The sequence below is a fragment of the Ictidomys tridecemlineatus genome, chromosome 12, assembly GCF_052094955.1.
Source record: "Ictidomys tridecemlineatus isolate mIctTri1 chromosome 12, mIctTri1.hap1, whole genome shotgun sequence".
Classification (NCBI taxonomy): Eukaryota; Metazoa; Chordata; class Mammalia; order Rodentia; family Sciuridae; genus Ictidomys; species Ictidomys tridecemlineatus.
The window spans coordinates 45,478,507-45,550,595 of NC_135488.1; the positions used below are offsets into that span (position 1 = coordinate 45,478,507).

General features: G+C 37.8%; 1 long non-coding RNA gene across 3 annotated transcripts; it reads left to right on the forward strand.

Moving 5' to 3' along the window:
* Nucleotides 1–2,973: 2,973 nt before the first annotated feature.
* Nucleotides 2,974–25,970, forward strand: LOC110598396 (uncharacterized). Of its 3 annotated transcripts, XR_013428825.1 has the most exons (4): nt 2,974–3,241; nt 9,262–9,319; nt 18,084–18,919; nt 23,310–25,970. It is a non-coding gene; the product is annotated as an uncharacterized LOC110598396 (long non-coding RNA). The 3 variants fall into 3 exon arrangements; XR_013428824.1 differs by lacking the exon at nt 18,084–18,919; XR_002484231.3 differs by lacking the exon at nt 23,310–25,970 and having other exon boundaries at nt 18,084–19,107.
* The last annotated feature ends 46,119 nt before the right edge of the window (nt 25,971–72,089 follow it).

Sequence of the window (72,089 nt, forward strand, 5' to 3'; positions counted from 1 at the left end):
TCAATGTTTATAGCAGCACAATTCACAATAGCTAAATTTTGGAACCAACCTAGATGCTCTTCAGTAAATGTGTGGATAAAGAAATTGTGGTATATATACACAATGGAATATTACTCAGCATTAAAAGAGAATAAAATCATGACTATTACAGGTAAATGGATGAAATAGGAGAATATTATACTAAGTGAAGTAAGCCAATCCCCAAAAAAACAAATGCTGAAGGTTTTCACTGATATGTGGATGCTGATCCATAATAGGGGTGGGTGGGAGCATGGGAGAAATGGAGAAAATTTAGATATGGAAAGGGGGTAGAGGGAAGGAAAGGGGAATGGGGGTAGGAAAGATGGTAGAGGGGGACATCATTACCCTAAGACATGAATGGTGTGACTCTATTTGATGTACAACTAGAGACATGAAAAATGGTTCTCTATATACTATAAATTGAAATGCATTCTGCTGTCATGTATAGCAAATTAGAATAAATGGATTTTTTTAAAAAAACTGTTTATATTTTAACTATGTTTAGTCTTTTATTAAGACTATGTTTTGACTATGAGACAAAACTCCCATGATCAATAGCTATTGTATCATTATGAGTGAACTCATTCACCAGCAATGAATTCCTGTTATTACTAATTCTTAGCAATTTCTATTGTCAATATTTTTAGATTTGAGTCATTCTAACAGGTAAGTCGTGCTATCTGTATTACACAGGCTTCTCCAAAGAAATAGAGCCAATAGGATATATAATACATCACTTCCTACAAAAAGTCACATGAAAGTAATGCACAAGCATGGGTAAAACTGGTATGATATTGTGTAACTATCCCCTGACTCCACCTCTGGTACAGGTCTTAGCTACCATCCCTCTGTAAATATTAACACCCCATACCATGGGATTGCTGTTACTCCCTCTGAAGGTAGTTTGCATTCTCTCTTCAATGTGTATTCTTTGCTTTTCCTCAAAGCTTCTCACTCAAGATGTCTGGCATTCTCCCTTGTACTAAAGATGGCCAGCATTCTCCCTTGAATGAGTATTTCTTTATCCCAAAAATTATCTTCCCTGAGATGGCCCACATTCTCCCTTATGTATATCTGCTTTTTGAAATAAATCTACCAGTGTCTCTAAATGGCATATGCTGAAATTATTTTCATCCACACATGCCAAAGATCCCATTTATTCTTAGTCCAGTTCCTCCTCTTCAAGAGTTCCTTGAACCTCCAGAGACAAATTGAATAATGTGCTTATGGAGACTGAGAGTCCTACCATCTGCCATCTGCAAGCTGGAGAACCAGAAAAACCAATGGTGTAACTCAGTCCATGTGTAAAGGCTTGAGTAGAGCAGGGGAAGTGTTGGGTGAGGTGATGTCTTGAACTTGGAACACCCAAGAACCAAGAGGGCAGAAGCAAATGGAAGTCCCAAATCTAGACAGAAAGATAATTCACTCTACTTCCATCTTTTTGTTTCATCTGAACACTCATAAAGTAGATGATAAGCATGTCCGTTGGTGAGGGCTATTTTCTTTATCAGTCTTTTGATTCAAATGCTAATCTATTCCCAAAACACTCTCACGAACACACCTGGAATTAATATTTTAACGACTCTCCATCTCTGAATTGACACCTAAATTAATCACCAGAGGACTCTCACTATTGTTTTAATTTACAATTCCCTAATGACATGCTGTTGAGCTTTTTTTGTTATTGTTAAACTTATTTGCCATTGTATATATTCTACAGTGAAGTGTCTGAAGATTGTTAATTGTTTATGTCAGACTGTTTATTCTTTTTGAATTTTAGAGATCTTTGTGTATTTTTGATAAGTCATTGTTCAGATATGTTTTACAAATATTTCTCCCAATCTGTGGCTGCTTTTCATTCTGTTAACAGGATCTTTTACAGAGTAAACATTTTCAGTTTTAATAAAATCTACAAATTGAATCATTTTTCTTTCATTAACTGCCTCTTGGTGTTGAATTTAAAACATTATCGCCCTTCACAATATTGGGGAAAACTTTTGTCTGTGTTTTCATTTAGGATTTTTACAGTTTTACATGTTAAATTTGAGGTGATGCACAAGTTTGAACTTATTTTTGTGTAAATTGTGAAGCTCATTTCTCCATTCATTTTATTCTACATAGTCATCTAGTGATTTCGTCACTATTTGTGGAAAAGATTATCTTTAAACAGCTCTTATTCCTTGGACAAAGCCAGTTGAGTACATCTATGTTGATGTATTCAGGGGCTCTCTGTTCTGTGGAGTTTGTCAACGTGCCCATTTCTTCACTAATATTACACTCTTCATTGTTGTAGGTTTATAAATCTTGGAATCTAGATGTGTAAGTTCTTCAACTTTGTTTCTCTTCAGTCTTCTGTCATCTACTCTAGGTTCTAAAACACTTAGTGTATCTCCTTTCCAGGGACTTTTTTTAAGATTGTGCTGAATCTATAGATTCATTCTGGTGGAACTACCATCTTAATATTGAGTCAACCAATCCTGAAAACCAGTGTCTCTCCAATTATTCTAGTTTTTCTTTATTTCATTTTAACTGTGTTTCAAGGTTTCAGCAATAATGATGTCTACTTTATTCTGTGTTTCAAGGTTTTCTGGATGCATATTTGTACACATTTTCTTAGGTTTATACCTAAAGACTTGAAGTTGGGATATTTTGTTATAATTTTTTTTTGTTTCAAATTCCAGTTGTAAAATTAGGAAATCAATTGACTTGCATGATTGGTCTTTTACTTTGCTTCTGGTTACCTCCATTCATTTCAGATCAAGGTAAGAGATAGGTCCATTTCAATTTGAATTTCAAAAATCGTGGGATGGTATGATTTTTACCCAACATTTCAGGGATGTGGTGGGACTGTGGTGAAGCTGTGAACTCGGTGCGTGAGGCACTGCGCCCCGAGACCGGCAGGGGGCGCCCCAGCCCGCTTTTCTGACCTGTGTATTGCGCGTGCGCATTTCGCTGACGGAAGTCTGGCCCGACTTAGCCCTGGCCTCACTTGGGCCGCGTCCGCGGGAAGAAGCGGTTCCCTTCCCTGTGACCTTTGCAGATGGCTGAAGGGGGCTTCCTGGCCGCACTTCTCCCGGAAGTCTTTCTGAAACAGGAAGTACGAAGGTCCTCGTTTTCAGGCGTGTTCTCGTGGGGTTTGTTCTTCACTGTGAAGAAAACACTTTTTAAACATGTCATTAAGAGCGCCCTCTCGTGGAGGCTGGGCCTGTGGTGTTCTCAGGTGGGACCGCGATTTCCGAGTTCCCCGGGCGGAGCCCACGGGGCGCGGGGCAGCAGCAGGGGGAGAGGCAGAGGGGGCGGAGCCGACGGGGCGGAGCCGAGGGGGCAGCGGCAGGGGGGCGGAGCCGACGGGGCGCGGGGGGGTCAGAGGGGGCGGAGCCGACGGGGCGCGGGGGGGCGGAGCCGATGGGGCGCGGGGGAGAGGCAGAGGGGGCGGAGCCGACGGGGCGGAGCCGAGGGGGCGGCAGGGGGGGGCGGCACCCGCTGCCCTTCTCCGGGGCTGGGGTCTTCCCGGGTCCTCCCAGGCGCAGGACTTGGGAAAAGCGACGTTCCTTCAACTGTTACTAGAAGCCGACACTTAGAATTTCACTGGCTTAATGGAAGCGATACATGGAGAATATTTATTTTCCTTTAAGAAAGTCCCAGTTTGACGTCTGTCTGTGACAGTGAAGTGACAGGCATTTTTACAAGGGTTAGCGTCTTAGGTGAGGTAGGTTAGCCATATTAACTTCAAGTTAAACCACGAGGTGAAGAGAGGTTGGTGGTTTGGTTTTGGTTTTGTCCCTAGACCTTGGTCATTTATAATAAATTCAGAATTAACTAGAGGCCAATTAACCCTGAGTTGTTCTTTTTTTTTATTTTTTAAGTATTGCCCATCTTTATTTTTTTAATTTGTTTTAATTAGTTACACCTGACAGTACAATGATCTTGACATATCGTAGGTTTGAATCAGATGGGGTCTAATTTCTCATTTTTCTGAGTGTACAGGTGGCAGAATCACACTGGTCATGCCCTCACGTATATACCCACAGCAGTAATAATGTCTGTTTTATTCTGCTGTCCTTCCCTTCCCCTCCCCTCCCCTCCCCTCCCCTCCCCTCCCCTCCCCTCCCCTCCGTAACTTCTCTATACCCAATCTAATGTGACCCACTTCTTCCCCGCCCCTCACATCTTCACACATGTATTCTGTATAACCATGAGGGTCTCCTTCCATCTTCCTCGCAATTCCCCTTCTCCTCCCTTTCCCTCCCACCTCTCTTCCCTATCTAGAGGTAAGCATCTTCTCCTGCTCTTCCTCCCTAACCCTGAGTTCTTAATGCTACTTTTTGTTTGCATTATTTATGTTTTCCTTACTTCAGGGTCTATTTTGCTGGTTTACATTTTCTAGGAAATTACATATTTTCTGTAGGTTTACAGTTTTATTGTACGTTTATTGGAAATGTTCGTTTCTCCTAAATTTGTACTTTTATACAAAAATAATTTTCTTTTTCCTACTGGGATTGAACTCACTGGTGCTTTATCCCTGAGCCACATCCCCAGCCTTTTTATGTTTTATTTTGAGAATGGGTCTTGCTAAATTCATGAGGCTGGCTTTGAACTTGCAATCCTTCTGCTTCAGCCTTCAGAGTTGCTGGGATTACAGATGTGTGCCAACAAACCTGGCTTTTATACAGTATTCTTAATCTTATCTATGTTTTTCTTTTCTTTCTTTTCTATTTTTAGTCAACTGTAGTGTTAAAATATGCATATTACACTGTTTCAAATGACATAATTGCTATTTGGCAATTCTTATGATCCACTCATTGATATTGTTTCTTATCAGTTACTGATATGTTTGTGTGTGTGTGTGTGTGTGTGATTACTAACACAATAACAGTATTTTTTATCAGTTATAATACTAGTACAATCAGTACCAATAACTGATTTTATTTTTATTTATATATAATGGAATTTCTATTATCAATAAATAAGCTCGTGTATTTATATGTAAATATACAAACTACTACACACACTTGTGTGTATGTGTGTATTACAATGTGTACATATACATATATATTATGTATATATAGTATACACACATACATATACAATATATACAATATTGGTAACTAGCTATATCATTTACAGGCATTGTAACCATTAACTATATAAATAGCAAGAAGTCATCATTTTGAGGAAGGGAACCTAAAGGCTTTCTATACCTGCCATATTTGTGCATTGTCATATCTCTAGTGAGAAGCATTTTTAGGTCATTATGATGTTCCTAACTTGTTGATAATATCCCGAGCTAGACCATATCTATTTCTTCTTTCATTTGAATAAAGTCAATAAAACTTTCTTTTATTTTATGATAGTGTAGTTAACGAGAACATACTTTGTGATATTATACATTTGCCAACAATGGGCAATGGCTGTTATAGAAATTTAAAGGTAAAGAAAAGTGTGTTATTTTTGGTATTGGTAATTGTATTTCAGGTTTAACATGATTTCCTAGGAGCATTATAAATTTCTTTTGGATTGTATTATACAAATAAGGCACAGGTCCCTTTTTTATCATTAGCTATATGACTAGCTATGTCAACATTATTATTATTCATTCAATTAAAATTGGAAGCACTCCATTGTTTGTGCCTCCAAAATAATAACTCAAAAGAGGTAATATTTTCCCTACAGAATAAAACGTCTAAAATCATTCAAAATATCCTTCCATATTTTTTTTTTGATTACAGAAAGTATTCTGTAGAGCATCATCAAGGAAATTATCAAGAGTGCCTTTGGAATGCTTCTGTTTTAGCAAACATTGCAGTGAAACATCATGTTATAATGTCATGAATTCTGTTCATATTCTTCTAATCTTTGAATATTTTTTCCAGTGGCAAATATTTGCATTACTACTACTACTAAAAGATATACATGGAAACACAATAAAGAATGTTTTGGAATAAGTGGCCCAGTCACAATGAAGCAATTCACCATTGGAGCTTTTTTAATAAAGCCAGTATTTTGAAAATGTTCAGCCATGAAGTAATGCAGATTATCTAAAGGCTATACCTTTTCCTGGTGAAATGTCACTTATTTTTTAGAATATGAGCCCAGGATGTAGCCCAGGACACATCAATAAAAAGTAAAAATAATATAATAAATAATTATACACCTAAGCCATAAAATAAGTGATACCTGAAATTCTACAACGATGGGCTATATTATTTATTTTTCAGTATGCTCTTTTTAAAAAAAGGTACAGCCAGTTATCATGTCAGTTACTAATAACTAACACTAACTAAACATACACACATTTGAAAGCAAAATGTTTTAATAAATTTTTTATTTCAGAACAATATAAGATTTACACAAAATTTGAAGAGAATAGTATAGAGACTTCCCAGAGCCCCCTCTTATTAACATCTTAAATCAATGTGGTACATTTGTCACAATTAGTGAACAAATATTAATTATTACTACCTGAAGTTCATATTTTATTTAGATTTGCTAATTTCCCTGTTCCTGATTCCCAACCAGGACACCAGCTTACATTTACTAGTGATATGTTTCAGCTCTTCTGGCTATCACAGATTTTTAGTCTTTCCTATTTTTGATGACCTCAATAATGTTTATACTGGTCAAGTTGGATAAAGTTCCCCATTTGAGGTTTCCTTGATGTTTTCCTCATAATTTAGTTGGGCTTATTGGTTCTGGAGAAGATGAGAGGTAGGGTACAGTTCTCACACTTGGTATCGTGCATATGTGCTCTATAGATGGTTATCCCTGTTAATGTTAACTGTGACCACTTGGTTGTTTGTCATGTTTCTCCTCCAGGAAGTTGCATTTTGCGCCATCTGTGCTTGATGTAGTCTTTAGGAAGAAATCCCTATGCACCCCCGCATCTAAGAAGTTGGCAGTTAGCTTCATCTTAATGACGATCTGCGTTATTTGGGAGGAATTCCTCTAAATAGGAGCTTTCTATTCACTCCAATTTGTTCATCCATTTAATCATTTATTTATACCAGTATGGACACCTGGATAGTTATCTTAAGCTTTTGATTATAATCCAGTACTATGTTATTTATTTCTGTTGTTCCTGTTTTAGCCATTGGGGAATCTTTCCAGTAGCTTTCTTTTCTTTGACAAAATCCCGTCTTGGTGGGTTTTATTTTGTTGGACACTTCCTTTCTTTCTGGCTCTTTAGTTTTATCTAGTTTTGTATTTTGATGCCCCAGTTCTAGTGTCATCTATTTCTATGAGGACCTCTGCCTTCTTTTATTGGAAAATAGTATTAAAAACCTAAATCTGAAACTCCTCTTAGATCCGTAGAGAAGTAAGTTTATAGGATAAACCTCAGCCCCTAAAACTGGAGAGCATACTGAAAAATAAGTTTATAGGATAAACCTCAGCCCCTCGTCCACAGTTGAATAGAGAAAAACACAACTTCCTAAGCAGAAATCCACCAACAGAACCTCCATGGTAATCAGTGCTAAGTAAAGAAGCCCAAGCAGTAATGGATGAATTGCTGGAGGCTTAGTTTGGACAAGTATGAGAGATAAGGTCTGCAGGAGGGAGCTTCACTTTCCATGAGTTTACCTCCCAAAGCTCTACCAGGTTCTTATAAATGAATATTAGTGAAAAATACCCCTGTACTTCCTACAAAAGAAAAGGAGCATTTTAAAATATGCCAGACTGTTTTACTCTTAACAAGATTTGTCCTCAAAAGAAACTTTTTACCATCTTTATTGAGATGTAATTGACAAATGAAAATTGTGTACATAAAGTGTACAATGTGATGATTTGATATACATAGACTTTGTGAAATGATCACTGTAATCAAGCTAGTTAGTACATCTATTACCTTTGTGTAAGGGTGAGGTAAGAACACTTAATATATATTCTCTTAGCAAATTTGAGTATACAGTATGGTGTTAACTACAGTCACCATGCTATATATTAAATACCCAGAACTTGTCTTATAACTGGAAATTTATCTCCTTATGGCCAATATCTCCCCATTTTCCCCATTCATTCTTTCCAGGACCTCCATCAAAGGATTGTAATCTAATCCCTATTCATGACTCATTTTCATTATTTTTCCAGGCACTACCTCTAATTATTAGCATCATCTTATAAAGTATTTTACTATTGGCAAATGCTTTCATGCATAAATTATCATGTTGATATGTTCCTGCTCAAGAAGGTTAGAACGAGATGACAGTAAATGTCACATGGGCCCAGTGGGTAAGTCTCAACACTGATGTACTTATCCAAATGTCCAGAACAGCACCACACGACACTCCACTCTCCACCCTCATCCATGATCCTTCAGAGCACTTACAGCTACTTGAAGATTTTTTTCCTTGTTTACTTACATCTAGTGTGTCACTCACTAGAATACAGTGTTCCTGACCACAATTTCATGTCTTCCTTACTACTTGAGCTTCCACGGGGAGAACATTGAGTGCTGGAGACTTGGTGACTATTTTGTGAAGGAATACATTTGTGGATTAAATTTTTACTAACTGGCAATTCTATTCTAAGCACTAGGCTAGGGTTTGAGTAGTAAAAACAGGCATTTTTGTTTTTCATTCATTTGTTTGTTTTTTGTTTTTCCCAAATAAAAGCTTGCTTGTTCTGATTAAGCTTATGTTTATTGGATTAATTATGAGAATAAAGTACAAGATACTGTGGAAACATTTCATATTTCACTGAGCACTCACCTTTATTTTCACAAAAGAAATAATAGGAAAAAAATTACATGAATGACATACAAAAATCACAGTCAATTTTTAAAAATTAAACAACATGGAAGAACTCACATTATCAACGTAATAAATATGTAAAAAGCCTTCAGTCATAGTTTTAAACTTCATGAACACTAGAGAACTCACATGGAGGAGAAATTCTATGTATTTTTTGAATGTGGAGATGCCTTCATTCCTAATGTATCCTTCCAACAACAGAAGTCAACTAAACTAGGGAAAAACCCTGGATCTGTGGCCACCATGGACAAGTATTGTGTAAAAATCCAGCCTTGACATCCTCAAATAAACTCGGAGGAGGGGCAGCCCTGAAAGAGGAACCTGAATCACGAAAAGAGAGCTTCTTGCATGTTATGTGGAAATAATGGGAAATGGGTTGTGATTATCTGCAATCAAAGCATACGATGAAAATCTAATAAAAATAATTACTTTCTATTAGTGTGTGCTGATATTTTTAAATAATATATCTGGCATTTGTTTCTGGTTCCTGCAGAGTTTCAAATCCTTTGGAATTTCCTGAGTGACAGGAGGATATTTGCTGTACTAATGAGGTGAGTGTCCTGGCCCTTAGGCAGCCCCAGGAAGGGAGCTGCTCACCAAAAAGATCAACCACGGGATCATAGTGTTAATATCTTGAGCCAGCCCAACCTGGGAAGGGAATGGGGAGCAGAAGATCGAGTTAAACTATGTGGCTAATGATTTGATCAAGCATTAAATTCCTGTATAATAAAACTCCTAAACAGTGGGGCTCAAGGCTCCTTCATGGTTGCTACATAATTTCATGTTCAGGAGGGTAACAATCCAGGACTCCACAGGGAGAGGGCTCTGGATCCCTACTTACCTCTCCTTATGTGTTTCTTCACTTAGCTGTTATAAAGTTGTATATTTTATAATAAAACTCTAATCATAGTATGGCTCACACTTAAGCTCTATGAGTCTTTTTGGTGAATTATTGAATCTGATAAAATCATGGAAACTTCAAAATTTACAGCCAGTTTATCAAAGTACAGTGGTTTGGGCCCCCCCCAAAATGTGCCTGGCATATGAGGGTAATCTTGGAGACTGAGCCTTTAAAAATGTGGAATTCTGGTGCTAACGCTGAGTAGATGGTGTCAGATTGGATTGCAGTACACCTTTGGTGTAGTTGAAATGAAATAGGGAAATAACATAATTCATACTGGAGGAGGGATTCAATAAAATGAACATGAAAAAAGCCTCTTACGCAAAGAAAAAAAATTCATAGACCACACCAGGATTTATGTTATATAAAATAATTTTATTGAAACAAGTGAAACAAAGTGTGTAGAAATCACTCATTCCCTAGTCAATGTTATAGTTCTCATAATTGAGAAACACTAATTCTAAGGTCAAAGTAGAAAAACCTTCAACTGAAATTATCACCATCAACTTCAAACCATGATGGAAAATGAGGGAGAAGTGCTAGGGAGTGATATTACCCAAATAATATTGTTATATTTTGTGCATGTACAAATGTGTAACAACAAATCCCATCATTATGTAAAACTATAATGCACCAATTTTAAAATGTGGGGAAAAAACCCTAAACTATAAAAAAAATTATCAAGCACATTTAACCCACAATTCATCCTAAAATTCAGAATTTCTCCAACTGAACTATTCTTTCAGAAGGATAAAACAGAATAATGATATGATTTGGGATGTTACATGCAGATTTTGTTATAATAAATAAGTAAATTTATTACCCTTATTAACCTTAAATACCTTTCAATAGAGTAGAGATTCTCTTTCACAAACAGTTGAATTATATCCTGATAAATACATTGTAAACTGAAATTATAAGCTTAAGATGCATTCAATACACCTAATTTAATGCATAGCATAGCTTGATGCAGTACAGAGTATTGACTGCTCACCATATCTTGTGGCTAACTGGGACTCAGGGCTCACTGTCACTACCTGGTATCATAAGAGACTATAATATCACAAAACACTAGCCCAGGCAGAGATCAAAATTCAAAGTACATACAGTAATGTTGAAAAATCATTAGTCAAACCAGTTGGGACAATCTGTACTTATAAATGCACATGCAGTAAAAGTTAATTGTTAAATACAATATTTGGCCAGTTTCTAGTTTGCTACACAGTTCTAAATATAATTATAGAAATCTAGGTCCATCAGAAAATTGCTTTGAGTCAAAAAATATAAGACACAAATTTTTGTGTCATAAACATTACATCAATATTAACATGTATATGCACATGGCAAATAATACAGAATTTATGACCAAAGTAGAATGTTAATATAATTGCCCTTTTACAGTGTCCAACCTGACCATATTTTTACACGTATACTGCCATGAGTCTATCTCACCTTGGGCAGTAAAAAAGAAGTGGGGACAGAAAGGATGCCAGAGGAGACCGGGACCAAGTTGGAGGGGTAAGAAGCAGGCAGAGAGAGACATAAGCATGACTCATGTGGAATGAGTGTCTCAGGTCCTGGGGCATAATCATGGTAGAGGGAATGGAGGTGGAAGAAGGAAAACGGAGCAGAAAGAGAAAGAGGAATGAGAGGACAAGGCATTGAATGGGGCTAATTAAACCTGTAAAGTTTAGTATCTAGAGGATCACAACCAAAAACAGGAAGAAATGCAACGAAGATATAGGTTTGTTCTAAGAAACTCCTCAAATGCCAAAATTACAACAGACTTAGTTGTAGATCTAACTGGATTTTATTCACAATTTATGAATCAGAGAATCCTCCATTTTACAAAATAAGGTGAGAGCTTCCACTAGAAAATAGCAGAAGAGTGCATTTTGTAAGATGGAAATGAAGAAATAGAACATCAATAGACTGACTAACATCAGGTTAGTTCAGGTTACTTTCATATATGGGTTAAAGCAGAGGAAACTTCCTCATGACTCTAATTCAGGTCAACTGTGTGAAAGTTGTCAAAATCAAATCGGAGTCCCTCAAGACTACCCTAACAAAAAAGTAATAAGTCTTGGAGTTTATGAAGGAAGGGTAATTGTGCATATTTGACTGTCAGAACCATAACCTTACACAAAGGCCACCCCAACAAGTACTTATACAACAACTACTTCTGCAAGGAAATCTAGCCAGCTGCTCTCTGTTCAACCTCAAATTCCCATGATCCTTGCTATAAATCTTCATATCCAAGGATTATTGTTACAAAATATCATGTGTAATCATCCTAAATTTGCCTTTAAAAAGTTCCTCTTGCCTCAACTTCTTTGAGCATGTTGATTAATTATGAATAGCATTCCCATTGCAATGCTATTCTCTTCAAATAAATATCATTTTCCATTGGAAAATCTCTCTCTGGTTGTTATTAAGGTTGGCATATCTGGTCTTGTCTGAAGCAAGACCACCTTCAGAGGAAATTGTAGCCTCCTAGAACTGGGTATGGTCCCGACACTGAGCCCTTTGTGTTCTTCATCTCATGGCTTCCCTTTTCTGCTCTGGCAAGTCCATCTTTTTTAGTAGAAATTCCTTAGACTTTATTTGGGATCTGATTTGGATAAGGCCACAAGAAAGGATGTTACATCCTTTGGAAGACTAAAAAGATTTTTTTCTAGTGAGCCCTTTCTATATAAAAACATCCTTCTGATTTGAGAACTCTGGTTTCTACAGAATTTAAGTTGTTTATGAAGATTTCATCTTCTGGTGAGTTCTCTTTGGTTCTGCACACATAGTTATGTATTTTGTTTTATCTGCATCCTAAATTTAAAATTTCTTGTGAATACATTTTGTTTTGTTTCATTTTTATTTGGCTATAAGTCTTTAATGATATGGTTTTTTGACACTTTTTTCTCCCCATTTGGTTTCAAAAATCTTCTCAGACCAAAATTCAACATTCTAAATGGTAGACATGGGACGACCAATTAAAATTTGCAAGTCTAGCTGCCACCATCTAACAGATTTTCATCTCTGAGAATAGTCTCCATGTGAAGATGGCCTAGTCACAGACAGGAACGATTACCACTAGGAAGGAGACTACCAAGCATATGACAATATCCGTGCAACTAGGGAAACCTTGGTCACAGGCCAGAAAAACTAGGATAAAGGCTGTTCACAAAGTGAAAAAAGAAAAAGAAAAGAAAGACAATCCTGTGCCACATACATGTGTCAAACCAAAATACTTTACCCACGCTCTTAATATTCCCTGACATGGCTGATTGGATTTTCTTTGCTCTCATGAAATTAATAAGAAACAAATGATATCCTAAAATTCTAAAGTGCAACAAAAGATGTCCCTATTCATATCATACAACCTGGACTACAGTATAGTCCATTCTCAAGCATGTTCTTACCTCTTCTTCCTCTGTCTTCCCTTTCTCTTTTAATCAACAGGAAAGGATTATTCTTAAACTGCAATTTTAGGTTTAATGTAAAAAAGGGTTTTTTTTTTAATCTGTGTACCTTTTTTCTTCCTATTTTAAATCTGGCTTTTTTGCTTTTATTAAGATAAAGACAAATTAAAATGAAAGCAAGATAAAGCATGATTAAAAGTTTTTCTTTGGGCATTTTAGCCAAATTTTTAAATAAGAAAAAAAAGCCTTTTGCTGAGAAAAAGATTTTTAGTTTGAAACCATCCCACTTATTAATTCTTGATATTAATTCTTATGCTATAGAAGTCTTATTGAGGAAGATGGGGCTTAATCTGACATGATAATTAAGATTATCTTGATCTTCTAATAGATACAGTCCTCTGATTTAAGTCCTAGGTCCTTGATCCACTTTGAATTGAGTTTTGTGCATGGTGAGAGATAGGGATTCAACTTCATTTTGTTGCATATGGATTTCCAATATTCCCAGCACCATTTGTTGAAGAGGCTATCTTTTCTCCAATGCATGTTATTGGTGCCTTTGACAAATATAATTGTGATTATGTGGGTTAGTCTCTGTGTCCTCTATTCTGTACCATTGGTCTACCAGTCTGTTTTGGTGCCAAACCATGCTGTTTTTGTTACTATTGCTCTGTAGTATAGTTTAAGGTTTGTTATAGTGATTCCACCTGCTTGACTCTTCTTGCTAAGTGTTGCTTTAGCCATTCTGGGTCTCTTATTTTTCCAGATGAATTTCATGACTGCCTTTTCTATTTCTATGAGAAATGCCATTGGGATTTTGATTGGAATTGCATTATATCTTTATAATGCTTTTGGTAGTATGGTCATTTTAATAATATTAATTCTGCCTATCCAAGAACAAGGTAGATCTTTCCATCTTCTAAGGTCTTCTTTAATTTCCTATTTTAGTGTTCTGTAGTTTTCATTGTATAGATCTTTTTCTTCTTTCATTAAGTTGATTCCCAAGTATTTTTTTTGGATGCTATTGTAAATGAGGTAGTTTTTCTCATTTCCCTTTAAGAGGATTTGTCACTGATATACAGAAATGCCTTTGATTTTGGGTGTTGATTTTATATCCTGCTACTTTGCTGAATTCATTTACTGGTTCTAGAAGTGTTCTGGTGGAGCTTTTTTGGGTCTTATAGGTATATAATCATATCACCAGCAAATAGTGCTAATTTGAGTGCTTCTTTTCCTATACATATCCCTTTAATTTCTTTCATCTCTCTAATTGCTCTGGCCAGTGTTCAAGAACTATGTTAAATACAAGTGGTGAAAGAGGGCATCCCTGTCTTGATCCAGTTTTTAGAGGGAATGCTTTCAATTTTTCTCCATTTAGAATGATGTTGGCCTGAGGCTTAGCATAGATAGCTTTTATGATGTTGAGATATGTTCCTGTTATCCCTAGTTTTTCTAGTGTTTTGAACATGAAGGGCTGCTGTATTTTGTCAAATGCTTTTTCTGCATCTATTGAGATGATCATACGATTCTTATCTTTGAGTCTATTGATGTGATGAATTACATTTATTGATTTCTGAGTGTTGAACTAACCCTGCATCCCTGGAATGAACCCAACTTGATCATGGTGTGCTATCTTTGGATATGTTTTTGTATTCTATTTTCCGGAACTTTATTGAGAATTTTTGCATCTATGTTCAATTAGAAATATTTGTCTGAAGTTTTCTTTTATTGATGTGTCTTTGCCTGGTTTTGGAATCAGGGTGATATTGGCCTCATAGAATGAGTTTGGAGGTGCTCCCTCTTTTTGTTTTCTGAAATAAATTGAAGAGTATTGGTATTAGTTCTTATTTAAGGTCTTATAGAACTCCACTGTGTATTCTTCTGGTCCTGGGCTTTTCTTGGTTGGTAGGCTTCTCATGGCCTCTTCTATTTTTTCACTTGAAATTGATCTGTTTAAATTTTATATATCATCCTGATTCAACTTGGGCAAATTATATGACTCTAGAAATTTGCCAATGCCTTCAATATTGTCTACTTTTTTGGAGTACAAATTTTCAAGATATGGCTGGGGATGTGGCTCAAGCGGTAGCGCGCTCGCCTGGCATGCGTGCGGCCCGGGTTCGATCCTCAGCATCACATACAAAGATAATTTCTAACTATCTTTTGTGTTTCTGTAGTGTCTGTTGCAAAATTTCCTTAAGCTTCTTCTCAGCAAAAGAAACAATCAGTGAGGTGAATAGACAGCCTACTAATTGGGAACAAATTCTTACCCCACACACGTCAGATAGAGCACTAATCTTTAGAATATGTAAAGAACTAAAAAATCTTAACACCAAAAAATCAAATAACCCAATAAATAAATAGGCCAAGGACCTGAACAGACACTTTTTAGGAGAGGATATACAATCAATCAACAAATATATTAAAAAATGTTCAAGATCTCTAGCAATTAGAGAAATGAAAATAAAAGCTACTCTAAGATTTCATCTCACTCCAGTCAGAATGGCAGCTATTAAGAACACAAACAACAGTAAGTGTTGGCGAGGATGTGGAGGGAAAGGCAAATTCATATATTGCTGGTAGGATGCAAATTGGTGCAGCCAATATGGAAAGCAGTATGTAGATTCCTTGGAAAACTGGGAATGAACCACCATTTGTTCCAGCTATCCCTCTCCTCGGTCTATACCCAAAGGACTTCAAAACAGCATACTACAGGGACACAGCCACATCAATGTTTATAGCAACACAATTCACAATATCTTAAACTGTGGAACCAACCTAGATGCCCTTCAGTGGATGAATGGATAAAGAGAGTGTGATATGTATATACAATGGAATATTATTTCACATTAAAAGATATTGGCATTTTCAGGTAAATGGGTAAAGCTGGAGAATATAATGCCAATCCCCAAAAAACCAAATGCCAGATGATTTCTCTGATCCATAATATACTGGGGGAGGGGGAGATTAAATGAAGTCTAGATAGGGCAAAGAGGAAAAGGAGAGAGAGAGAAAGGGAGGGGACATGGGGGGAGAAAGATAGGGAAATGCAATGGTCATCATTACCCTATACATGTAAGAAGACACGAAGGATATGACTCTATTTTGTGTACAACCAGATATATGAAAAATTGTACTCTATATGTGTAATATGAATTGTAATACATTCTGTTGTCCTATATAATAAATCAAAAATTTTAAAAAAAGATGTCAAGACTGCCCAAAGTACCTACACATTCAATGTAATCTCTTTCAAAATCCCAATGATTATTTTTAGATATACAAAAAGAAAATCCTAACATTCATACAGAATCTTAAAAAACATGAATAGCCAAAACAACCTTGAAAAAGAACAATAAAGCTAAAATAAAATAAAGAAAAGAAAAAAACTTTCAAATTAATGGTTTTGCAATTTGGAGCAACTCTGTGGCAAACTAGACACCTAAGAATCATCCCTTTCCAACGAAAATTTGTTTGTTGGCCAAAAAAAAAAATTAGGGTGACAAAACAGTTCTGCTTTTTTTTTTTTTTAACTAACCTTATACCTTCATCAACATCTTGAACCTAGAATAATAACAAGCTAGACTGGGGGTGTACCTCAGTGTTAGTGTTTGCCTAGGATGCATAAAGCCCTAGATTTGATAACTAGTATGACACAACAAATAAGCAAACAAAGGATCTCTATGTCCCACATAAAAATTGTTATGCCAGTCATGTGGAACAGAAATCAAAAATTAAAAAAGAATACAAATAATTTTTAAAACTATTTCTAAAAATATTTCCCAAGTGAATTAATTAATCAACCAAACTAGACTGGCAAACAAAAAAAGTTTTTATGAAGATTATTGGAAGGTTTGTTGTTCCAGTCAGTACTAGCTAAATTGTAAATATCTAACAAGGATTCCTAAATATAGTTATGTGGTAACTTTAAAATCAATTAACTAAAATAAAATTTCCAGAATTCAAATAAAGAAACTGATAGGTTAAAAAAACTGCTAGGGAAGATAAAAGAATTCATTACATGAGAACAAAGAAACTAATAAAATGTATGGGTTTCATGACTTTTATATAAAACATTGTTGATTCTTTACATAACATTTTTGTTGTCTAGATTTAAGGAAAAAACTTTTCTTTGTGTGATATATATTTTGCAGCAATTTGGTAAGTTATATTTTTCTTTTTTTTTTTTTTTGAAGAGAGAGAGAGAATTTTTAATATTTATTTTTAAGTTTTCAGTGGACACAACATCTTTATTTTTTTATTTTATGTGGTGCTGAGGATCGAACCCAGTGCCCTGCGCATGCCAGGCAAGCCCGTTACTGCTTGAGCCACATCCCCAGCCCTAAGTTATATTTTTCTAAACAAAGGTGGAAATATTTACTTCATTTCTTCCCTATTTGATTCTTCCCAAATTCAGAAGCTGTGTTTATTTTTTATAGAAATAAGTCAATTTTTATAAGTTCAATAAGAATCTGTTCTCTTTATAACAAAATATGTATGGAAACATTGGAATGTTCAAAACTATGCACAGAATGCCTGACTTCAGAGATTCCTAGACCTATGGGTGAACAAAACTGTCACTTTCTAGTAGACTCAGGAACCTCATGAGATTAGATACTTCAGGTGAAATCCAAAACCTTGGTTTGGCATTCTGGACTTGAGAGGTTTCTAAATCTGAGATTAATACATAGTAGGTAAATTTCATGCTGCTTTTATATTATTGAAACCATATATGATAAAACTAATTTTGTTTAATAAACACATTGGTTTTTCTTTGATTATCTTTGGTGAAAAAAATGGTATGACTACAGAAAGAAAAATATGTTTCTACAGAAAAATTATGGAACACATGTTTTATATTGTAGCTCTCTTTGGTTTTGGGTTTTTTTTTCTTTTTTTTTTTTTTAAATCTATCTACAGATTGAACTAGATCCTAAATTCATCTAGTTTTCTCCAATCAAATTTTCTCCCATGAATTTACTAATAGGAATTGCTTTTTTCTAGAGCCCTACAAACTGAAGCTGGAAACTTGAATATAAATTTCAAGAGACAAACCTCATGACTGATGTGTGGACTGCATAGAAATTTCAACAAAATTCTCAGTGCCATAACCAGAAATATTCAAACCACACACAGGCTGAGAAAATAATGTCAGAACAAGATTCTGTATACTAATGAGACCCTTACCCTATTGATTGCCCCTCATTTATGCCTACTTTTCACTTGGTAGAACAATCATGTAGTTAAGATTTTACAATTAATATCTATTGCGATTAGCTATTGACAGATTCTGATCTAAGAAATCTTTTGGTACACATGGTAACTTTGGCAGAATCCCTAATTTGATCAAATTATACTAATGGTCCCTTTTTTGCAAAATTATTTAAATAATGTAATCATGGAATATCAAATTACAGCATTACTCTAGATGCTTTATTGGTTAAATAAGAAAAAATTTCTGTTATTGCTAATACTCTTTCTGAGGTTACTGGATCCAATTGCTTGCAAATAAGAGAACAGGCTCAAATACTGCAGAATGTCTCACCCAGCTCCATTTGGTCATTTGATTATTCAGTTGCTTACCTTTGAGACTAGATTCTTGGTTCAAAATTGTTATGCAAATGAAATTTGTTATTCTCTTGTTGGCTTGCCTTTTTATTTTCCTTTTTAATTTTTGTACTTGTTTCCTGCCACTTTTCTGCAGAAATATAATTCCTTAAAAAATAATGTGTACCTGGTGCTTCAAGATGATAGACATTATCTACAGAACAGATACAAATGAACTTAACAATGGACTCCAGGGAAACTTAGTCTGAGAACCACTTCTTCCAAACCACCTTGTAGGTCAAATGTGGCTAAAAGGGTTTACCACTGAATACTAGTCATTAACCGTGTCTTCCAATGTGAGATGAGACCATACCAACAACCAGGACAGGTCTATCCTGTCAACAAGGGATAATCAAAATCTATCTACAGGCTGATTTATTAATAGGGTTACAGGAAAAAGATCTTGATTGAAAAGGGAAAATGCAAAAGTTGTCATAATCAAAATGGAATTGCTTGTTCAATCTTTTTTTTTTTAAAGAAAGAGTGAGAGAGAGGGAGAGAGAGAGAATTTAATATTTATTTTTTAGTATTTGGCGGACACAACATCTTTGTTTGTATGTGGTGCTGAGGATCGAACCCGGGCTGCACGCATGCCAGGCCAGCACGCTACCGCTTGAGCCACATCCCCAGCCCCTGCTTGTTCAATCTTAACAAAAAATAAAAATGATAAGTTATGAAGGAACAGTTCTAAACATGATTGATCACATTAAATAATAATTGTAATTTTTTCTAATCTTGCACCCATTAGGGTTGTTCTCAAAAGATGGTTTTGATGATCTACTTATTATTCAACTTATCATTTTTTGGTATAAAACATTTTAATGACTTTTCAGGACAGTATAGATGTCATATACCATCACTGGAACAAGTTCTTCACATATACTCTGTAACTTTATGCCAGTGATCTTTGTTTCAGCTGATGCTAATGACACACATTCCCAGATGACACTACATATGCCAGCAGAGTGTCAGCTTCTCTCAGAGATTTAGTCAGTTGCTACAAACATTACGCACTCTGCTTCCACTCTTGAAAGAAGTTCATCTTGGTGTTAATTACAAAATTGTATTTTAATAAATTTTTTTTACTTTTATTTTATTTATTTTTATATGGTGCTGAGGATTGAATCCAGGGCCTTACATGTGCTAGGCGAGTGCTCTAACACTGAGCCACAACCCCAGCCATGGATTTTGATAAATTTTGGAACAAATCATGCGAGTTTTCCCATACATAGAAGTCATAATGCAACTAATAGATCTAAGAATAAATTTAAAAGATTTCATTAATACCAAATATTGTAAAGCTATTTCAAGCAACATGTTGTTTCTTCTCCATTTATAATCAATTTTAAATTGAACTTTTAATTGGAGAATGTAAGATTCAAATCAAGTTTCATTGTTGTACAGAAAATTGCAAAGACATGCAATTTGACTACGAAATCTAACATGAATTCTCCATTAATGGAATTCATCCTGAATCATTTTTACATTTCAAAAATAAAATATCATTTTACTTTCCATGGAATGATAGAATGTAACTAGTTTATTGAAATCTTGTTGGTTCATATTTATTTGGCTCATAAATATTATTTTGTCTCACAAATCCTCTTAAAGAAATGTAAATGTTGAAAAGTTTAAAATTCTATTAGCACAATTTTTTGCAATCTTTTTCAACTTAAATTTAAATGGAATTTGAGAACTTGTAGAAAGAACTTTAACTAGAAACATAAGACCATAGCATTCTACCTTGATTTTGAACAAGTAGGTAAAGAATGCCAAAAATAAAAACTAGCTTAACCTTAAGTAGTAAATTCAGATTACTACTAAACTAAAACCTTAGTATACAAAGATTATTAATGACCTTTAAGGTGGAATAGTGCTTGAGTATCAGAAATATTTAAGGGAATTTTTTAGATTCATTGATTTTAATCATTTTCAAAGGAAAATTAACTTTATACCTTAAAGTGAATTTAGATTATGTACAGTTATATTACAGTTATAAATGCCTACTTTCTAAAATTTAGACTAATCATGTGATAAAATATTCATTTTGTATCTAGTAGATCCACTTAACTACTAAAACTTTAACAATTATTTTTTCAATAAATTTCCAGCAATATTATTGTGAAGATTATTATACTTTATATATTATATTTGTGTTGAAAGAAAATAAGACTAACAAATTTGTATAGCTGAATTATTTATGCTATGTTGCTAAGAATTTATATCTTTTGTTTTATACAATAGAAAAATAAGTATAGAAAATATTCATAGAAACATGGTGAACATAACCAAGATTTTATAAATACTTTGTCATGCCTAGAAATTGAAATAATTCTTTATAATTTTAGATGGGCACATTTCTGAACATTTGCCAAATATAATATAGCCATCTAGAACAGTGATTTGATTTAGTATATTCTTAAATTCTTCTGCATGTCTAACTGAAAATTTTGGGGAAAATAATTTTTCATTTGTTTAAACTCTTTATTCATTTATTTTGAATTTAATAGAATATACTTGGTTGATAATGTTTAATGTAAGCATCAGAATATGATATGCTTATTACTCAACTATTAAAGCCATGAGGGTTTTTATTTCCTGTTTTATTTGTAGGAAAAAAAGTCTCTCAATATGTCTATTTTTAAAAATTTGTTCTTTTTAGACATACATGACAATAGAGTGTATTTTGGCATATTATACATACATGGAGTATAACTTCCCATTCTTGTGGTGGTACATGATGTTGAGTTACACTGATTGTGTATTCATATTAAACACAGGAAAGTTATGTCCACTTAAAGCTATGAATTTTTCTCAATACTCTGCCTATTTTCAGGCATTCCCTTACTTTTTTTAATTAATAGAATTTATTTTCAGAGCAATCTGTAGATCAAAAAGCAAAAAGTACACTTTCCATATATTCTTTTTCCTCTTCTCCCTTCACCTCCCCCCGCCAGTTTCTTATCATTAGTTTCTAACATTAAAGTAAGGTACATTGTAATGATACATTTGCTGCAGTTGATTAGCCAGTACTGATACATTAGATTAACTAAATCCATTAACTCTAGTCCATAAATCAGAGTTCTCTCTTTGTGTTTTATAGTTCTAGGGGTTTTGACAAATTCATAATAACACATATTCATCATCATCACAACATATATAAAATAATTTTACTGTCCTACAAATCCTGTGCTCCTGAATGGCTCCTCTTTCCCTCTCAATCCCTTGCAACCACTAATCATTTTATGGTATCTATAATTTTGTCTTTTCCAGAATGTCATCTAGTTGGAATCATATAGTGTGTAGCCTTTTCAGTCTTCCTTCACTTTGCATTATATATTTATGGTTCTTTCCTATCTTTTTATGTTTTGATAGCTCATTTGTTTTTATTGCTGAGTAATAATCTATTCTATGAATATACTAGGGTTTGTCTATTCTCCTATTGAAAAATACCTTGATTGTTTCCAGCTTTTAGAAATTGTGAACAACTGCTCTAAGCATTCATGTACACATTTTTCTAGGAGTATAACTTTTCAACTCTTTTGAAGTAAATACCAAGGAGCTCATCACTAAATCAGATGGTATCAATATGTTCAGGTTTGTAAAAATCTGCCAAACTGTCTTCTAAAGTGGCTCTTGAAATGAATGAGAGTTCCTATTACTCCACAACCTCACAAGAATTTGGGGTTGTCCGTGTTCTGGATTTTAGCTATTCTGATACGAATGTAGTGGTATGTGTGTGTTTTAATTTGCAATTCTCTGATGACACATAATGTCATTTAGGCATATAACCCATTTTGAGTGAATTTTTGTGAAAAGTATAAAATCTCAATCTAGATTTTTAGTTGATATCCAGTTGTTCCAGTACCAATTATTTAGCATCTTTTCATATGTTTATTTGCTGTCCATACATCTTCTTCAGGGAAGCATCTATTCAGATCTTTAGTCCACTTTTTAATTAAGTTGCTTATTCACTTTTAAGAATTTGTTGTGGGCTGGGATTGTCGCTCAGCGGTAGAACGTTCGCCTAGCACAAGTGGGACCAGGTTCTCCCACGTTCCATCCTCAGCACCTCATAAAAATAAAGGCATTGTGTTGTGTCCATCTACACCTAAAAATAAATATTTAAAAATAAAATAAAATAAAGCTTTGTGTATATTGGATAAGAGTCTTTTTAAATCAGATATGCCTTTGCAAATATTTTCTACTAGTCTGTAGTTATGTTGCTATGTTATGTTGCTAAGAATTTATATTTTTCTGTTTTATACAATAGAAAAATAAGTATAGAAAATATTCATAGAATATTTTTAGATTCACTGATTTTAATCATTTTATTAATATTATAAAATTTAATCATTTTCAAAGGAAAATGATTAAATTTTATAGTAATAATTTCTATTATTCACAAACAAAAAAATTGATTTTTTAATTTACTTTTTAAATACACAACAACAATGGAATGCATTACAATCCTTATTACACATATAGAGCACTATTTTTCATATCTCTGTATATAAAGTATGTTCATGCCAATTTATGCCATTATACATGTACTCTTTTTTGCATTAAAATTCTTAATTAACATATACACCACAATTTTTCATATCTCTGTTTGTATATAAGGTATGTTTTCACCAAATTCAAATCTTCAATGAAAACTACAGAACCCTAAAGAGAAATCAAAGAAGACCTTAGAGGATGGAAAGATCTACCTTGCTCTTGGATAAAAAATTAATTTTAATGATGTCAAATATCATTTTTATTTCATGGATATTGTTTTTCATAAATAAATATTGTTTTTCAACACCTAAATATTCAAAATCAAACTCAAGTTTACCAAATTTTTCTTTTGTTACCTTATAGGATTTTTATAGTTTTGCATTTTACATTTAGGCATATAATCCATTTTGAGTAAATTTTTGTGAAAAGTATAAAACCTCAGTCTAGATTTTTTAGTTGATATCCAGTTGTTCCAGTACCAATTGTTTAAAACAATATTCTTACTCTGTTAAATTGCCTTTGCTCCTTCGTAAATATCAGTTGACTATATTTGTATCTATTTCTGAATTCTCAATTTGATTTCAGTGACCTATTTGTTTATTCTTTTGCTAATAACACAATATTCAATTATTACCTTTATAGTAAGTCTTGAAGTCAGATAGTATCAGTCCTCTGGCTTTGCCTTTAATAAATACTTGTTGGCTATTCTGGGTCTTTGCCAGTATCTATATAAACTGAACAATCAATTTGTCAATATTTGCAAAACAATTTCCTGGGATTTTAATTAGTATTACCTTGGATCTATAAATTAAGTTGGGTGAACTAACATATTAACAATATTAAATCTTCCTATTCATAAATATAGAAATCTCTATTCAAATATTTGTATACTTTCATCAGACTTTTGTAGTTTTTCTCATACACATTTTGTAAATGTTTTGTTAGATTTATTTAGAAGTACTTTTGTTGCATTGTATTTTAAATTTCAAATTCCAATTGTTCATTACTGACATGTAGAAAACAACTGACTTTTATACATTAATCTTCCGTTCTACATTCTAGCTCTAATCACTTAACAATTCCAGAATTACTTTTCTTAATGTTCTGGGATTTTCTAAAAAGACAATTATGTCCTCAGTAAAGATATTTGTGTTTTCTGCTGTTGTTCTGGTTCCTTCTCAATCAATAACCTATATTTCACCTTTTATTTTTTTCCCCAGAGATTGAATCCAGGGGTGCTTAACCACTGAGCCATATCCCCAGCCCTTTTTAAAATTTTTTATTTTGAGGCAGGGTCTTGCTAATTTGCTTAGGCCCTCACTAAGTTGTTGAGGTTGGCCTCAAACTTGCAATCCTCCTGCCTCAGCCTCCCAAGCTCTGGGATTACAGGCATGCACCACTGTGCCTGGCTAGGGGTGTGTGTCTGTGTGTGTGTGGGGGGGGGTGTCTGTGTGAGCATATTATGCTTTGTTATATTATATATAATATGGATATATATTATGCTTTTCATGAAGTTAAGGAAGTTCCCTTCTATTCCTAGTTTTTATCATGAAAATGCATTGGATTTTGTCAAATACTTCCATGTTTACTGATGATGAACATGTGTTTTTTCATCTATTGACATGCTGGATTACCTTAATTGATTTTCAAAATTTGATCCAGACTTGAATACCTGGGATAAATCTCACTTGGTCATCATATATACCTTTTTAATTTTCACTCTGTTGGTTCAAGTGCTAATATTTTGTGGAGGTCTTTGCATCTATATCCATGAGACATATTGGTCTGTAGTTTTCTTGTAATGTGTTCGTTTTCAGCATTTGTGTAATTTTGGCCCCCCAAAAATAAGTTAAGAAGTGTTTCCTCTGCTTCTATTTTCTGGAAGACATTGTGGAAAACTGGTAGAATTTCTTAAATGATTGGTTGAAGTTGCCCATGAAACAATCTGTACTCCCTGCTTTCATTTCTGGAAAGTTTCTAATTAGTGATTTGTCATTTTAAATAGAGATATTCCTTTTCAAGTTCTCTCTTTAATCTTAGATGAGTTTTTTTTTGGTAGATTGTGTCCTTCATAAAATTGACTCAGTTAATCTAGATCATCAAATTTATAAGCAACAAATTGTTCAGAATATTCCATTACTATCCTTTAGATTTCACTTAAATGTCTGGCTCCACTTCCATTTATGATATTAGTCATTTGTGTCTTTATTCTTTTTCTTGGTTAGTCAGACTAAAGATTTATCTGTGTCTTTATTCTTTTACTTGGTTAGTCAGACTAAAGATTTATCAGCTTGGGGTATAACCCAGTGGCAGGGTACTTGCCTACCATGCATGATGCTGTGAGTTCAGCACTACAAAAAAAAAATCAATTTTATTGGGTTTTATTTAGACTTATGTACCTTGTGTGGTTTCCATTCTATTTGTTATTTTGTATTTGTTGAGATTTGTTTTATGGTATAAAATATTATTTACTTTGATAAATATTCCATGGGAACTTGAGAAGAATATGTAATTTCCTATTGATGGATACTCTAGATATCAGATTCACTAGATTGATGGTGCTGTCAAGTTTTGTTATACCCTTACTGGTTTTATGCCTGCTAAATCTTTCCATTTCTGGTGGAGGGGTGATAAATTCTCCAACTACTAGAGTGGATTCTTACTATAATAGTGATATTTCTACTGTAATGGTGATTCCAACTATTATAGTGATGTCAGTTTTTGCTACATGTTTGTAAGCTTTGTTGCGATTCACATTCATTCACATTAAAGATTGTTAGGTCATTTTGGTGAGTTGACCATTTATTATGTAGTAGCCCTCTTTAGCAATGATAACTTTCCTTCTTCTGAAATCTCTTTATTCAGGTGGTATCATTATCCACATTTTGCAGATGAGAAAAAAGCCTCAGAGAGGTGCAGGTGCCGTTCAAGGCTTATTCCTCACTGCTGATTCTCCCTTTAAAGGACTAAATGGGGTGCCAAGTGTGAGCACTTTATACGCTCTGAGAGTGCAAGATGCCATCACTGCTGCTATTCTGCCGTGACCTGTCCCTCTTCCTCAGCTGGTGCAAAGTAAGGCCGAGCTCCCTCACTCATCCCACAGCCAGACAGGGATCTCAGGTTTCACTAGGCCCCTTCTCAGGCTCTTTCTGCAGCTCCATTTTCTCTCTTCCTGCTTTGAGGTCTGAGCCTCAACTGATCTGGGTCCCTCCTTCACCCTGTGTCATTCCACAGTGCGTGTCTTCAGGCTGCCTGCCCTTCGTATCACATGTATGTGCCTTAAGTTTGAACATAATCCTCTCCAACTTCTCAAATCAGACCCAGGGCCAAGCAGCCTGACGTTGGGGGCTGAGAGTCACTTCCTCCACAGCAGCTTGTCCTCAGGCAAGGGCCAGCTGAGTGCTCTACCTGACTGCTCCACCAGGCTGGGTTCCCTCAGAGTACAGCAGCCCTCCAGTCCCTGAACCCCAGAATACGTCCTGTTTGGTCTCCCAGCATATTGGAAAGCAGGATGCCCATGCCCTTCACAGGAGACCTGGGCCCCACCAACAGGCAGGGTCACACAGAGAGCAACACATGTCCCAAGGTCAGTTATTTCTTCTGAGCACTTCATATTTAGGAAGAAAATCTACTTTTTTGAAGGACACATTCTGGTTAAAAAGATACCTAATTCACATAGTATCACCTGTGTCTGCACCAACTGCGTTTACATTTACAATGACTTGTGTTTCCTCCAAAAGCAGTAGATGGATGATCTGTAATCTCTTCCCCCTTTTTTCTTGGCAAGATTAGGGATTCTCCCAAAACAAAGTCTATGGCAAAGTGGTCAATGTCTCCAAGTCCAAAATACGACCACTGCCAGCTGCAGGGAAATGCCAATTCCCTACCAACAGCAGACTGTCTCAGGTAGCTCCTCATGGATGTCAATGAGGGTGCACACCAGATGTTGCTCAGATCTGTGAGCTTGGTACACATACCTTCGCCTCTGGCTACACCAGACTACTTGATAGGTAGCCTTGGGGACACTGCAGAAGATGACTGTCCTAACACCAAAGCCAGAAGATGAGACCCGGGAGCAGAAGACTGCCCTTTGGTGGTTTCTCCTTTACCACCAGAAAGCAGAGGACCAGGGGCCTGTACCTAACCATACCTGTGCAGGGCTCAGTGCGGCCCCTCTCTGGAGTCTCCTGGTACTCTCCCAAGTGCCCTCAAGGCCCCTGGGTCCCTGAGACTGAAATTCCCATTCCCACATCAGGAAACAAGACTCTACAAGAGCCCTGAATAGGTTATTTTTATTTGTTGCTTTCTATATTTGTCTGTGAAACAGCTCTGAACTTCCTGCTTGGAGGAAAACTAGAAAGTGCCGAGGCCCAGTGCTGAGATGTGCTGAGCAGCAGATCCCCTGTGGCTGGCACCCACAGCATGCATCCTGTCCCTGTGGCACCAGAGCCCTAATGCTTCTGTCTCCCCACTTCCTCCAAAGGATCTAATAGCCCATTAGGGTCTGGACGATTCACTGTCCAGGGCCTTCTGATGTCTCCTGCCCTCTGTGTCAGATGCCAGCTCCTGGCGTTGGCTTCCAAGGTCCCTGTCCCTTTCATCTGCCCTCCAAACCCCTCGGTGTCTTGTTCCCTCCTCTCTGCCTCTGGCTGCCCACCCTTACTTACTTCATGGCAGATCCCTAGTGGTCTTCTCCTTTATTTCCCATCTCCTCCCCAAGATGTTTTCCTGTGTGTGAACCTAGCAGGTGGTCCATAATTAAACTGTCTGGACTCACCCCTCCCATCTATCTACATCTCAAGACACATCCTTCAAAAACTTTATCTAATATCAGTTTTCACACCTATAAAATGGGGTGATATGTAATAATAGTGGTGTTATGTGTCAAGTGTCAGGCCTAGAGCACATTTAATTCTTATTAATGAACTTCGGCCACTGGTACAGCCCTGGAGGCCTATGTTCCTTTCCCTATGTCCATGCCCTTCCAGTCTGTAAATTTGTATAATTTCTATACTTAAAACGTGAGAAATGCATTTAAAGCAATGACATTTTCATGAGTCACGTTGAGTTCTTTATGCATGCACTAGTAAGAAGCATTTCTGAAGCCCACAATGGGCTACGATGCGCACTCACAGACAGTCTGATGTTGGCAGTTGTGGAAAGGCCCTGTAGGGGTCCAAATAGTCAGTCCTGTTGGGGACCCAGGTCTTATAAAAGGCTTCTTAAGATTCTTGAGCTGAATCTTTAAGGGGCTTGAATTGGCAGATAGGATTAGGAAGTAAGAAACATGTTTGAGCTTCCCTTGAAAGGGTCAGAGTGGACTGGAGATGTAGCTCAGGGGTAGAGTGCTTCCTAACATGTGCAGATCCCTGGACTTGATCCTGAGTACTGAAAAAAGAATAGTCATGAGTTGATGGAACCCAGCCTGCAAGCATGGAGGGATTAACTCACTGATTTTTATCATTGCGCCTAAAGTAGGCAATAAAATGCATTGAACACAACTAACAACAAATTTATTACTTTTATCACAATTCCAACACAAGAAAATTAAATTAAATTGAAAATAGATGAATGAAACAGGCATGGGCCTGTGATACCAGCAGCTCAGGAGGCTGAGGAGAAGAGAATGATTTCAAGTTCAAAGCTAGCCTCAGCAACTTAGCAATGTCCTGTCTTAAAATAAAATACAAAAAAATAAAAACTAAAGTGGTGTGGATGTGGTTCAGTGGGTAAGCACCACCAATACCAAAAACAGAAAAAAAGCGAAAGGTGAATGAGAAAAACAAGACAAGAAAAAGGAATAAGAAAAGATGCACCAGAAGTGAAACTGGTTCACAAAGTGCCTGCTGGATGTCCTATACACTGCCAGAGCCCACAAACTGAACTGTGAGCTTTCCAGAGGCCAATTTAAAGATTAGATAGACATCAAGCTGGGAACTCATGGTATCCATACATTAACTCAAAAGAGTGCTCAGAAAATTTGCAATTCCTGGCACTAAGAACAAGTACCTTCTTCTTGAAGATACTCAGGAAGAAAGATTACAGAATGAGGCGAGTTTTGTTTAGCTGTTTATCATATAATCAAAATACCTGACATGAACAACTTAAAGAAGAAAAGTTTATTTTCATTGTTTCAAAGGTTTTATTTCATGACTGGCTGGATCCACTACTAGGGCCTGAGGTGAGGCAGAACATCAGAAGAGTTTGATGGAAGAAGACAGGGAAAAGATAAAGTACCCAAGAGCATGCCCAGAGTGACCTACTTTCTTCAACCATGCCCCACCTGCCTACAGTTTCCACCATCTTCTAGTAGACCATTCAAATTTTAATCTATCAAATGGACCAGTCCACTGCTGAAGGTAGATCCTTCATGATCAACACATGAGATTTGGGGAGCGGGACATTCCCGATCTAAACCATAACAAGTTGATTGCGATCCTACACTTAGTCCCTACTGAAAATATCACAGCTTTCCCTAGAGTTCCAGGCGTGGCAGAAAAACTGTAGAAAATACTAGCCCACAGATGGAAAAATCCTCTTATCTCCACATGAAAGTTCATGGCACAACACTGAAGTGCAATTTAGATAAAGTAATTACTGAGGGTGGGTAGGGGACCAAACACAAATCATACCCAAGGACAGTGATTTCTTCCCTGTCTAGAACCTGCCAAGGCCAGGCACTTGTACCCTCTCTTTGTCCCCACCAACATTTCCTAGCATCTAGACTCTAAGCCTGTGGAGTAGAAGTAGAGCTCCCAGGTATCCTTAGTGTCCTTGAACCAGAGAAGTCCCTGGGCCCAGAATATCTTTCTGAAGAATGAATGCTTCATCAGCTTTGTGTTGCTACAACACAATACCTAACACTGGGTAATTTATAAAGAATAGAAGTTTGTCTCATCGTTCTAGAGGCTGGGAAGCCCTAAAATATAGTGCAGAATCTGATGAAGGTCTTCTTACTGCATCATCCCATGGCAAAGGGCATCAAATGTTGAAAAAAAGGAAATGTGTCTGCTCATGTTTTGTAATGCCAGATTTGTGGACCCCAGTAGACCTCCAGGAGCCGAATCCGATGCAATCACACAAGAGTCTTTATTGCAAGCTCCAGCCTGGACTCACAACCGTTCCTGACGTCGTGGTCCCAGGGAGTGAGTCCCGGTCCTTTGTTCAGTGAGATTTTATAGGTTTTGGGGGGGATACTGTATGCATCACAACATCACACAGCAAATCATTCCAACAACTCTTAACATTGATTAGCACATTCACTGGCGGGAACCAGTTGGGGAGGGGGGATTGGTTAGTACAAGAGGGGGGTTCTTTTGAACTGATTGGTTTAGGCCACGAGGGGTGTATGTGCTGAACTACATGGTTTCCCAACTTGTCATCAACCACCATAAACTACTGGGGGGTCATCTGGCATCCCAGGTATTTCCCTGTCTCATGCTGACTGGTGGTTGCTAGGGGGTTGCTATGGGTGCTCACCTAGCCTGACTGAGTCAGGGACACCTGGCACCGCAGACCTCTCCTGTTATTTACAGACAAACAACTCAGCAGGTAGGTGTGTGCTTAGGAGTGCTCTGTGGGTTTTGCCAAGGACAAGGGTCATGCCCATTCCTTGGACAGGCTTTGCTCTGAGGTAGAGGCTGGTTTCTCAAAAATGGAGTCGCATCAGTTTCTCAGTTTCGCCTCCTCTTCTTATAAAACCACTAATCCCATCCTGAGGGTCATACCCTCATGACATCATCTAACCCTAATCACTCCAAATCCCCCGTTTTCAAATATCATCAACATCTATTTGATTAAGTTTCCAGTGCATGAACTTTACGGGACACATTCAAGCCCTAGCTGGTAGGAAAACAGAGTTGTTTAGAAAGACCCTCAATCAAGGGGGAGGGTTTGTGTTTCCTGGCAGTCCATCCCAGTGGATATGCTCTCACAGAGGCAGGGACTTTGGTCTATCTTGTTCACCGCTCATGTCCAGAACCGAGTCTGGCAGACAGTGACTCCCGTATCTATTTATGAAGTGAGTCAGTACACTAATGAGTAGTCTCTGGGCTATCTGGCTCTAGATGCTGGCCGCAAGGTGTCAGCAGCCTCGCCTTCCCTGTTTCTTCCTTACCACTGGACTCACCTGACCTTTCACACCCCCCTCCCAAGATCACACCTGTCATTCCTCTTACCTCAGTTCATGGCCCCCGTAACATGGAATCCCCAGGCCCAAGTGCCTCTGTCCCAGAATAACCTCATGACCACTTCCTTTCCAGGCCATGGAAGTGTACCTCCTTAGATCTTCTGCCAAGAAGCCCTGCTTCCGTGGAGGCCACTGAATGCCCTGGAGCACCAAGAGGGAGACAGAGCGTGCTGGGCAGAAAAACAGTGCCTGCAGTTTCAGGATCTGGCCTTGCACAGGTGCACAGCCAGCTCACCTCGTGGCTCGGCTGGCTTGGAAGGGGCACAGGCCACACCACTGGCGCTTGGCTTTTCACGATGTCTTCAGGGCTGTGCTTCTCTGCCTATCCACCTCTCATGTTGAGAACATATGCCCCAGGAGAAAAGGGCCCATGGGAACGTGCTGCTTATGGGACCAGCATGGAGGTGAGACAGGGCTCTGAAGTCACCACAGGGCAGGAGGCCTCCATTCCAGCCGTGAACCAGCCATGAGCAGGAGCAGCGAAGTGCTCTGTCTTTCTGTCTGACTTGCAGCCAGCGGGTATAGAACAGGTTAACCTCCATGAAAATGGAGCTATTAGGGAAACAGAACCAAGATTCTCTTCAAAATGACTTGGGGTGGCCTCCAGGTACAAACGAACAAGCTTTGAGAACCCCAAGTTCTGCTCTCACAATGTGACTACTGAAGCCGTCTCAGATCACCCAAACTTAGAATCAGATTGAGTCAAGAAGAGTGGCGCACCTGCACTCCCAGCCAGTCAGGAGGCTGAGCTGGGGGTCACTTGAGCCCAGGAGTTAGAGACCAGCCTGGGCCACGTGGCGAGAAACAAAATCACATTTAATCTGATGGTAGTTCAGTCTTCCAAATTATTGTCCTTTCTACCCACCTCCCCCACCCCCCAGAGAGAGAGAGAGAGAGAGAGAGAGAGAGAGAGAGAGAGAGAGAGCTCACTGAAGCAGATAGGAAAATTTGATGTGAAAAGTTTCCTCAAAATTGGATGTGGGGGCCAGGATTGTAGATTAGTGGTAGAGCGCTTGCCTAGCACATGTGAGGCACTGGGTTCAATCCCTAGCACCACATAGAAATAAACATATAAATAAATGTATCGTGTCCAACTAAAAAATATATATTAAAAAAAAAAGTGAATGTGTTGCCGGGTATGGTGGTGCATGCCTCTAATCCCAGGACTCAGTGAGACCCTGTCTCTAAATAAAATACAAAATAGGGCTGGGGATGTGGCTCAGTGGTCCAGTGCCCCTGAGTTCAATCCCTGGTACAAATAAATAAATAAATAATGTATTGACTAGATCCTCAAAGGCCTAACTCAGTCAATTTAAGATTGCGTGGGTCTCAAAGTAGAGCTATTCCCTAGAGAACAGTTTCACTGGGAATGGGCAGTTGGTGGCTTTCTCTAGTCGGATTTAATCAGAACTGGTTGCTTGTGAAAGTGACCCCTGATCATAATGACAGCCCAGGGCCTCTGCCTCCATGGGGTTTTTCATGGTGGATGCTAAATGTCCCCCCAAAGCTCAGATATTGAAGGCTTGGTCCCCAGTGCAGCAGTATTCAGTGTTGGGGCCTTTGGAAGGTGACTGGCTCATGAGGGCTTGGGCCTCATCAATGGATTAATCCATTTATGAATTCACGGCTTAATGAGGTTGGAGGAGGGACTCTGTTAGTAAGAGAGAGCCCCTCTACCCCCTTGCTTCCCATCTCCATGAGGTGAGCAGGTTTTCTACCTTGCCAAAGCCTCAGACAGGGAAGTCGTGACCCTGGACTGAACTCTGAAACGATAAACCAAAATAAATCCTTCCTCCTTTTAAATTGTTCATCTCAAATATGTTTTTCATGGCGTTAAAAGCTAACACAGGGCTGTTAGCATTCTCTGTGGCTGGAGGGAACCAACATGCGTATAGTTTGTATGTTAAATAAGACACACAATGAAAACATTGAAAAGAAAAAAAGAGGTGGGTTTTGTTGGTGAGAAAAACACTGAAGAAGAAGACAAAACAACCACTACTACCTCCTTACATTTTATCCTGGTTCTGCCTCTGGATTTGTGGCCTTGGCAACCAATCCTGTTTTTCACCTAAGGGCCTTAAACGCACTAGGAAAAAACACCCTCTGAGCAAATTCCAGCACTCTCACTGTGATTTAATCTTCTTCCAGCACCTGCCTGCTGAGGTAGGCCAGCTCCCGTTATTCTTTATGAACACCCAGCATGTTTCCGCACAATCTTGGCCTTTATGAGTCTGCTGCTTTGGAAACAAATCACACGTTTCAGGTTCCAGAGGCCCCACCAGTGTGGAATTTCTGGTATGGCAGCATTTAGCTTCTGAATAAACATGTTCAGTTTTGCCTCTTGTGGAGGGACACAAAGGGGAAAAAATGCTGAAGTGGGCACAAAAAGAAAGCTCACGCTTCTGCAGCAGGCTCTTCATTTACCTTGAAACACCATCTCGGTGTCCACTCAAAAGTGTTCGTGAAGAAGGTGGTAGGAAGGAAATCAAGGTTCATGTCAGCCGTTGATCCTGGCATTGCAATCACCCCCTTTCTGGCTTGGGGAAGCTGGTATTTTGATCAGGTGGCAGATTCTGTACCATCTCCTCACAATTGCACGAGCCCTTGTGGCTCAGTGTCTGTGATCTGGTGAGTGTTTGTTGAATGTGAGCAATATCTCAGAATTAGGAAAAGCAAAGCCCAGCCCTGTTCCCACTCTATTCTGGAATGGCGGCCTTTCTCTGGAGCTGGACTAGGGACTAGGAGTGACCAAGGGGAAAAGAGGGCTTTTGTCATGGGACAGTACCCTGCTTCAGAGTCTCAGTCTGAGGAAACTCCCTCATCTTCTGGGGGCTAAGAACGAAATCAGGAAACTTTGGTAAGAGCCTCACATCTCTGAGGTTATTTACACGTCTGAAAACCAAGGAGACTGGATTGGATAGGTGGATTATGTCCTGACAACTGCAAACAATGACAGCGTTCTTTACAGCCTAGACAGAGTCCCTGGCTTGAGACGGGAACTAGTGGGGGCTAGGACATTGGGGGCATTACCTAAAGGGGGATAGGGAGACCCTGGCCCCATCCTCTTCCTCCGTTTTGCTTCCTGGTCATGAGGTGAGCGGCTGGCTCCACCAGGTGCTCCACCATGGGCTCCACCTCTCTCTATAGGTTGATTATGTGATGGTTTGGATCTTAAATGTCCCCCAAAGGCTCATATGCTAAAGGTTTGGCCCTCAGCCTGTGGAGGGGCCTTCAGGAGGTGGAGCTGTGGGGGAAGAAGTTAGATCATGGAGGATGTGCCCTTGATGAAGATATTGGGACCCCAACTCCTTTCTCTTTCTCTCCTACTGGCCACCTTGCTGTGAGCCGTTTTGATCCACCACAAACTCCCTGCCATGCTGTTTCACCTTGACAAAGGCCTAGAGGCACAGCACCAAGAGACCATGAGTCAAAATAAACCTTTCCTCCTTTTAAGTTTTTGATCTCAGATATTTTGTTACAGTGATAGAAAATGGACTAACACAATTTGCTCAGATACGTGGTTATAGTGACAGAAAACTGATTAACACATTGAGTCTTACCCCAAAAATAGAAGTTCGAATTTGGAGTGGATCTGACACATTGTTATTTTTTAAAGCAACTCAGGGGATTCCATGGTTGATTGCAAGTCTTCAGTGGTAAAGATCACAGTGATGGCAAGTTGTTGGAGGGATTTATTATTGAGAAATAGAAATCAGAATATGAAACTCAGGCTTGGAAGAGGGAAGAGAAAAGTTTCAGTATTTCATATCCTTGTGACTTGTTCTGTTGATAAAAATCTCCCAAGTCAGTAGAAATGTCAAATGAGATTTATGTCAGCCACAGATAGCTGCTGAGTTTAGCAGAGCATAGCTCCTGGTAAGTGAGTTCAGAGATGGGCCAGAACCCAGCCGCGAACAACAAATCATTAACCTCAGGCTGAAAAGCAGCCCCGGGACTCATTTACTCCTACTGATCTCAGCTTGAGGCTTGACATCCTCAGATTTTTACCTATATAAATTTCTCTTGCATAAGAGTAAAAAATGAATCATTTTCTTAAAAAAAAAATATTATCCTCAGGTCCAGGCCTTAAAATTCATGATGCTCCAATGAAAATCTGCCTAGGTGCTTCTGAGATGGACTTTTCTGAGTGGCAGACCTGTGAAGACTCAGATGTATCTATGGACTCTTCCCATCCTTTCTCAGTTTTGAAGCATCTTTATTGAGATACACTTCACAAACCATACAATTCACCTAGTCAGTGTGTGATTCAGTGATTTTTAGTTCATGATTGTACAACCATCACCACAGTTAATATTGGAACAGTTTCATCATTTCAAAACAAATCCATAGTCTTTAGCTACCACCTTCCTATACTCAATCCCCAGCCTTCCATCCCTAGCACTAAGCAACCAATAATTCACGTCTTCTGACTTAGAAGATTTGCTCAAGCTAGACTTCCATATACCTGGAATCCCATTATATATAGTCTTTTGTGATTGACTTCTTTCACTTCGAGTGATGTTTCAATATCATTCATGTTGTCACATAGGTCAGCATTCAATTTCTTTTCATGGCTGAGTTGTATGGTTACACCACATTTTTTTATTCATGCACAGATTGATGGACATTTGGGTTGTTTCTTCCTATTGATCACTATGAAGAATGCTACTATAAATATTTGTATGCAAGTTTTTATATTGTCATGTTTTCATTTTCTTTTGAGTACATTACATACCTAAAAGTAGAATTGCTGAGTCTCATGGAAATTCTTAAGTTTAATTATTTGAGGATGCACAAGACTGTTTCTAAAGTGGCTGTAGCATTGTATTTTTCCACAGTAGTGTGTGTGTGTGTCCAAATTTCTCAACATTCTTAGAAAAACACATTATTTTTCATGTTTAAAAATTATACCCATCTAGTAAAGTAATGCCTCATCATAGTTTGATTTGCATGTCCCTAATGACTAATGAAGTCAAGCAAATTTTTATCTGCTTTTCAGCATTGTGTACATCTTTCTTGAAAGGATGTTTATTAAAATCCTTTTTTCAATTTAATTAGATTATTTGTCTTTTTATGATTCAATTATAAGAGTTGTGCATATATCCTGGATCAAAGTCTTTTATTTTTTTTTAATCTGAATTTTTTATTTATATATGACAGCGAGAGAATGTATTGCAATTCTTATTATATAAAGAGAGAGCACAATTTTTTATATCTCTTGTTTTATACACAGTATATTCACACCAATTTGTGTCTTCATACATGTTCGCTGGATAGTAATGATCATCAGATTCCACCATCATTAATTATCCCTTGCCCCCTCCCTTCCCCTCCAACCTCTCTACTTCTAGAATTCATCTAATCCTCCCATGCTCCCCCTCCCTATCCCACTATGAATCAGCCTCCTTATATCAAATAAAACATTTGGCTTTTGGGGTTTGGGGATTGGCTAACTTCACTTAGCATTATCTTCTCTAACTCCATACATTGACCTGAGAATGCCTGAGTTTACTTTTTTATTGCTGAGTAATATTCCATTGTGTATATATGCCACATTTTCTTTATCCATTTGCTATTGAAGGGCATCTAGGTTGGTTCCACAGTTTATTGTGAATTGTGCTGTAATAAACATTGATGTGGCTGTGTCCGTGTAGTATGCTGTTTTTAAGTCCTTTGGGCATAGACCCAGGAGAAGGACAGCTGGGTCAAAAGGTGGTTCCATTCCCAATTTTCCAAGAAATCTCCATATTGCTTTCCATATTGGCTGCACCAATTTGCAGTCCCACCAGCAGCGTATGAGTATACCTTTTCCCCCACTGTTGTCTATAATCTTGATACCTGCCATTCTGACTGGAATGAGATGAAATCTTAGAGTGGTTTTTATTTGCATTTCTCTATTGCTAGTGATGATGAATATTTTTTCATTTATTTGTTGATTGATTCTACATCGTCTTCTTGGAAGTGTCTCTTCAGGTCCTTGGCCCATTTATTGATTGGGTTAATTGTTTTGGGGGAGGTTTTTTCTTGGGGAGGTGTTTGTTTGTTTGTTTATTTGGTGTTTAGCTTTTTGAGTTCTTTATATACCCTAGAGATTAGTGCTCTAGCTGATGTGTGAGGGGTAAAGATTTCCTCCCAAGATGTAGGCTCTCTGTTCACCTCACAGATTGTTTCTTTTGCTGAGAAGAAACTTTTTAGTTTGAGTCCATCCCATTTATTGATTCTTGACTTTAATTCTTGTGCCACAGGAGTCTTATTAAGGAAATTGGGGCCTAATCCCACATGATGGAGATAGGGCTTATCAAGTCTCTTATTAAATATCTGATTAAATATCTGATTTGCACATACATTTCTCCATTTTTGGGTTGTCTTTTCACTTTCTTGATAGTGCCTTGAAAGCACAGATTTTTAATTTTAAAGAAATTCAAATTATCTTTGGGGAGGGAGGTTAGAACTTTTGGTGTCATAGCTAAAAATATGTTTCCAATTCCAAGGTCATCCTCCTAAGAGTTTTCTTGTTTTACTTCTTACACTTATTTAGGTCTTTAAAAATTGAGTAAATTTTTATTTATGGTGTGAGGTAAGCATCCAACTTCATTCTTGTGCGTGTGGGCATCCTGTTGTCCCAGCACCTTTGTTGGATCTATTATTCTTACCCCATTGAATAGTCTTGGCATCCTTGTCAAAAGTCAATTGGGCATAGGCACAGGGGTATATTTCTAGACATTTAATTCTATTTCATTGGTCTATATCTCTATCCTTCTCCAAGTATCCACTGTGTTGATTACCATTACTTTGTAGTAAAATATGAAATCAGGAAGTGAGTCATCCAACTTTGTTCTTCACTTTGAAGAGTGCTTTGGTTTTTCTGGGTCCCTCGGAATTCCATATGAAATTCTGAATCAGTGTGCCAAAGAGATCTACTAGGATTCTGATGAGAATTGCATAAAATTGATTGGTATGTTTGAGGAGTATTGTTATCTTAACAACGTTAAGTCTTATGATCTATGGACATGGGAAGTTTTTCCATGTATTTAAATCTGTTTTAATTAATTTCAACAATATTATGCATTTCTCACAGTGTAAGTTTTGCTTCTTTTGTTAAATTTAGTCCACAATATTATTTATTTATTTAGGCACTGGGGATGGAATCCAGGGTAGCTTAACCATGGAGCCACATCCCCACCCTCTTTTTGAGACAGGGTCTCACTAGTTACTTAGGATCTCACTATGCTGCTGAGGCTGACTTTGAACATGTGATCCTCCTGCCTCAGCCTCCCAAGACTCTGAAATTATAGGTGTGCACCACCCAGTATTTTATTCTTTTTAATACTAGTATAAATGTAATTATTTTCCTAATTTAATTTTTGAATTGTTCTTTGCAAGTCTGTAGAAACACAATTGATTTTGTACATTGGTCTTGTATCATGTAACCTTGTTGAACTAATTTATTTTTCAAGTAGTTTTTAGTGGATTCCTTGGAATTCTATAGACAAGAGTATGTCATCTGTGAATACAGATTGTTTTATTTGTTCCCTATCACTGGGATGCATTTTATTTCATTTTCTAATCCAATTGCCCTAGTTAGAACTTTCAGTACAATGTTTAATAGAAATGTCAAGAAAGGATATGTTTCTCTCATTTGTGATTGTGATGCTATGATTTATAATAAGAAGTATATATTTGGTCTCCTCCCTATTTTCTAGAACACAACTCCTAAAGTGCTTGGAGTCTTCAAAGCAATAAGTGTGTCTTTGTGACTAATGGCTAGAACTCCCGGATGACCTCACATTGGTGGCCAGGTGAATCACACAGGTGATTAGAAGTTTAGTTCTATTCCTGATCCTCCAGCGTGGGAAGAAGAACTGAAGATTTAGTTATCACCAATGGCCAATGATTTTATGAATTCTGCCTATATAATGAAATTTCAATAAAACCACAAAAGACGGGATTCTAAGAAATTATGAGTTGTCGAACACATGGAAATGCTGGGAGAAGGTTGCACTCCAAATAGGAAATGGAAGCTCCATGCTTTTTCCCTCATACTTGACCCTCTGCATCTCTTTATCTACTGTTCATCTGTACAATGAAATATTTCAATGTCTTTCATAATGACCAGTGAACAGGTCTCCCTAGCCTGGTGCACTACCATAGCAAATTATCTAAGCCTAAGGAAAGGGTTGTGGGAGTCTCTGAATTGTAGCCACGTTGGAGAGAGGCTCTGGGTAAGCAACTACTTGTGATAGGCATCCAAATTGGAGACAGTCTTACGGCACTGAGCCCTTGACCTGTGCAATCTGACTCTAACTCCAGATGGATAATGTCAGAATTGAGTTAAAGTATAGGACACCCCATTGGTGTCTGCTGGGGAACTGATGTGTGGGAAGAACTCCACACTTCTGGTGTCAGAAGTGTTGTATAGAATGTGAGTGCAGGGGAAACAGTGATTTTATGAGGAAAGATTTTAATTATTCACTGAATTTTGCCATAATTTTTTTGTAGATGCCCTTTATCAAGGTGAGGAAGTTCCTTTCTATTCCTCGTTTGTTGAGCAGTTTATTCATAATCTCATAGGCCCTCTGGATATAAGAATCAGGGACCCCAGCAGGTTAAGAACTCAAGACCACTTTGTATTCTTCCCGCAGTTTAGTAAACACAAATTGATGACTTCAGTTGATCACCAACCCAACAATTGATGAAGCTGGAACTCTGAGGACTTTACCAGTACCCATGGTGAGAGTTCCTGATGGAATTCCAGTGAATTGGATTTGATGGGTCACCCATTCATATAATAAATAAACAAATGATGTAAAAAGGGGAAATGAATTTAACCACAGTTGGCCAAACTGGGAAAGCAGCTAAACTACATCTGTTCACTTTACAGGATTGAAGCAAGAATGAAAGATAGGCGGTCAGTGTAGATAGGTAATCAGGTGGGATTGAGAAAGTGGAGGCCGGTTTGGGCTCAGAGTCCTTTGATTACCATGATTACCTGCCCATACTGTCCCTTGCAGGAGGTCGTTAATGAAGCACCCACTGAGCAGACAGGGAGCTGCTAATTAATGCCCCTGCTGCCACTCCCTTCCTGCTCCCTCACTCCACCTTGGCCCTCCCAGCCCACCTGCTTCTCTCCTTTTGGCCATCCCACCAACATCTCCTGGGCCTAGTCACATATGCAGGAAGGAGAGAGCAGGAGAACAAAGAAAACCCAAAAGGTATAAAAGGGGCAGAATGCTCTCACTTCTTGGGGTACCAGAACACCAGCCAAGGCCCTCTCCTCCCTCCCAGGAGAAGTCTGTGTTACTCTTTTTTAAATAAAACTTGCTTTCTATGTTTGCCTCAGCCACTTCTCTGATGTTCAAACTTCAATATTTGAGGAAGCAGAACTCGTCACTGATAACCAGTGATATCAGGATCAAAACAATTTATAGGAACAAAAGCCAGGAAATATGCATATGTAGATTTAGTCAGGCTGTGCGAGCCAGAGATATGTTACAAGTTCAGTTTTCAACCCTTACCCGAACCTGCCCAGGCTTTGGAGTCTGTTCCCCAGTTTCCATTTACAACATGATGAAGTCCAGTTGAAAAAAAAATTATGAGGATATTGGGGGACTGGGACTTTTAATTGGGGGAGACTTTTAATTATAAAAGGGCTCTATTAAAAACAAGAACAACAATGTGTTTCCCTGTCACAGAGCTCAGAGGCTCGTTTTGGAGTCAATACTAATCCCTCACTGGCCACTACAGCCAGTTCCACCTGCTACCTCCTTTGTAGGGTAGGATGAGGGATGCTTAACAATATTTGTAAGTATATGCATTTAGGATTCATAGAGCTTTCGTCAAATGTGAGTGTGCTTAACTTCACCAGGAGAACTTTATTAATGATGAAGAATCCTAAATCTGTCTTAGAGATTCCTAATGGAGCAGGACTCAGAATTTATAGTTAATGCTTCCTCTTCTCCCAAATGACTCTTTGCTGTGTTTCTAGAAATCTGATTGTAGAGGAAAAAGATGTCTGAAAATAAAAAATCAGGTGATGGGTAAGAGGTGAGATAGAGCTAAAGGAGACTCCAGATGGAAGAAGTTTAAAGCTGGGCTGTGTTTACCCTCAAGTTGTACTCGTTGGAAATGGAAAGTGGCAAACCCCAAATAATGTGACTCAGGGAGAAGAATGAAGGAGAAGGCAATTCATTGATCCTTTCCCAATACTTTTTTCCCAGTGTCAAGACAGGCCCTGGAGAGAAGATATCCATCAAGTCTGAAATGACAATTTCTGGGAAGGGGCCAAAGCATTGATCCTTAAACAGATTCTTTCCCAGATACTGATCACTGACCTCACACCCTCCATCTGCTACCCCAAATTGACATGCATTGTTAATTAAGCGCCTCTTAGTGTAACCTGTATAAGCCTAAACTCCCCCTTTGGCTGACGGCTCATTTTCCACCAGGAAAGTGGGTTCATCAGAATCATAACTCTGTTCCTGAATAAAAGCTGTTCTGAGTGCTCTGTGAAGTTTGCATCCAGCCTGATCCGTTTGCGCTAACAGTACTGAGTCATATTCCATCAAAGAGAAGTAGTCTCTGTTTTTCAGCCATTTTTCTATCCAGAGATGGCTACAGGATCACAAAGGGGAGGTAAGAAGTTGATTTCTCAACCAGGCGTAGCAGCTCAGTGTCCTCAGCTACTTGTTGGAGGGCCTATGAAAGTTTTCCTTTTCGTTTCTCTTAAAATCAGAAAAAAAATTAATATATGATAATAATGAACATATAATAATTAACAGGCTGGATTATGTTTGTCTTAATGATTTTATTATAAAATAAAATTTTCATATTATATTTTATCAAGAAAGGGAAAGAAGAAGGCAAAAATACCCAGGATCCACACAAGTTATATTCAGCCCTGAGAGTAAAGGACATCTACCCTGGAAAGGGAAGGGCCTGATGCTAACCTGTAAGAGTATAGCCAGAGCCAGGCAGGGCCAGTGGGAGTTCATTGGGCCACTCTCCCTGATTTCCTCCATCCCAGGTATCTTCTTTGATAGACAATCAGCCATTACATCCCTGATTCATCCAGAAAAGAGATATCTCAGAAGGTGGTTGTTTTATTTCCTCCATTTGAGGAGGAAATTAAAAAATCTAGCAGTTAGAAGCCATTTGTTCTAAAGCAAAATGAAGCATCATGTTGTACATCGTCTTAGTCATGAGTCCTGAATCAGCTAGTCCTATCATCCACCCAGCCTGGAACAGAAAGTGTTATACCATGACGCAAAGAAAAAACCACTGACTTCAATTAAAGCAAGCTTATTATTTCAACTGGCCGGGCTGCCTCTCCCAGTAAAAACCACGGGAACAAGACAGCACCACAGCCTTCTTGCAGCCCAGCTTTATAGCCCAGAAAGTTACACAAAGCGGGGGAGGGGGGGAGGGTTACAGATAACAAAACTCTGATGAGCATAACACAAATGCTAGTTTATATTTTTACTGGCCCTGACATCAGAATTTATGAAGGTCATTAGAGGCCTCAAAGAGGGTCATTATCTGGTCAGGGAAAGCCAGGCATGGATGAAAAGAACCAACTCTTTGCTGCAATGAACCTTTGTAGTTTTTCAATTCTCAATTTTATTAATTTTGCCTCTGATCTTAATTATTTTGTGCTTTATATTGATTTTGGCACTAGTTTGTTTCTCCTTTTCTAGGGCCCTTGTGTGTAATATTAGATTATTTATTTGGGATATTTATATTTTTTAATGTTATATTCTTTCCTCTTGGCACTAGTTTGTTTCTCCTTTTCTAGGGCCCTTGTGTGTAATATTAGATTATTTATTTGGGATATTTATATTTTTTTAATGCTATATTCTTTCCTCTTCAAACTGCCTCATGCTGTCCCAGAGGTTTTGATAAATTGTATTTTGTTTCTTATTTCCAAGAATTTATTGATTTCTTCTATAATTTGTTCATCCTTTTGATGGCTTAGATGGAATAAAAGTTGGAAAAGGGGCTGGGGTTATAGCTCAGTTGGTAGAGGGCTTGCCTTGCAGGCACAAGGCCCTGGGTTCTAAGCCCCAGGACCACAAGAAAATTTGAAGAACAAGGAAACTAGCAGATGCAACCTCTATTCTTCTTTAACAGGTTCTTTCTTCACTTTTCCAAAGCAGACTCTGCAGGGATTTTCCAGGGAATTTCCAGAAGCCTTTGGTCCTGAACTAGGATAACACTGCTGATCCCCCTTTTTCTGGGGCTTCAGCCTTTTGGACTGCACAACTACTGGTTCTTCCAGCTCTTCAGCCAGCAGATGGTCATCCTGTACTGTCCAGCTTCTGGCCACATAAGCCAACCCAGAAAGTCCCCTTTTTATAATTATACTTCCTTGATTCTGTTTCTCTAGAGAACCCTAACTAATTCAGTAGGATTTCTTCTATTTCTTAAATTGGTTCTTTTTAGTTATACATAAGGATTTGTTTTTTACATAATTATAAAACAATGAAATATTTTGCTCTAATTCAGTCCCCATTACTTCCAATTACTTTCCTCTCCTCCCTCCCTCTGTTTCCATCCCTCTATTCTACTGCTCTTTCCACTATTTATAGTTTTTTTAATTAGTGTCTTCTAGATATACCTGATAATAAAATTCACTGTGATATATTCATACATGTATATAGGAAAGTTATGTTAGATTCATTCTTCTGTTCTTCTCTTATCCTGTACCTCCTCCCCTCCCCCTCAATCCCTTCCTCTACTCCACTGATATTTCTTCCATTTTGATGGAATTCCCATCTCTCTTCCATATTTTGGACTAATTTCTGCATATCAGAGAAAACATTTCATCTTTTTTTTAGAGAGAGAGAGAGAGAGAGAGAGAGAGAGAGAGAGAGAGAGAGAATGTTAATATTTATTATTTAGTTTTCAGCGGACACAACATCTTTGTTTGTATGTGGTGCTGAGGATTGAACCCAGGCCGCCCACAAGACAGGCGAGCACAATACCATTTGAGCCACATCCCCAGCCCAAAAACATTTAATCTTTAACTTTGGTATCTCTGGCTTATTTCACTTAGCATGATAGTGTCCAGTCCCATTATTTCATTCTTTATGGCTGAGTAATACTCCATTTTGTATACATATCACATTTTATCTCTTCATCTTTTGAAGGGCATTTAATTTAGTTCCATTGGTTGGCTATTCTGAATTGCACTGCTATAAATATTGATATGGCTGCATCGCTATAGTAAGATGATTTAGATCTTTTAGATTAAAAAATTGGATAAATAGGTTATATACTGATTCTATTCTTCTTTGGTGGTGGTGGTGGTGGTGGTTGTTGTTTAAGAAATCTCCACACTGCTTTTCAGAGTGTTTGCACTAATTTGCAGTACCAACAATGTCTGAGTGTAACTTTTCCCCCACATTCTCATCAACACTTGGTAATTGCCATTCTGACTGAAGTAGGATGAAATCTTAATGTAGTTTTGATTTTTTACTTCCCTAATTGCTATAGATATTGAACATTGTTCATACATTTGTGGGCAATTTTTATTTCTTCTTTTGAGAAGTGTCTATTCCTTAATAGCCCACTTACTAATTGAGTTACTTGCTTTTGTTTGTGGTGTAAATTTTTTTGAGTTCTTCATCTATTTTAAATATTAATGCCCTATTTGAAGAACAGATGAGAAAGATCTTCTCCCATTCTGTAGATGATTTCTTCATGCTCTTTATTGTCTCCTTTATTGTGCATAGCCTTTTAATTTGATGACATACCACTGATTTTTGTTTTTATTTCTTGTCTTATTAAGGAACTCAATTCTTGTGCCAATATGTTGAAGATTGGGGCCTTCATTTTTGTTTGGCAGTTGCAAAGTTTTTGGTCTAATTTCTAAAATTTTTTAATCCATTTTGAGTTGACTTTTATGCAGGGTGAGAGATAGAGAGTGGTTTTCATTATTCTACATATAGATTTATAGAGTTCCCAACACCATTTATTAAAAAGGCTCTCTTTTCTCAAACATATGTTTTTGGTACCTGCATCTAATATCAGATAACTGTATTGATGTGGGTTTGTCTTTGTGTCTCCTTTTCTATTTTTCATGTCTGTTTTGGGACCAGTACCATGCTGTTTTTGTTACTATACATCTGTAACATATTTTGAGATCCAGTATTGTGATGTTTCTAGCATTGCTGTTTTCACTCAGGATTGCTTTGGCTACTCTGGGTTTCTTATTTTTCCAAATGAATTGTAGCACTTATTTTTCTGTTTCTGTGAAGAATGTCACTGATATTTTAATGGGGATTGCATTAAATTTATATAAAGCTTTTGGTGGTATGGCCATTTCAAAAATATTAATTTTGCCTATCCAAGAACATGGGAGGACTTTCTATTTTCTAAGGTCTTCTTCAATTTGTTTCTTCAGTGTTCCATAATTTCATTATAGAGGCTCTTTACCTCCATTTTTAGATTTCCAAACGCTCTATACTTTTTGAGTAAGTATATATCCCATGAATGGGATACTTTCCTTAATTTCCAGTAGATTCTTATTGAATTATAGAAGGTGATTAATTTATGTATGTTGATCTTGTATCCTACTACTTTACTACTTTTTTTTCATCACCTGTGAAGTCTTCCAGTTGCCTTTTATGGGACTTCTAAACATAGGATTATATTATTGGCAAATTGAGATAGTTTGAGCTCTTCATTTCCTATCTGTATAAAATATTCCTATTTAATTTTTTTCATTTATCTAATTTCTCTGGCTAGATTTTCAAGGACTATGTTGAATAGGAGTGGTGAGAGTGGACATTCTGGTTCCTTTTTTTAGAGATATGTTCTGTTTTTATCCATTTAATATGATGTTGGCCTGAGGTTTTTCACTTATAATATCCTTTACAAGGTTGAAATAAGTTTTTATACCCCCAGTTTCTCTCATGTTTTAAATATAAATGCCTATTGTACTTTGTCAAATGCATCTCAGCATCTATTCAGATAATCATGTAGTTCTTGTCCTTAACTCTATGTATGAGGTGCATTACATTTATTGATTTCCACATGTTGAACCAACCTTGAATTCCTTGGAAGAAACCCACTTGATCATGGTGCAATATCTTTTTAATGTGTTTTCTATGTGATTTACTAATATTTTATTATAAAATTTTGCATCTATGTCCATCAAGGATATTGCACTGGAGTTTCGTTTCCTTGATGTGTCTTTGTCTGCTTCTGGTATCAGGGTGATAGTGGCTTCATAGAAGGAAATTGGCAATGTTTTCTTTTTTTGTATCAATCTTGTTTATCCTTTCAAAAAATACAACTCTTTGTTTTATTGATTTTTTTTTTAATTCTCAGTTTCATTGATTTCTTCTCTGACTTTGCCTTCTACTGATTTTGGTGGTTTTTTTTTTTTCTGTTTCTAGGGCCTTGTGGTATGATGTTAGATTATTTATTTGGTATCTTTCTATTTTTAAATATATTAACTCAGTGTTATATACTCTTCTTTTCGAACTGCCTTCATACTGCCCCAGAGATTTTGATATGTAGTATCACCATGCTCATTGGTTTATAAGAATTTATCTATTTCTCCCCTGATTTCTTCTGCTATGCATTCATCATCCAAAAGTGTATTATTTAATCTCCAGGCATTAAGAGTGGTTTCTGTGTTTTATCTTCTAGTTTTTTCTCATTTCATTCCATTATGATCTGATAGGGCAGAAGGAATAATCTCTATTTTCTTTATTTGTTAAGATGTGTTTTGTGACCTAAAATATAATGCATTTTAGAAAATGTTCCATGAACCACTGAGAAGAAAACTTTTTGGTTTTAGTAACAGAGATTGAACCCAGGACTGCTTAACCACTGAGCCACATTCCCAGATCATTTTATTATTTGAGACAGGATCTTGCTAAGCTGCTTAGAGCCTAGCTAAGTTGCTCGGAGTGTTTGAACTTGTAATTTTCCTGCCTCAGCCTCCCAAACCACTGGGATTATAGGCATGTGCCACCATGCCCAGCTGAGAAGAAACGGATGAAATATTCTGAAGATGTTTACTAGGTACACTTGATTACTAATATTTTTTACTTCTAAAGAATCTTTACTTACTTTATGTCTGGATAACCTATCTAGTGGTGAAAGAGGTGTGTTGAAGTTACCCAATATTATTATATTATTGTCTATTTGATTCTTAATTTTGAGAAGAGTTTGTTTTATATATGTAGATGTACCATAATTTGGGGCATAAATATTTACAATCATTATAACTTGTTGGTCAATAATTCCTTTTACCAGAAATAATTCTCTCATTTCCAGGATTTATATATGGTTCTTTTTCAGAATCTCTCTTTGTCTCTTCTGATTAATTTTGGCTTAAAGTCCTTTTTGTCTGATTTGAGAATGGCTATCCCTATGGATTTACAGGTATTATCTGTATGATATATCTATTCCTATCCTTTCTTCTTCAATCTGTGGATGTCTTTGTTTGTAAGGAGAGTCTCTTGCAAACAACATATTTTTGGATCTTGTTTTTAAACACAATCTGAACAGTCTATATCTTTAGATTGAAGTGTTTAGACCATGTACGGGTATAATAATCTTGATTGTAACCCATTTTCTTTCAGAGCCTTGTATATATTATTACAAGCCCTCTTGGCTTTTAGGGACCAGGTTGAAAAATCTTTTGAAATTCAATTTGGCTTACCTCTCAATGGGGCCAGCCATATTTCTGTTTTAGAAAGAATTCTATTCTTTACTGTTTGTTGGGCATTTCCATTATAATATGCCTTGGAGTGGAGCTATTATGATTCTGTGTGTGTGTGTGTGTGTGTGTGTGTGTGTGTGTGTGTTGTATTTCAATTTTCATCTCATTCCTGAGATTTAAAATTTTTTTTCAAATATTATTTCATTGAAAAGATTGTGCATGCTTTTAGTTTGTATTTGGAAGCCTTTACCCCTGATGATTTTTAAAATTTGTCTAGATATTATACCAGATTTCTTCAATATCCTGGTCATAATCTCTTAACATCTTCTCATTATGGTCAGTCTTATTTTCAAGACTGTATGTTTTCAGTGCCTGAAAAATCTATCTTCAAAGTGGCCTAATTTATTGGTGATCTTTTCCATTGAATTTTAAATTTTATTTATTGATTCATTTCCAGGATTTATATCTGGTTCTTTTTCAGAATCTCTCTTTATTGAAGTGATCTTCCACAACCTGTATTTTCTAAGTTCACTCCTCTGCCTTCTTTTAGCTCACTGAACAAATAACTTTGAATCTTCTAAGTTCTTTCTTTGACATTTTCTCTGTTGTGGTATCATTGGAGTCAGTTGTTGAAGTTTTACAGACTGTTTAAGATGACTTATTTTCTTGCTTTTTCATATCACTATTTGTCTACCCATCTATAAAAATGGTTATTGCTGCAGCTTTTAAGCAAGGAACTGCTTCCAAGGATTCTTGCTCTTAAGAGCCCAAAGTTGGGTGAGTATCCAGGTATTCATACTGTAACTCAAAGTCTGGCCTCTTCTGAGCCCAGTATCAGCACCACTTTGAGAAAAGTCACTGAACTCTATTTACTCCAATCCCTTCAGAGCCAATTCATTTACTATCAACCTTATCAAAAGCAAAGAAGTCATTGATATTGTTCTCCACAGTTCCTCTCATCCAGGTATAAACTTAGAGTAAGTTCAGGAACAGGTTGAAAAAAATTGCTATAACATCATATGGTGGCTGAAAGGTGAAAGAAGAAAAATTGAGCAAGAGAGAGAGAGAGAAAATAATAATGCAAAGCAAGGTAAAAAGGAAAAAAAGATGAATGGGGGTATTGGAGGTATTAAATAATGTAAGAGAGAGAATAGGGGGTAAGAGGAGCAAGTATAAACAAGGGCTAGGAAAAACAAAGAGAATGAGTCTAATTAATACTTTAAACCATTAGAAGAAAAACATTCAAATGGATAAAAGGAGTAATGTTGACTATTTTGGTAACAACTATCAATCAAGATAAAGAATAATATAGATGATCAAAGTTGATGTTAAGAGTTATTTATAGTAAATCATTCCAACATGAAGAAAACTCTTGTTGAATCTCAGTTTGGATTTCATTTGAATTGGGGATGTTTAGAAGATGTCCATCATTCTTTGGTTTTAGATCCCTTCAGAGGTCCTGGGGCATAGCAGCCACTCCCCTGATTGCTATGGACTTCCCATCAGCTGGTTCTGGTTTGTCAGCTCAGGGTCCTGCAGCTGAATGCTCTGAGAGTGTGGTGTTTTGTCTGCTGGTTGTTTCTGTAGCGTGCAAGAGTTGCAGATGCAGGGCTCTGCACTGTCTCTGATCACTGTGTACCCTCTTCCCTCTACAGGATTCTTTCCATGGTGGCATAGAGCCTAGTAACTGTCAACAAGCACAGATACTATGGTGTGGATTCTCTATGGGTGATCTGTGGTGCAGAAATATTCCTTGTGGCCCACACAACTCACTGAGGTACTGTCCTTATTACTGAGCTGGTTCACCTGGGTTCTAGCTCCCACTGCCCCAGGTTGTAAACAGTGGGTGCCTCTGCTGTGACTGAGGCAGGTTACAACCAGTAATCATACACTTCTCTAACAGTCAGTGGTTGTGCCTGAGAGTCAGCTGGGAGCTGGGGTCAGGCTTGGAGCTGTTGCTCTCTGCTGTCTTGGACCCAAATAACTTTCTGTTTTGGCTGACCACCTGCTACTATGGTTAAGATTCAGGCACCTTCCATTTACATTTCCTAGCAACTTCTCATTGCTGCCTTCCACCAGTTGCTGTGACAACCTGGGACCTGTCCCTCTCTGCCACTGGACATCTAGGCAGTTGTGGGAAGGGTCCTATGCACACCATGGCTGTAATCAGGGGGACAGTCTCCCTAGGCTTCTTAAGACTCAAGCAACTTCCCACTGTGCCTCCCACCAGCATCAGCAGTTTGAGCCAGCAGCAGTCCTGATGCCTCCCCTCTCCTCTGCTCAGAGCCAAAACTTCCTTGCCATTCAACCCTGAGTTCTCACTCCCACTGCCACGAATTGCAGACGTCTGCTACATTGCTGCCCCAGTTTCCACAGAGGCTGTGCAGAGCACTGGGTTGGGTGAGCACTTCCCTGGTGGGTTGCTCCACCCTTCTTCCCTTGTTTGTGGTGAGGAGGAAAGGGTTCAGTGACTTTTGGCTAGTAGCGATCCCTCTATAAGTTTTTTCTAGATGGATTCTTTAAGAGATCCCACTGCATGGATATTCCCTCTGGTTTAATTTGTTGCTACCTGAAAGTGGGGAGATGCTATGTTGATTTAAGGTCAGTTGAGGACCCCACAGAATAGCTGTGAGCCTGGCAGCTCTCTTTCTATTCACAATTTGGTTTTAAAGTGCTTGATCTGCTTCAAGAATACCACTGCCCCCATCATAGTTTAATTTTTTTTCTCCCTTTCTTTCTAGATGTTGTTAAGAGTGTGATCTTTGTGCTTTTCTGCTTCCTCTTTCTCTCCTCATTTTCCTTTCCTTCTTTCTCCACCCTGGCCCAGGTTGTGGGTTAGAAAACCTGCCCTTATTTTCTCCTCCAGTAACTAACTGACCTTCAAGTCTCTCCAGGTCTCAAACTTTTTAATATTGGGTCCTAATATAGCATTTATTTTTTCACCCACCTCTCAGATCAGTTGTTCCTCCACTGCCTCCTTTCCATATTGTGGGAAGATCAGGAATCGCTGTCTGTCTCCATTCTGCCATGAAAAACTATAGTTGTAGTATCTCTTAAAGTATTTTCTGTAGTGCTGGCTTAATGGTAATGAGTTGTTTTAGTTCATCATTATCTTGAAATGTTTTATTTAATTTTTGATTCTGAATGACAGCTTTGCTGGACATAGCAATCTTTGTTGGCAATTATTTTCTTTCAGAGCTTGGATTATCTTATTCCAGCCCCTCCTGGATTTTAGAGTCTGAGCTGAGAAGTCAGAAATGAGCCTTATTGATTTACCTTTAACTGTGCCCTTTCTTCTCTTGTGGCTTTTAATATTCTCTTCTTATTCTCTATGTTAGACATTTTGGTTATGATGTGTCTTGGAGAGACACATGTGTACTTGGAGTTGTCTACACACCTGTTATGTAGATGTCCATTTCATTTCTAAGATTTGGAATTTCTCTTCTATTAATTCATTGAAAAAATTATTAATGCTATTAGCCTTTTCTGATCATGTGTACTTGGGGTTGTCCACACACCTGTTATGTAGATGTCCATTTCATTTCTAAGATTTGGAATTTCTCTTCTATTAATTCATTGAAAAAATTATTAATGCTATTAGCCTATAAACAAACCATACATAAACCTATGGATATATAGGTACATAAAGAATTTTTCAAATCTCAAACTTATTATTCACCTGCTTTGAAATCCATATTGTCACCTGATAGTCAAGCAGTTTGTAAGTTACATTTGCATTTTAAAACCTGAGACCAGGTAGAAAATTTACATCTTAAAACCTCCCGCTAGCACACCTTGAATAACCAGTTTCTTATCAGAGAAAAAATCAAAAATTCTTAACCAGACAAAATAAAATATATAATTTAAACACAGAGAATTAAATAGTGAATTTACCAGAAGAGAGAGAGAGAACATGAGCTGCAAATAAAGTGATTGAGGATGAGCCAACTGTCTAGTTAACAAATATATAAAAAATTTTTCATTAAATCAGAATGAACTTTTAGATATTTAGGCCATGCTGCAATCTTTCCAAACCAAATAAAAATGAGCTCTTCATACAAACCAAATTTGTTTGGGAAAATTTGCTGGGAAATTTTCATCCTCTGCATTTCATTTCATGGACTGGTACCCCAAAAGCAAACAGATCATTCAAGACCCAAATTACTTATTAAGAATTCAAATGGCAGATTGAACTTTTTAATCTCATATCAAAATGACACACTCAATGTTCACACTTCAAAGAGATTAAATCCTCGTGGTGCCCTCTGGTGGGATACCCAAAATGACTGACTCATCAGACACAGACCAATAACATTTTTCCTTATCAACAATGCATTTTTATGTAGTTGAGCCTAAGGCAGGAAGAGCAGGGGGAAAAGCACCCAAAATTTAAAATCCCTACAACATGGCTGCTGGAATTTTCCTGAAATTCCAACTGCAGAGTCAGCTATTCATGAGTAGTCATGCCACCTTCTCCTCAGAGGTTCCTGCCAACTTGAATTATGACATTCAAGGGCAAGATGTTTGATTCTGGCACTGACTCACCAAACTGGGCAGAACTACTACCATTTGGGGACAAGAGGCAAGGTTCTAGAGTTCACTGCACTTCACAAATACTTAAAGTTAATTTGGCAGAAAAATATTTTTATTCAAAGCCAACTTTGAAGAAAGATATAAGTTTGTTTTCAGATAACTATCTTCAGAACACTCAATGGTGAAAAAAGCTTTGTAAGAGAAGGCAAAGTGGGACAAAAGGTAGGAAATATATATGTACAGATTTAGATAGAACATATCAAAGAATGTCAGTGGTTCCTGGGCAGGGGTAGTTTATATTCTCAACATGAGGAAATCTAGAAATTAAAACAGTTTAGACCTTGTTGTGAGGTATGCCATGAACACAGATCAAACACATTTGTATCTTTCCATAATAAAAGAATTTATTGAATAACAATAAATTCACAGGTCATTCCACTTTCAGTGGCTCACAAATTCTTGTGGGTCAGCTGATATTTATACACCAGGAAATCACATGTTCTTTTATTCCAACCTTAACTACTAATACCTCTAACACTCTAGTCACACGTTACACTTCAACATATATTTACAGAAAGGCCAAAAGAGGGTTAAAGCACCCACAGGGCTTCAGGAGGCTTAACTGAAAGCAAAGGCAGAGAGAAGACAAAGTCAGATAAGATTAGCAACCAACCAAAGAATGTTTTCATGTCAGACTATGGAACCCATTCTCCCCTTCTTTGGTTGGTTGCTAAAGAGAAGAGGGAGGGAGAAAGGGAGGGGGAGGAGAAGAATGATGGGAAGAAGAAGAATTGCTTGTGGCCTAAATTTCTGCATGCTGCAGTGCTACTGAGGGCATGGTGGTAAGACACTAGTGGGGAGAAATCCAAGTTCTCATCTGGCCACATCCATTTTCAGTGGCCTTTTAGATGTCCCTGAGGAAATATCAGGCCCCCAGAGAAACAGTGTAAATTTTCGAGTCCTCAATTTACAGGGAGCATTTGAACCCATGAGAACTAGATTGGTCACACCTACATTGACCTAGACCAGAGAAATTACTCCCTATAAATTAGAATGACTTACCATCTTAGCAAAAATGAGTCCCCTCCCTGTTACAAAAACATCTTGTTGTGTCGATGACCACCAAATGCCTCACTTTCAGTGCCAAAGCTGTCACTTTGATATAGCTGAAGTCTCCAGGAATCGGGCCCATTCATCCCCAGAATTCCTCCCTCCTGCCTTGCTCTACTTCTTCTTTCCCCTTGATTTGATGCTTTGTGCTGATGGTGGTGGAATGTGGGATGCGTTTCACCACCTGGAAGGCTCACCAAAACCACAAAGGCTTGCTATCCATAGCTTCATGATGAAATGGAGCCCCTTTGAAATTAAAAGCTCTGAATAGTTTTACCCCCCAAACTTCCTCTGTTCCTGAGAATGGAGACTGAGAAGCTGCTCCCTCACAAGTGCCGGGAAAATCAACTGTGATGTGTGTTTATTTCCTGCCTTTTGACCCACTGCAACTCCTCTCCTTTTATTAAAAACGTTCAGTGCCCCTGAGTCCTCAAAGATAGAGTTTTGAGACAAAAAGTCTCATCCATCTTCCTCAAAGCAAACTTTAAATAAATACTCATTTCCCACATCAACCTGCCCTCTGAGGTTTGATGAAGCATGATTAGTGGTAAAGTCTTTTCTTCCCAGTTTCAATACCACTGGAGCAACAGCTGATTCAGGTTCTCTTGAGGGGGCTCAGGCACTTTCCTTATAGAGTTATGACTACCTTTGTGCTGATAATAGGATTAGCCCAGGCATAGTTTTGAGCATTTAAAATTTCATTCTAAAGCCACTGTTTCACACAAAGTCATGTTATATAAAGGCAGTGGTGGTGGAATTCACCTATAGCTGAAGTACAGCGTGAATCATTCTTAAGATTATTGTATTTCATGGGAATCCAAGATGGCAGGCCAGAAGGAGGAAGCATTATGTGTAGCTCTATGACTCGGGTCTCAACTAGTGGGAATACTGCTTTTCTGAGAGTGACAGAGAATCCCTACACAGCTGCTCTCTCACAGAAATCACCAGCACTGTGCCTGCACGCAGGACTCTGGGCCTGAGCATTTGAGCAGACTCTCAATGCCTAACACCTAACTCCCAAAGTTCTAGCCCATGCAGGGCTCGCAAGTGCCTTAGCAGGAACACCTATCAGCACCAGTGCAGAACACCCAGACACCACTCCACTCCCATGCAGGACACTCAGCTGCTACCTACCCACAGGAACTCTGGCCACCACTCCCCTCTTGATCCCCATCTACCAACAAAGAGCTACCCCAGTCACCTCCATCTTGCACCTCCACTGGGCAGCTACTGCCATAGTCCCCTACGTGGTAATCTGTCTGCACCTGGGGGCATTTCCCAGGCACTGATGACAGCCAAAATCTGCAGTAGTGAATGTTACAGAGCTCATCTCTGAACACATCACACAAAGCCATCGCCCAGCTCCCCCTACCCCACCCAACACCCTGGCGCTCGAAGCAGACTACCTCCATCTTGGGTCACCTTCCTCACCATATTTGGTAGGGGCAGTTCCCAGATTGGAATTCCAGCTGGCAAGGTACCCAGTTTCCAACTCCCCCCTCTCCCCAGCAGTGGGAACCCAGAACAGTAACTGCCCAACACAAAACAGCTCTCTCTGTGGGACAGATGTGCAGTGTGACCAGGGCACCACCCACAGGAACCCAGGTGAGAGAGGTCCCTTAATTGGGAACTGCTAAAGGAGAGGGAGATGGTGCAAAAGTTTGGAGAATGATAGAGAGACCAGGAACTGGGAGATCTTCAGGCAAGCTAGGGAGATAGGACCAGGCACTCAAGTCATATGAGGAAACTCAAAGGGACACTTGAGGTGCAGTTTCCCTGCAGAGACTGGTGGGTGCCACCCCTCACTCACAGGTGCCCTGCACCAGGACCAGCCTTCCCACCCTGGTTACCTTCACCATCCCGAGGGCAGAGATATCAGCTAACAGCAGACAACTTTGGATGAGAAGGGAAGCAGGAAAGATACTGATCTGTAAAACTATCAACAATCATGGTTTCTTCCTTCAAGACTTTTTTTTTTCTCGTTTTCTTCTCACCCTCTATCCTCCTGCCCTCACATCCCCAACACATGTGAAACCAAGTACTTTGCAGGAATTAAGATTTTGAGGACTGGAGCATGTGAATAGTATATTATAGGTGTGTTTTATATGCCTTTTCTTTTTTTCTTCCCCCCTAATTTTTACAATTTTAACACCCTTTGTTTTTCTGAATACATATGTGTGTTTGTTTTCCATACTCTACTATCTTCCCACATACTTGTCTACCCAAAATTACTTCCTGTCTATTCCCTTGCTACTAACCCTCTTCATTAGATTTCTCTTTCACACTTTCTAAGATATATTATTTCTATATCCTCACATTCTACATCCTCAGTATATCATCCTACACCTCACCCCCCGTTTATTATCCACTGTCAGAAACAGTAAACCCTTTTACAAACCTACTGATTATATTATAGATAATAATCAAATTCAACATGTCTGTACATCGTGACTAAACTATAAACGTCTTAATAGCAATGAATTGTCCATAGGTGGTATATTGTTGATACTGGGATCTGTTAACATTGTCCTTCCACACAAAGGAGAGGTCTTGGAACCCTCAAGAGCACTACAAACCTATAGGGTAAAAACAATAACACCCCAGACCCACATAGCTGAAAAGAAAGACACACAAGCAACATGAAAAGACAAGGGGAAAAAGTGCCCCAAATAAATTGAGACACCATATCATTAGAATCATTGGCAGCCACAACAGAAGAAATGACAGAGAAGGAGTTCAGGATGTACATGGTTAAAATGTCCTGTGAACTCAAGGAAGATATAAGAGAGCAAACACAGGCAGTGAAAGATTACTTCAGCATGGAGCTACATAAACAAATACAGGAAGCAAAAGATTACTTCAATGGTGAGATAGAGGTTCTAAAAAAAAAACAGAAATTCTTGAAATGAAAGAATCAATAAACCAAATTAAAAGTCCAATTGAAAGCACCACCAACAGGGTAGACAACTTGGAAGATAGGACATCAGACAATGAAGACAAAATATGTAATCTTGAAAAGAAGGTAGACCACACAGTGATAATAGTAAGAAACAATAAGAAGAACATTCAAGAAATATATGATAGCATAAAAAGACCAATTTAAGAGTTATTGAATTAAAGGAAGGCATAGAGTTCTGACAAAACAAATGAACAATCTATTCAATGAAATAATATCAGAAAACTTTCCAAACATGAAGAATGAATTGGAAATCCAAATTCAAGAAGCCTACAGGACACCAAATGTACAAAATCAAAACAGATCCACACCAAATCAGGTTATAATGAAAATGCCCAAAATACACAATAAGAAGAGAATATTAAAAGCTATTAGAGAAAGGAATCAGATTACATATAGGGGAAAACCAATTAGGATAATGGCAGACTTTTCAACACAGACCCTAAAAGCTAGAAGATACTGAAACAACATATCAAGCTCTGAAAGAAAATGGATGCCAACAAAGAATCTTCTTGTATCCAGCAAAACTAAGCTTTAGATTTGATGAAAAATAAAATCATTCCATGATAAACAAAAGTTAAAAAAAAATTACATGTAGAAAACAAGCACTAAAAAAATATCGTTGGCAAAATGTTCCATGAAGAGGAAATAAAAAATAGTAATGAAAATCAGCAGAGGGAGGTAGTACCCTAAAGGAAAAAAAATAGTCAAAGGAGAAAACAAGTCAAGTTAAATAACAAAAATAAACAGATATGGCTGGGAATAAAAATCATGTCTCAATAGGAACTTTGAATATTAATGACCTAAACTCACCAATCAAAAGACATAGGCTATCAGATTAGATTGAAAAAAAAAGAGGCAACAATATGCTACCTCCAGGAGACTCGTCTGATAGGAAAAGTCATACAGATACTAAAAGTGAAGGTAGGGAAACATCATACCACTCAAATGAACTGAAGAAGCAAGCAGGGTTTCCATCCTCATACCAAATAAAGTAGACTTCAAGCTAAAGTTAATCAAAAGGGATAAAGAAGAACATTTCATACTGCTCAAGGGAACCATATAGCAACAAGACATAAAAAGTATAAATAGATGTGCCCCAAACAATGGAGTATCTCTGTTCATCAAACAAATTCTTTTCAAGTTCAAGAGTCAAATTGATGACAACACAGTAATCTTGGGTGACTTGAACACACCTCTCTCACTACTGGATAGATCTTCCAAACAAAAGTTGAACAAAGAAACTATAGACCTCAATAATACAATAAATAACTTAGACTTAACTGACATATATAGAATATTTCATCTTTCAACGAGCAAATATACTTTCTCCTCAGCACCACTTGGATCCTTATCTAAAATAGATGATATAATATGCCACAAAGCAACTCTCAGGAACTACAAAAAAGTAGAGATACTACCCTGCATTTTAACAGACCATAATAAATGAAATTAGAAATCAATGACAAAATAAAAAATAAAAATTGCTCCAACACCTGGAGACTGAACAATATGCTACTGAATAAATAATTAGTTGCAAAAGACATCAAGGAGGAGATTAAAGAAATCTTAGAGGTAAATGAGAACATTGTCACAACATATTGAAATCTCTGGGACACTATGAAGGCAGTTCTAAGAGGAAAGTTCACTCCATGTAGTTCATTTCTTTAAAGAATAAAAAGACAACAAATAAATGACCTAACATTATATCTCAAAGCCCTAGAAAAAGAAGAACAAATCAAAACCAAAAGTAGTAGAAGGCAGGAACTAATTAAAATTAGAGCTGAAGTCAATGAAGCCAAAACGAAAGAAGCAATTGAAAAAAAATGACAAAACAAAAAGTTGGTTCTTTGAAAAAAATATAAATAAAATGGACAGACCCTTAACTATGCTATCAAAGAGAAGGAAGACAAAACTCAAATCACCAACATATGTGATGAAAAAGGTAATATCACAACAGACACTACAGAAATCCAGAAGATAATTAGAAATTATTTTGAAAACTTGTACTCCAGTAAAATAGAAAACATTGAAGGCATTGACAAATTTCTTAAGTCATGTGATTTGCTCAAATTGAATCTGGATGATTTACACAATTAAAACAGACTAATATCAAGCAATGAAATAGAAAATGCCATCAGAAACCTACCAACTAAGAAAAGCTGAGGATCAGATGGGTACACAGCTGAGTTCTACAAGAGCTTTTTTTTCTTCCTTTTTAATATTTATTTTTTGGTGTAGATGGACACAACACAATGCATTTTATTTTTATGTGGTGCTGAGGATCGAACCCGGGTCCCACCCATGCAAGGCGAGCACTCTACTGCTGAGCCACAATCCCAGCCCCATCCACAAGACCTTTGAAGAAAAACTAATACCAATACTCTTCAATTTATTTCAAGAAATAGAAAAAGAGGGAGCACTTCTAAACTCATTCTATCAGGTTAATATCACACTGATTCCAAACCAGGCAAAGACACATCAAAAAAAGAAAACTTTAGACCAATATCTCTAGTGAACATAGATGCAAAAATTCTCAGTAACATTTTGGCAAATTGAATACAAAAACATATCAAAAAGATAGCACACCACAATCAAATGGGATTCATCCCAGGGATGCAAGGTTGGTTCAACATACGGATATCAATAAATGTAAATAATTACATCAATAGACTTAAAGAGAAGAATCATATGATAATCTCAATAGATGCAGAAAAAAACATTTGACAAAATAAAGTACTTCTTCATGTCCAAAACACTGAAAAAATTAGGAATAACAGGAACATATCTCAACATTGTAAAAGCGATCTACGCTAAGCCCAAGGCCAACATCATTCTAAATGGAGAAAAATTGAAAGCCTCTAAAAAACTGGAAGAAGACAGGGATTCCCTCTTTCACCATTCTATTTAACTTATTTCTTAAAACACTGGATGAAAGAAATCAAATGGATATGCATAAGAAAAAGAAGAACTCAAATTAGCACTATTGGCTAACAATATAATTCTATACCTAGAAGACCCAAAAAGTTCCACCAGAACACTTCTAGAAGTAGTAAATTAATTCAGCAAAGTAGCAGGATATAAAACAACCCCCATAAATCAAAGGCATTTCTATATATCAGTAACAAATCCTCTGAATGGGAAATGAGGAAATCTATCCCATTTACAATAGCATCCAAAACAAATAAAATACACGGGAATCAATGAAAGAGGTGAAAGATCTATACAATGAAAACTACAGAACCCTAAAGAAAGATATCAAACAAGACCTTAGAAGATGGAAAGATCTACCTTGCCCTTGGATAGGCAGAATTAATATTAACAAAATGACCATACTACAAAAAGTACTATACAGATTTAATGCGATTACAATCAAAATCCCAATGGCATTTCTCATAGAAATAGAAAAGGCAGTCATGAAATTTATCTGGAAAAATAAGAGACCCAGAATAGCTAAAGCCATACTTAGCAAGAAGAGTCAAGCAGGTGGGATCACTATACCAGACCTCAAACTACACTACAGAGCAATAGTAACAAAAACACATGGTATTGGCACCAAAACAGACTGGTAGACCAATGGTACAGAATAGAGGACACAGAGACTAACCCACAAAATTACAATTATCTTATATTAGACAAAGGTGCTAAAAACACACATTGGAAAAATAATAACCTCTTAACAAATGGTTCTGGGAATACTGGAAATCCATATGCAACAATAAAATGAAACCCCTATCTCTCACCATATACAGAACTCAAAGTGTATCAAGGCCTTCAGAATTAAAATGAGACTCTGCATATAATAGAAGAAAAAGTAGGCCCTAATCTTCATCTTGTGAGATTAGGCCCCAACTTCCTTAATAAGACTTTTATAGTGCAAGAATTAAAAATCAAGAATCAATAAATGGGTTGGATTCAAACTAAAAAGTTTCTTCTCAGCAAAAGAAACAATCTGTGAGATGAATAGAGAGTCTACAGCCTCAGAGCAAATCTTTACAGATAGAGCACTAATCTTTAGGGTATATAAAGAACTCAAAAAGCTAAACACCAAAAAAAAAAATAATAATAACTCAATCAATAAATGGACCAAGGACTGGAACAGACACTTCTCAGAAGAGGATATACAATCAATCAACAAATATATGAAAAAATGTTCATCATCTCTAACAATTAGAGAAGTGCAAATCAAAACTACTCTAAGATTTCATATCACTCCAGTCAGAATGGCAGCTATTAAGAATAGAAACAACAATAAGTGTTGGTGAAGATGTGGGGGAAAAAATACACTCATGCATTGTTGGTGGGACTGCAAATTGGTGCAGCCAATATGGAAAGCTGTATGGAGATTCCTTGGAAAACTGGAAATGGAACCATCATTTGACCCAGCTATCCCTCTCCTAGGTCTATACCCAAAGGACTTAAAAACAGCACACTACAGGGACACAGCCACATCAATGTTTATAGCAGCACAATTTACAATAGCTAAACTGTGGGACCAACTTAGATGCCCTTCAGTAGAACAATGGGTAAACATATATATATATATATATATATATATATATGGCATATATACACAATGTAATGTGACTAAGCAATAAAAGAGAATAAAATCATGACATTTTCAGGTAAATGGATGGAGGTGGAGATTATAATGCTAATTGAAGTTAGCCAATCCCAAAAAAACAAATGCCAAATTTTCTCTGATATAAGGAGGCTGATTCATAGTGGGGTAGGGAGGGGGATCATGGGAGAGATAGACAACTCTAAATAGGTCAGGGGGTGTGAGGGCAAGGGCGAGGGTGTTATGTGATGGACACCATTATCCAAAGTAAACGTATGAAGACACAAATTGGCGTGCATATACTCTGTATACAGCCAGAGATATGAAAAATCATGCTTTGTATGTGTCATATGAATTGTAATGCATTCTGCTGTCATATTAAAAAATTAATTAAAAAAAAGAAGAAGAAAAGGGCTGGGGATATAGCTCAGCAGCAGAGAGCTTGCCTTGCACAGGTGAGGCACTGGGTTCAATCCTGAAAAAAAAAAGAGAAGAAAAGATTATTATATTTCATCGATATGACCACTGCTTATTATAAGTATACTTCTTTTGAATAACTTCTGTATGTGAATGATAGCGTGTTGAAGTTAATACTTTTATGAGCACTTCCTGTATGCTAGGCAGGGTGCCAAGTGTGTCACCAGCATCATCTTGTTTTATTTTTACAACAGCCTGGTAAAGTAGACACAATTATTATTTCTACTCTAGATAAAGAATCTGAAGCTCAACGAGGTAACTCTGTCTGGATGATAAAGGTTACAAAGCCCAGGCCGCCCGGCTTCCTCGCCTGAGGCTCATTGTCAGTCTGACCGCACACCTGGGTTTTCACACCAGGGAAGAACCTATCTCCTTGCTTCCCAGGGGCAGCCGTCAAGCCCACATTTTATTTGAGCACATACTTGGTGTATTTCAGTACCATAGTTTTCCATGTGACTCCTGCTCTATTTGAGAAACATTAACTGGCATTAGCCTTTTCTATTCAAAAGTCAAAACATTAAAAAATAAAAAATTAGAATTCTACAATTCTTGACCAGAGGATTTAAAATTAAAATTACTCATAGGTGAAATAATCCTGTCTTTCCGTCAGTCCTGAGAGTTTAAATCTTCTCAATTCTCTCTTTTTTAAAATTAAAAATTTGTTTGATTTTAAACAAAATTTTTCTTATTTTTAACTGATGGGTGCATTTTTTTAAAGTTAAAAAAAAAGTAAAACTAAGACAAATCCATAGTGATAGAGAATACATTAGTGGTTTTCCAGGGTTAGGATGAAAAGGAAGATGGGAATATAAAGGCACAGCACAGGAAAATTGTTAGGGTGATAAAATTGTTCTGTATCCTAACTTTAGTGGTGGCTACATAAATTCTACATGTTAAAATTTGCAGTACTGGGCTGGGGTCAGGGCTCAGTGGTAGAGTGCTTGCCCTGCAAATATGAGACATTGGGTTCGATCCTCAGCACCACATAAAAATAAATAAATAAAGATACTATGTTCATCTACAACTAAAAAATATATCTTTTTAAATTGTAGAATGGGAAATTATGGCATTTGCCAGTAAATGAATGGAACTGGAGAATATCATGCTAAGTGAAAGAAGCCAATCACATAAAACCGTTTCTCTGATATTCGGATGCTAATTTATAATTGGGGAGGGGGGTGCTAGAGAAGAATAGAGTTATTTTAGATTAGGTAGAAGGGAGTGAAGGGGGAAAGGGGTTTGGGGAGAGGAAGGATAGTAGAATGAATGAATTATTATTGCCCCATGTACATATATAAGTATACGACCAGTGTGATTCTATATCATGTACAACCAGAAGAATGAGAAATTATACTCCATTATATGATATATCAAAATGCATTCTACTGTCATATATAACTAATTAAAACAAATTTTAAATAAATTTAAAGCCTGACCAAAAAAGAGAAATTATAGTACTGTTCACCAAAAGGAGAAATAATTAAATTTTACTGCATAATTTTTAATTTGAGAAAAAGATAAATACAAATAAGTGCATGGTAAAAAAATAAATTTCACCTGTGACCCCCCAGTTCCCATATTCTCCTCTTTTAAGGAAATCACTTCTGCATCCTTCCACAGATGTATTCATAGCACAAAAAAGTCTATATTTCCATTTTAAATACTTTTTAAAAGTAGCATACTATAGAGACAGTGTTATACCTTGCTATTTTTTTATTTAACAATAAATTTTGAAGAACTTTTCATCTCAATACATACAGACTCACCTTGTTTTTAAAAAATATATTGCATAGAATTCCACTTTATGGCTATTTATTCTGCTTGTGTTTTATTTTAATTAGACTTTATTTGGTGGATATTTGTATTTGCTATAGACATAAAAATGACCATATAGAATCTTTCACTTTTTCCCTAAAACACCCTTGGATATATAACTTGAGTTTTTTCAAATTAACAGGTAGAGTCTTAATACTTCTTGTATTTGGGATTGCCTTGTGGCTTGCTTTAGCCAATTAAGTACAACAGAAGACATAGTGCTAGCTCCCAAACTAGGACTCAAGAGGCCATGTACATTTCAACTTGCTTTTATCATCATATGAACAAACCCAGGATAGTCTGTTAAGGGTTGAAAGGTACATGGTCCTGTCATCTTTATCACTCCAGCCAAAAAACAGCCAATGCCTTTAAGCAGAGGTTTTTAGATGATCCAAAGTTGGCCCCAGTTGCTCAAGGAAGCCCAGGTGACAGAAGAATCATTCAGCTGATTTACACCAAAGACAACAATAAATGGTCATTTAAAGCCTTAAGTTTGGAAAGGTTTGTTCTCAGAGGTTCTCTGATGCATTTGTTTCTTATGTTTTATCATTATAAGCAAGTCACAATTAATATCCTTGCACTCATGTTTGCATGCCTGAGCTAGTCTCTCTATAAGACTTGTTCCTAGAAGAAATACTGCTAGATCAGAGTATGTATAATTTTAATAAATATTGCTAATTTTCATTGGAATCTTATCACCAGTTTACACTCCAAGAATGAAATGACTATTTCTTCACAACTCCAACAAAACCAAACATCAATCTTTATCATTTTTGTCAGTCTCGTAGGATCCTAATTAGTTTTACATTTGCATTAACTATCTTCTTGTGTGACTGTAAAAGCCACACGGATGCCCTTTTCTATGAATTGCCCTTAATCCATATGGTATTGTTGGCTTTATTAATCTGTAGAGTCACCATGTAAGTTGATGAAACTATTCCTTTTTCTTTTTAAATTTGTTTTTAGATGATACAGAAAAATATAAAAATTGTGTATATTAATGTGATGCTATAATATTTTGACATATGTATAAATTATAATGTTTAAGTTAGGCATATCTAGCTCTCAAATATTTATCATTTTCTTAGGGTGAAAACATTCAAACTCTATTTTTTTATTTTTTGAAATACTCAGTATACTCGTGTTATCTATATCATCCTACATAACAGCACACAAGAACTTCTTACTCCTATTTTTTATAACCCTCTCCACATTCTTCTCTTTACTCTCCCCAGCCTCTGATAACCACCATCTACTCTCAATTTCTGTGAGATCAACTTTCATATTCCACAGAAGTGAAATTATGCAGTAGTTGTCTTTGTTATTTCATTTAACATAAAGATTTCTAGTTCCATCCAGGTTGACACAAATGAGATTTTCTGTTTGTTTTATGGTTTAATAGTATTCCAGTGTGTATAGGTACCACAATCTCTTATCCACCCATCAGTTGATGGGCACTTAGATTGTTTCCATGCCTTGACTATTGTGAATAGTGCTATAATAAACGTGGTAGTGCAGATGTCTCTTTCACATACTGATGTTATTCCTTTAGATGCTTACCAGTTGTGGGATTCTGGATCATATGATGTCTCCATTTTTTATTTTTTAGGACCCTGCATACTGTTTTCCATAATGGTTTTGCTAATTTACATTTCCCTCAGCAGTGTGCAAAGGTTCCCTTTGCTCCTCATCCTTGCCAGCACTTATTAGCCTTTGTCATCTTCAAAATAGTCATTCTAACTAGAGTGAGGTGATACAGCTTTGTGGCTTTGATTTGCATTTCCCTGATGACTAGTGGTGTTCAGCATTTTTTTCATCATGAACCTGTTTGCCATTTATGTGTTCTTTTGAGAAATGTCTTTTTAGAACTAATGTTCAGTTTGTTTTGTTTTGTTTGCTGGTGAGTTTTTGGAGCTCCTTATACATTCCAGATATTAACTCCTTGACAGATGTATAATTTGCAAATATTTTCTCCCATTCTACAGGTTGTTTCTCTCCACTTTGCTGAGCAAAAACTATTTGGATTGCCATAATCCATTTGTCTGTTTTTGCTTTTGTTTTTGTGCTTTGGGGATCTTGTCCAAAAAATATCCTTGCCCATTCCAATGTCCTGATGCATTACCTCTTTGTTTTCTAATAGTTTCATTTCTCAAATTTAAGCCTTGAATCTATATTAAGTTGATTTTTGTAACTGGTGAGAAATGGAGTCCAGAATCATTCTTCTGCACATATATTTTCCCAGAATCATTTATTGAAAAAGACTGTCTTTTCTCTAATGCATGTTCTTAGCACCTTTGTTAAAAATCAGTTTGCTATAAATGCATGAATTTAATTCTGGGCTCTCTGTTTTGTTCTATTGATCTCTGTTTTTATGCCAATACTATGCTATTTTGATTACCATAACTTTGTAGTATATTTTGAAGTCAGGTAGCATAATGCCTTCTGCTTTGTCCTTTTTTCTCAAGATAATTTTGATTGTTTGAGGGTTTTGTAGTTTCAGACAAATTTAATGGATTGTTTTATTCTGTTTTTAAGTCTGGCTTAAAAAAAATTGAGATTTAGCATCGCAAACTGTTTTTAGTCATTGCAAGCTGACTAAAACAAGTAGCATGTAATCATTCCATAAGTTTGAGATTTTGGAGCATTTCATATTAAAGGAGCTCCATCTGTACAGTGAATGGCTTTGACATAAGAAACATTCATATGAAGTATTGAAACCTTCAATCCTCCTGTGAGGGGAGTCACCCGTGAATTACTTGAGCATCTCCACTTAGTGTTGGGCAGGGAGATTTAGGTTTGGCATCGCAAACTGTTTTGTGGCTCCTCCCACTCAATGGATCGCTCTATGCACACGACCTCTATCTCTGCTCTGCTTGGAAGACCACGCTTGTAGCTCAGGAGCTGGGCACAACCCAAAGGAAGCTGGACAGCCCACCTCCTACCTTATTTGATGAAGAACATTCCATGGAAAACCTTTGATATTCCCCCATATTAATAAAGCAAGCACGGGCTCCATAGCTCTCTTTTGATGTGGAAGCTCAATCCTTAAGATCGGCTAGCCATCCTGCCCTCACTTTTTAAAATTACTTACTGTGTCCTGTGGGGTTTTTTCACCATTTTCTCTTTCTTAGCTTTTATTCTGCAGCCAACCCAGTCCACCAAGAGGAGCCTTTGCTTCCACTGCCTGCACGGGACGCGGGCGGGACTTCTGTATGCATGTATGTACATACTTATGCAACTTTGATTTCAGTAAAAATGTGATACTTTTCTGTAGGCATGATGTAAAAGTGAAAGGAAGGCAGAGCTCTAGCATATCAACATGGTAGAGCTCTTCTCTTCCTGGGTTTGATATCTTTCTCCAAATCACAAAAGGAAAGCCCCAGTGGAGAAAGGCCCAGCACAAGTGAGATCTAATCAAATGAAGAAACAAGAAGGTTTGCATAGATTATTATTCAAAGTGCCTGGGACCAGAAGTGTTTCAGATTTGAGATATTTTCCAACTTGGGCACATTTTCATACATATAATGAGATCTCTTGGGGATAGGACCCAAATCTGGACACAAAACTTATTTGTTTCACATAGACCTTTTATACATAAACTGAAGGTGATTTTAAACACTATTATAATGATTTTGAGAATGAAACAAAGTTTCATAGCTTGGAATTTTCCACTTTCAGTAGTGTTATGGTTTGGATGTGAGGTGACCCCCAAAAGCTCATGTGTGATACCATGCAAGACAGTTCAGAGGGAAAAGGACAGGGTTGTGAGAGTCTTAATCTTCTGATAGGCATCAACTGAGTGGTAACTGAAGTGGTGCAGCGTAGCTGAGGGAGGGGAGAACTGGGGTGTGCCTTTGGATATGTATTTGTACGTGGAGAGTGGAGTCTCTCCCTCTCTGCTTTCTGATCACTGTGATGTGAGCTGCTTCCCTCTGCCACCTCTCCCCACCATGCTGTTCAGCATCACCTCAAGCCTTGAGGAATGGAGCCGGCCTTCTGTAGACAAAGACTTCTGATACCGTGAGCCCTCAAATAAATTCTTCCTCTTCTATAGTTTTCCTGGCCAAATCCTTTAGTCACAGCAGTGAAAAAGCTGACTAAAACAAGGTAGCATGTAATCATTCCCTAAGTTTGAGATTTTGGAGCATTTCAAATGCTGGAGCTCCGTCTGCACAGTGAATGGCTTTGGTATGGGAAACATTCATATCAAGTACTGAAACCGCCTCTGGTCAGGATGCTTTGTCTTCCTGCAAGGTTCTGAGGCCTCTGTGGCCTTGAGGGTCCATGTGGGAGGCACAGAAGGACACTGAAGACCTCAGTGGAGGCCAGTTTTAGTGAGAAAGAGCAGGAAGCCACTTGCTGAGGAAGGAAGTCAGCTCTAAAAGTGGTGGAGGATTCACGTTTGTGAGAAGAGGGAAGGGGCTGAGGTTGTGGTTCGGTGGCAAAGCACTTGCCTCCCACATGTAAGTCGCTGGGTTTGGTCCTTAACACCACATAAAATAAACAAAATAAGATATTGTGTCCATGTATAACTAAAAAAATTTTTAAGTGGGGGAGGTGGGGAAAAAGGGGGAAACCAGCCCAAAGCAATTTAAGGAAGAATTTGGGGATTCTTAGATCAGAGGCAGCAGCTATGCCAGGCAAGATATGGGAGAAGGGGCCTCTTCCTGTGTGTCATGCCCTGACTGATATTCTCTCTGGGAAACTTCCATAAAAGCTTGATTCGTGTTTCTAAGGTCACTGAACCGTTGGCTTCTTTCCTTCAGGCAAGTCTGTTCGGGTTCAATGTCGCAGCTGGCCAGCGCACTCGTTTTACTCCGTTTATAGCCCCAAAGTTTATAAGAATAAAAACGGAGAACCCAAGCCTCGGTGGGTCCCTCCAGGTGAATATGAAAGTCAGTGCTGGGATTCTGGAGGTGACTGCTGGCCAAGTCAGCTCCTCAGCTCTGCCCGCAGATGGATGCCTACCTGTCAATGTTCTGAGGGGCCTCGTGTTTGCCTGTGCAAAAGGCAAACAGTAAAAGGGGCTGAGTGAGTCTCTGATGGGACAGGATCCACATACACAGTAAGCAGTGCCTCCCACCACTGGGGACAAAGATCTCGGTCAGTTGTCATGTGACTAGATAAGGGCAGAGCAAGGAACTGGATGGCAAAACGGGCTGTTCCCCTGGAGCCCGGAGCATGTCTGCATGAGTCTGTCTCCACTCCTGCAAGGTCCTAGCTTGGTGGGGGCAGGGGAGGGAGGTTGTGATGTGCCATGGCCACTGTCTCTACAGTTTCCAAAGAGTAGAAACCAGGGCAACAGCCAGTCTCCCGCCCTGAGCACCTATAAAAGGCCCTGAAAGCCATCAGCAAATGAAATTCAAATATGCTAGGTATTTTTAACTTCTTGTTATTTTCAGAGGGTAAAAAAGTCCCCCCCTCCCCACTGGGAGAGGGGCCTGTTCCCCTCATGATAAGCATAAACAATGCCTGTTTATACTGTTAAATAAGCAATATTTATATATGATATGAATAGAATATTTGAACATATAATAGTAACACTTGGTTAAGAACAATGGTAAAGTGGCCCATAATAAATTATTTATCAGAGTGAGTCCACTAACTCAGAAAATGGTACAAATATGGTGAATGCCTTTTAGGAAATGATTATGATGACTTTAGCTCCAACTTTTTATTTTGAAAATTTTAAATATGAAATGAAGTAATATAATAAATTGTGATGATTGTAGACTTTAATCTGGTTCATCACTAGTTAAAATTTTTTCTGTTTTGTTTGGGTGTGTGTGTGTGTGTGTATACTGACTTTTTATGTTGCAATATCACATCTAAGAAAATGAATAATAACCTCATAATATCAGTTAATTCATTTTCAAATTGCCTAAATATTCTCCCTAATTGGCTTTTCTACATTTTTTTTCTGTTCCTATCCATGATTCAGTTAGTGTTTAGACTTTGCATTCAGTTGCTATGTAATCTGTAATCTTTGTTAATCTAGAGATAATTTCTCCTCTTTGGCAGTGACTCTTTTGGAAGATTCCAGGCCAGTTATCCTATAGAATGTAATCATAGGTAATTATAATTTATTTTCTTTTTGTTTTTACTTATTACGATAAACACTTTTTTTTTGCCCCCAGACAATAAAAAGAAGTCAAAAATACACAGCACGTTTGAATTTCATTTGCTGATGGCTTTCAGAGCCTTTTATAAGAGGTCAGGGCAGGAGATTGGCTGTTGTCCTGGTCTCCACTCTTTGGAAGTTGTATACAGTGGCTGTGGGTCATCACAACCTACCCCCCCCACCACCACCCCCACACACACAGCTGTGATCCTGAAGGAGGAGAGACAGACTCGTGCAGACATGCTCAGGGTCCAAGGTCAGTGTCAAACCAGGCTTTGCAATCACTTCTTTCTCAAAAGGGCAAAACCTTGTCAGCAACAATTGCCTCCCTCTAGACCCAAAGAGGCCGGTTCTCCTCCTTCTTTGGTAGTGAGGAATAAGCAAGGTGACCATAAAAGTTTCATCTTACCTGTATTTTTTTTTTATGCTGAAAGGGACGCTATTAATAATTGAGCCAGGCAGACGGGTATAAACTGAGCATGTCCCAGTAAAAGGGGTGTATAGCCACTCCAAGGAGTGGGGACACACAGTCTTTGCTTTGGAATCACAAAGAAAAGTCTGTCAGATCTGATAGTAGGCTGGTATTTGTAAACCCAGACCAGCATGCTCATACCACAAGACAATATACACACTACTAGGTGTCTGGTACCAGAGGCCCATCCTTACCCACTGCCAAGCTGACCACAGCAGATGGTCTTTTTTTAAAAATTTTTATTATTAGTTGTTCAAAACATTATATAATTCTTGACCTATCATATTTCATACATTTGATTCAAGTGGGTTATGAACTCCCATTTTTACCCCGTATACAGATTGCAGCATCACATGGGTTACACTTCCATTGATTTACATATTGCCATACTCGTGTCTGTTGTATTCTGCTGCCTTTCCTATCCTCTACTATCCCCCCTCCCCTCCCCTCCCCTCCCCTCTTCTCTCTCTACCCCCTCTACTGTAGTTCATTTCTCCCCCTTGTTTTTTTCCCCTTTCCCCTCACTTCCTCTTGTATGTAATTTTGAATAACCCTGAGGGTCTCCTTCCATTTCCATGCAATTTCCCTTCTCTCTCCCTTTCCCTCCCACCTCTCGGCCCTGTTTAATGTTAATCTTCTTCTCATGCTCTTCCTCCCTGCTCACAGCAGATGGTCTTGTGCCACTTTTTGTAGGCCACATCATCCCTGAGTTCTGCACTGGCACCCAGGAGAGGCTTCCTGAGAGCTTCTCCATTGCTTCATTTATATCTGATACTCATTCAACACTTTAAAGGGGTCGTTATACACACACAAAAATATGAGACTAAAATAACTTTAGGAAAAGAGTGTTGCAATGGGCAGGGAGCTATTCTGAAAATACTTCCATGCCGAGGGCACAAACACTGAGCAACCTGCACAGATGGTCAAGGAGGTGGATGCTGGCCTAAGGCCCAAGCCATCTCCTGCTGGTTCACCTTCTCTCTTCAATGCGTAGGTCATGGGAGGATGAAGAGGGGGTGGAGGACAGCCAGAAGACTTGGGGAGCTACAGCAACACACCAAGCAGAATTATGTCAGTGTTTTGCAGTCCGTACACCTCCTGTGGGTATTTAGATCATGGCTTCATTTGGGATGTATTTAGGATGTAGACGGGAGGGAACGGTGCCATGTCAAATCTGTACGGACACAGACTTGAGTCATGGAAGATAGAAGACAAGAGCCAGTTGACAAAAGGAAAAAGAACCAGTTGGGTTCTTTCTGTAAGCAATTGTGCAACAATCTCTAATGGCTTTCAAATACGAATTTAACTTGATGAAAGGCCTCCAAAACGTGTTATCAGTTAGGAAAATACCCTTGTCCTGCAAGGAGTTATAAGTTGTGAATCATCCTGCATGCATTCATACTATGACTGCATCTGTCACAGAGGGAGGAACACAGGGGGGTGGGCTCAAAAGCACAGGCCCCAAAGCAGGGGTTGGTGAGTAGGGGTTCCTTCCTTGCCTAGACTATAAGGTAGGAAACCCAGGAGCATTCCCTATAGTTTCCTGTCTCCCCTCAGCCACAGTCAATCTGTCACCAATTCCAGGTCCATCTTGAGATTTATTCTTCCATGCTCAAGTCAGGAGGCCTTCCCTGAACCTACCCTGGCTCCATTGGGGTGCGGTCACTCCACCCAGTGCTCCTGGAACTTGCCACTTACATTGAGCTGCAGACACGTACCTCCCCACCCCCCTCTATCACGTGATCCTAGTGCCAGGCTGGATAAAGTGGGCTTAGTGAGGGGACAGAAATCAGTGTGGCATATACCTCATCTGAACCCAAGTCAGCCCCAGAGCTAGTCAAGAAGCAAGTAATGATTGGGGGAGTTGGGGGTAGGGGGTCTGGAAACATGGGATTGCGGAATCAGCAGTGAGCTGGAATCTGATGGAAGACAAGCAACAAGGAAGCAGAATGTTGGAGGCCAGGACACCAGTTAGAAGCAATGGCCTGGAATGGG